Genomic DNA, 72,089 nt, shown 5'->3' on the forward strand with positions numbered 1-72,089 from the left:
TAATGTTATTTTTCATGATATGTACTTCTTCTTTACTATATATAAATATATATTCAAGCTATATGATTTTTATCAAAAAAAATCATAAGATGATAAAATCTTTTGGGTGTTTGTAAAGTGAGGACTACAAAGCATTCTAGTCAAATTCTATAGAATAATAGATGTAAATTTATACCACATGCTATTTTTTTACTTTCTATATGATATAGTTCCATATACTGGTTTAGATAATACAGACTTATTTTTATGTACAATATCAGCCTTCTAAATAAATCTTGTAATAAAATTTTAGGACCAATGCTTTTGATTGTAGTCATAAATCCATGATTATGATCAAATAGAGAAAAAATTTCATTGTGATGATTGATCATGAAGTGTGATCTATAAAATTGATACTAAAAAATTTATTGCAATATTTTTGGAAAATAATTATTTGATTAATCATGTCTTTGTTTATATTTATGATGAATGTGTTTCTTTTGTTTATGGTTTGTTAGTCATACATAGGAGACTTCCCACATTATCTAAGAAAGATTACTATAGTGCATGTACATGAATGAAGGTCCATTTATTTGGAGTTGTAGTCTTACTTAAGATGCATGGATAATCTCTTGAATGGTGTAATTCAACACACTATTTAAATTTTACATTACAAATGGGTCATAACATTAGTTGTTGAACATCCTAAATACTGAGAGGGGAGGAGTGAACCAATATTCCTTTGAATTTATTAAAACTTTTAAAAAACCATTCACATAACATAACTAGATTGCATAAATGAAAGTACAATTATAGAAAATACGTTGTACACCACATGACACTGGTATTTTATATGTCAAAAAATTAAGATGGGAAAAACCATAGACTAGAGGATTAGCTCTCAATATTATTTAACCAATTACAGAATACAAAAGGTGGCTCATTGTTAGATGGACTTGTTGATATGTGGCGACTGATCAACAAAGTATTGTACACTCAGCTCATTTTTTTTGGATGTTTTTTGTTGATGAAAACCAACATTGTAATAAAACCCTAAAAAGGTCGACTTTGTTTGGTGCCCTAAAAATGCATGTTATAAGCGGCTGGGATGCTTAAGGTATTGTGACGTTGAGGTATTATTTTTGTTGGATAATAAGAAAGATTGGACGACTATGTATGGTGGACGTAACCCATTCTTGGTGAATCACGTTAAATCTTTGTGTTATCTGTGTCATGTTTTATTCCTTTATCTTTTGTATTTAAATTTGCATATAATTGTTAGTTCATATTTGCTTCAGATCTGCTTGAAACCCTAACCGGACTCACTATCCAAAGTATAACAACTCATTGTCAAATGATGGCTTAAAGCTAATATTACAAAATTGAACTGTTATAATTGCATCTATCATATGTATGAGATACACTTCCACTAAGGTGCATAATCACTTTCACATTCACTATTAATAATCACTTTCACATTTGTTGTGTACATTCACTATAATCACTTTCACATTCGTTGTACACACAAAAATTATTAAAAAGGTCATTACCCTAATCATTATTAAGAATCTGAATATATACCAAGTAATTATTCATGAAGTTGGCTTAGCCAGAGTAAAGGTTAGCCCAAAAATCCTTTACATGTTATTGCAAAAAAATTGATTTTCATCATATCGAAGATGTCAACCAAAACATGAAAAGAATTTCTCCATAAATCAAGGAATAGATAGGGTAACTAATGCTAACATATTTTCGCTAATTCTAGAGGAAAACGGACCAAAAGCTTCATATGTACTAAGCTAGAAGACAAAGTACTTCATTATCTGATGCAAAACAATGCCGCAATAGAAATATTACCATTGGAAATCTTAGATGTAGACATTAGATGATACATACAACACAGTCCCAAAGATTTGCAAAACTATCTGATAGAGCGGAGTGAGATAGATCCAAAATCATGAAATAGGTGAAACTAAAGAGAGTATCAGAGCTTGTAGAAATTGGACCAGAGTATGCTAGACTCATGTTGTTGGATCACCAAAACATCAATGACATCAATGACAATATTCTAACAATCTCCCCCTTTGTCATTGATGGCAACATGATAACAAATATAGCATATAAAACAAGTTCTATATACAAAAGTTGTCCTTGTAAACAAATTGTCTACAGATATACATGTTCACTCCCTCTTTGGCTTCAATGGAAAAGGGTGTAGAAAAGAAGTGTTGTACACAAAAAATCCCCCTAAGAGAAGAAACGAGAATTAACTAGAATATTGCTTCATCTTTTGAATGTGGGCAGACCAAATTCCTGTATTGTTGTCCCATTGTTGAATGGCATCTGTGAGTATTGCAGAATGAAGCTGGGGAGAGACAAGAGTATATTTTTCTTCTTCAAAGGAGCTAGAATCTGAGAAGGTGAACTATTGTGCCTTAGAGAGGGCATGATTCATCAACTAAATATATTCAATGCACATGTCCCTTAACTGACCAAGAGGGAGAATGATATTGTCCCATTTTTGTTGAAGTTCAAAATACCTCTTGTGCAAATATTCAATGGCATATCTATTGAAGTCGGTGATATCTTGAGCTAGTAAATTTTTAACTCGATTGAGCTTTTGGTGGCCTTTGGACATTGCAGACTATAAAGGTAAACTGCATTACTAGTAGAGACATGGGCTTGAAAACAAGCAATAAGTTAACATAGATTTCCATGTACACTTGGACATTTTCCTTTTAGATCCAATAACAATTTTTCTCTCTCAGCCTTCCTTACATCAGTTGTCCTTGTTTCTAGGGTATAGGAATAATTCTTTAAGGATTTTATCAATGTTTTACATTTGTCCAAATGAGAGGAGGATGGATCAATGGAATTATCTTGAATGGCACTTTGTAGTGCAGATGTTGTCTCCTCAATTACCTTGTTCTTTTATTTTAGTTCCTCAAACACATCCTTCTTATTTGAAGCTTTAATAGCTTTCCCAATCTGAAATTTCTGAAAATATTCAATCTTATGACGTCAACAAATAATGTGGAAGAAGAAATGGGTTGGAACGTTAATGGAGTAGGAAGAAATTTTTCTAGTTTGTCGGAGTTGGTACTAGTTTCCACCTTTCACTGATGAAGTCTTTTCTTTTTCTTTTTTTCTTCCATTTTATTCTCTTTTTCCTTAGAATCATCTGAGGGGACATCAGCAATATTAGGTGCATTTACCAAAGAGATTTCTTCCATTTTAGTGACTTCAAGAACAGTGTTATCAGATATAGTATCTTCAAAAACAATTTTTCATTGGCAATGCTATCAATGATAGTTTCAATAGACACACTTTCAAAACCTTCAATAATCGGTTATAATCCAAGTTTTTCCATTATGCCCTTAAAATATTCTTCAATTTCTATTTTCAATGTTTCTATGTATTGTGAGCCTTCCATAAAGGTATCTAATATTTTCTTGGTGCTGAGCTTTGTTTTGCATACTTATACAAGTGTAGCCTTATCTTTCCTAGAAAGGGTATTTCCAACAACTTCTAGAGCATATTGCTAGATTTCTTTATCTTCTTCTATAGCCTTAATGTTTAATTTATTTTAGAATTTTCTAGAGGTGTTGTGTGATATCCTTCTTAAAATATTTTAAAATAGCATTTAGTCTAAAGCAATACTATTTAAAATATTTTACTAAATTGTTTATTTATCTTCATCATTAGATTAAATATACATTTCTCCTACTTGATTTATGATGCAGACAATCCAACAAAATAAACCAATGAGGGAGATCCTTCTCCCAACTCACCAACTCAATAGGTGAAACTCTTCATTAACTTCACGAACTACTCACTAGGCTTCAATAACCCAAACCCACTCAAGCCTCTCAATTTCTTACCCAGCCACACTCACACATCCTTCCACACATATCTAACGTTCGTGACCCCACAATCTTGTTCCACAACTCACAAAAACCCTCAAAATTCATATTGTGACTCAACTAGGTCCACCCCCAACACCCAAGGACACATCAATCTCTTTCTCTCCCATAGTCAAAAAACAAGCCTTAAACCCCCTATCCACCCTAGAAGGCATCTCAATACCCTGTTCTCTTAACACTGCTCATAGAGACAAAACAACCTTATGACAACCATAATATATTTTAGGACAGCCATACTTCTTTGACCCTCTCCTTGATTTTAACCCCCAAATGCACTTGATTATGATGTATAACCACCCTAATATCCCTCCAAAATCCAACCACAACACCAACCCCAACAATCAACTCTTGAATTTGAAAAATAAGAAGACCCAGTCTGTTGTCCTAATGTGACAATCTCATCCAAGTTTAGGGGCAGTCAATAAACATTGAACACTTTAGTGTGGTCAAGGGCCAATATTGTTTGTCCTAGACTTATGACACTCTCATACACCCTTGTAACACTCAACTCCCCTCAAAGAGCCTTCCTTTATACCCTATCCATTCAAGTTCTTAAAATTTACCATCTTGATGTCCCTTCTTGACTGAGACTCAGAAATCAGTCAATAAATTTCCATTTGGCACATGTTTTCAAATGATTGAAAGCCTCCACACATAAGGACATTAAATAGAATGATATGATACAAGTTTCCACCCATTTTAGGGTCTTAAATTGAGTATAAATAAAGTTTTACATTTCTTTATATTGGCAATTGACACTCAATTGGTTGGTTTCACTATGTTATCATTGGTGGCAACATGGTATCTTGTTTCGGCTTCATGTTTTGGTTCAGTTGTGTACTGACAGACAATTCATTGCTAAACACTTCATCGGCATCGACATCGATGGGATAGAAGGATTCCTTTGGTTACTGACAATGCTGGCTGACATGGTTTAGAATATCGTTATCGGTATTGGAGGCCAACATCTCTTGGATCCGGCATCGACAATTATTTTTTATATTCATGTATTTGTGTTATCTAGTCGACATGTAGTTTGATATTGTAAATATCTTTGTAAGCCAACATAAGGCATGATAAGTTGTATAGGGTATATAGGTCAGTTGGATTAGATCATTTTGATGTAATGAAAATGGTGATGGATATGTGAATGAGATATCATGTGAATATGTATTAAGAAGGAGATGCAAAATATATCTGAGAGATCATGTATGTGAGGATATTTATATAAGGATTATTCCGGTAAAGGGTTTAGGGTTTCAGACCAGAACATACAGAGCTTAACGGGAACTTTATTCTGGCATAGAAGATGCTATCTTAGCAGTTCACTCATTTCTCTGGATGGTGGTCTAGATTTATATGTAGTTAGTGAGGCTCCTTTTGTGATTGAGTGGTGTGCTCTAGGATGTAAGCCTTCCTGCAAGTGTAGGCCCCTTGTATTTTATAATATCTTTTCATATGGCCAATAAATTGATATTGTGGGTCACAAATCCCACTGTGGTTTTTCCTCTTTGAGGTTTTCCATGTATAATTTTGTGTGTTATGGTTCTCATTTATGTGATTGTCTTTTTGGTTGCTTTACTTCTTTTAATTTTGTATGTACCGGTATACCAGTTGGTGTATGCATGTTTTAATAAGGATAAAATTTATCTTTCTGGTATAACATTGATTCACCCCCCTCTTAGTGTTATTGGATTCCAACAATTGGTATTAGAGCCTTGTGCCTCAGAGGAAGTTTAACAGCTTGAGGGAGATCCTGAATCCGGAATCCATGGATATGGACTTGAAGAAACAACTTGAGAGGGCACTTGAAGATTATGATACTGAAAGGTTGAAGAAATTTAAGCTATAAGATTAATTGAATTCTGCTAAGGAATTCATTATTTTCCTATAGGAGAGGTTGTCATGTATTCAAGCTAGGAGGAAGGAACTTGATGCACTTAAGGAACAATGTCAGAAACTGAGTCAAGAGAACATGATCATGAGAAATGAAATGCAAGCTATAACCATGAGGATGTCTAAGGAGATTGAAGACCAAAAGAAAAAGGAAGAAAATCTTGTTGTATCTCTGAAGAACAAATTTGAAGAATGTGTTAGGTTGGTTTAGGAGAATGATATGTTGAGAACTTATTTAGTACAATCCCAGAGTATTGAACACGAGCTTGAGAGATAAATGATAATTCTAAGAGAAGATCTAACTATTGCTAGTGAGTATAAAGAAAAAATAAAGATTAATTCAACACAACTAGATGAGTTATTGAAGAGACAAAGGTAGATTGGATATTCCAGTGGACTTGGATTTGAGCAAGGATAGAGATCCATTACTACTAATGAAGATCAAAACCATAAGGCACCAGTAAAGCAGTTTAATGCTTATAAATTTAATGGTAGTTGTTTTGTTTGCAATAAATTTGGTCACATGGCTAGGCAATGTAAAAATAGAGAAAATCATAACCTTGATTCTGCTACTGGTCAATGTTCTAAATGTAATAAGTATGGTCATAAGAAAAAAAAATTGCAAAATGAATGTTAAATGCTATGCATTTGGAAAATTTGGACATATGGCTAATCAGTGTAGGTCAAAAAATTCAAAGGAACAATGTTACATGTTATGCATGTAATGAGGTTGGACATATTGCTAAATTCTGTATAAGCAGAAATTCACCGGTTGATAATGGAGGATCAAATGATAAATGGAAAGAGAAGGTTAATGAAATCTGACAAGATCATATCTAGAGATGGTGTTGGCATTTCAATAAGTCTATTGGTATGAGGATATTGAGAAGATTGTTGGAGATTGTTGATATAATTGATAAAGGATGATTACTATCTTAATAATATTATTTTGTCATCGATGTCAAGCAATTGATTTTCTAATTTAGTATGATGTTGCCATATCTTAAAAAGTATGTTTTGATGAGTATAAAGATGTCGGTAAATGACACAGAAAGAATGTGAAAATGAAGGGGAGTAATAAGTTATTCAATGGACAACTATTACCGAGTTAGACAGTGATGAGATTATGTTATTTTGACTATTTTGATATCATATATATGTGTATTCAAAGAGTGAATATGAACGAGAAAAGATTTAATGCAATTGAATGAGTAAAGGTTTTATACTAGTCTATTTTACCGAGCAAGGAGCTAGTCGGTAAACACCAAGGTTATCGATATCGGTTAAAGTAGAAAAATGTCTACCGAGTAAAGTTCAGCATTTACTGAGTATCAACCGAGCAGTAACATAATGCATTGGATGAATAAATACATTATTAAATGAAGGATGCCAATGAGCTGGAGATTTATAGATGATTGGTATGTCGTGCAACAAGTTTGTTGAGGATCTACGACAATGAAAATACAAGAGTTAGATCTACAGCACAGATTGAACGGTCATATCTGAGCACAAGTACCAAGGAAGGAATACAAGTTTCAAGGCGAGATAAAACATTTTTTAGATCGAAAGATTCAATGAACCTAGTCAAGTTTGATGATCTGATGGCTAATATTAATCATGGGAAATGTGATTAAGGAGATTAAGTGGTTTGGAATTGTTTATAAATAAGGAAAAGTTGATGAACATAGTGTAGCGTAAGAAATTAGGAATCATCAAAAGATAAGTATATCAATCAAAACACAAGATATGATAATTCAATCAAAGAAATACTCATTGCAATGAACCTAATTCTAAAGCACATTCAATGAAGGTATGAAAATGAAGCATTCAAAAGAAAACATTATGCAAACCAGATTCAAGATTGAATACTCCTTCCATGCGGCTCCATTGTTGTTCTTTCCTCTTCAATAGTTTTGTGGATCTCACCTACAAGTGCTCTCACAATTGAAAGCAAAAAGCTCAAGAGTACTAGAATGAAAATTCAGTAGTTTGATAGCAATTCGGAGTTCATGAAGTGATTGAAGGGGTTGAAGGGATTCCAAAGGTTATTAGAAGGGATTTGATTGAAAAAAAAACATCCAATTTATAGAGAAATTGGATAAGTGACAAAATTGGCATGATGCAATTCAAATGGAAATTGCAAATCAATATGACAAATTATGACAAATTATGCATTTTCCATGCACAATTTGATTGATTGAGAATTGATGAAAAATTATGACACATTTCATGTCAAATTGATTGATTATCAATTATGACAATTTCATGACAAATTGAAATGTCACTCCCATAGAATTAGGAGATGAATTAGGAGGGAAAAGGAATTAGAAATTTGAAAATTAGTAAAATGAAATTGATGAAAATTAGGAATTAGAAATTGATGGAAATTAGAATTTAGTGAATTAGTGAATTAATTAATAATTTTTCATTTATTAATCAATTCACAAAGAGGAATAATTAGTCAATTAAATGAAGATTTAATTGTAATGAAAAGACTTAGGATAAATAAGTAATTTATTTAATCCTAAAGGAAGAAATGGCAAATTAGGTTAAATGACTAAATCATAAAACCCTAGAAGACAAATTAGAAATGCGAAAATGACAATTAGGTCTTGATTGAAGATAATTAATGTCATGATTTTGAATCGATAAATGACCAATGCGACAAAATGATTTGATTTGAGAAAATGCGCCAATTGATCCAAATTGACATAATTGAGACAAAGAATGATCGATGACAAGATTGATAAAGACCACGATCAATGACAAATTGATCGCAAGATGACAAGATTGAACATGACCACGATCGATGACAAATCGATCGCAAAATGACAAGATTGAAGGATTGATGATAAATCGACAAGATTGAAAAGAGGACAAAACCCTAATTAGGATTGACGACGTCCAAAATGATAAGATTGATGATAAAATTGATAAGATTGATAGAAGGACAATGATAAGATTGATAAGATTGATAGGAGGACAAAACCCTAATTAGGATTGACGATGTCCAAAATGATGACAAATAAGCATGCTCATTGATGCAATAAGATAAAATCGATCAAAATCATGACTGGATAATGTTGTCGACAAGACCAAATTCGAAGACGAGATGATTGAAGAATATAGAAGAATGACTCGATGTTCGCAAATGATAAAGACCAAGTGTGTGACATAGGAGAAATGTTAATGCGACGCAAAAACCTAAAATGAGGCAATGCGCAAATGTTAAAGTATGATTCCGCAAGCGTTGACCATTTTTGGGTGTCTACACATAGTATGCGGGCAAATAGAAGAGAAGTGATACTGCAAAGGTGATTACCTAGTACAGAAGATTGAAGATCTAATCAAAGAACAGATTGAGAAGCCTAGCAAGGATGAAGATAAGTCTTATTACAAGATTATTTTGAGCACATAGAGTCTGCTTTAACATTTTAGATGTGAAGTTGCAGATATATTTTATTACTATTATTTATTTCTATAAGTGACAGGAAATCTCTTAACCGAGTGGACCTAGCAATCTTATTTGTAAATCCTCTAGAAAGGTAACATTTTGAATGAGTGTTTGAAATCCTTTGACAAGGTCACTTCTAACAAAGTGCAAGATTATGATAAATCTAAGGGAAATCCCTTGACTGGGTCACATCTAGTAATGCGTCTATGTAATCTTTAACAGGATTGGCTTTTAACCAAGCATACTCTAGAACAGTATATTTTCTTAGTGGGTCTGAAATCCCACAGTGGTTTTTCCCTATTTGGGTTTCCACGTTAAATCTGGTGTTAAATGTGTCATGATGTTTCAAGTTTATCTATTTATGAGTTTGAATGATTTACAGTCATAGATGCATATCAAGTAAGTTCTACCGAGGTTGAATCTGATGAATATGTTGAATTGTGAGTTTATCTGATTCACCCCCCCTCTCATCTTACTAACAATTGGTATCAGAGCTTTGGACTACGAAAGAAAAGTTTAAAGGAACTTGAGGCAAGATCCGAAGATGTATAAAAGGGATGCACCAAAGTTGAACAAGTCAAGTTTCTCCACATGGCAAAAAAGGATGAAGCTGCACTTATCAGGAATTGGAGAATATTCAACATTATCTAGAGAATGATTACACTGCACCTAGCACCTACCCGATGACAATGGAAGAGATAAAGACAAAGCAAGAACATATTCAAGCAATGATTGAAATAACATCAGCATTGATCGACTCAAAGTTTAATGATCTAGAAGGTTGTAATGATGCCAAAGCTATGTGGAATAAGCTTATATCTGTGTATGGTGGTGATGAACATGTTCAAAGAGAAAAAGTAGACAGTCTAAGAGGACAACTTGAATCCATGAGAATGATTGAAGGTGAGAAGATAATCCAATACAATACAAGGTTAAAGGAGACTGTCAATCAAATCAAAGGAGAAGGAGGAACTATTGAAGAAAAGGATGTAACAAGTAAGTTGCTTAGAACACTTCTACCTACTTATGCCATTCGAGTCTCTACAATTAATGAATTAAGGTCTGTACCAAACATGTCAGTCTCTTTGGATGCTACTATCGGTAAGCTACATGCTTTTGAGTTGAGTAATTTTGATAACAGTGGGTCTTCGGTAAATAAAGTTGAATCTGCATTCAGTTCTTTTCATCTTGATGAATCTAATGATTACAATGATAGAATGTATAAGTATGCTGAAGGAAATCATAGTTGAGCAAGTGAGAGATTTCGCAAAAACGTGAAAGAAGTACACAAACTATATGAGGAAATCAGAAAGAAAAAAGAGTTTGAAGCATTATTGGCTAGAAGGTTACCGAGAGGCAAAGGTAAGTATAAAGGAAAGTTACCTTTGAAATGTTTTAACTGTGATAAAATTGGACATATGGCTTCAAACTGTCCTAAGAAAGAATCTAGTGAAAAGAGAGAATACTGAGATGACAGACAGAAAGACAACCAATATAGAGGGCACCGAGACTTCAAAAGGAGAGATAGAAAGACATGCCTAGTAGCTGATGAAGAATCCAATGATGAAAAATCTGATGGGATTGAGATAGAGGAAGTTGTATATGTGGCTATCAAAGATGGATCAAATGAAGAAAGATATGAATAAAAATCCTTAATATCACACATAAATAATAATGATTCTTGGATCATAGATAGTGGATGCTCACATCACATGACAGGTGATAAACACAAGTTTGTTAATTTAGAAGATTATAATGGAGGTTATGTAAGATTTGGTAATGATGCACCATGTCCTGTGAAAGGTAAAGGATCTATCATACTTCTTGACAATGCTAAATGTGATGATGTATATTGGGTTGAAGGTTTGAAATACAATTTGTTGAGTGTAGCACAGCTAAACAATACAGGATACTGAATAGAATTTCAGAAAGGAATTGTCAAAGTTCATGACAAACATGGAAAGTTGGCTGCTACCGGGACTCAAACAAGAGGTAATACATTTCATCTTGACTCAACTCAGAAAAATTGTTTATATGCAAAAATAGAAGACACCTAGTTATGGCATAAAAGGTTTTGTCATGTAAATTTTGATAACCTAATCAAAATAAGTAAGAAGCACCGAGTAAGAGGTCTACCGAGCTTGGAAAAACCTGAGAATGCAATATGCCAAGGATTCCAGATGGGTAAGATGAAAAAATAAAGCTTTACAAGTAAGTCTTACACTTCTAAAGGAATTTTAGATCTTGTGCACACTGATCTTTGTGGTCCTATGAAAGTTCAAAGTTATTATGGTGATAAATACTTCATATTATTTGTGGATGATTACTCAAGGATGATGTCAGATATGTTTTTAAAAGAGAAATCAAAAGCCTTTCAAATGTTCAAATGGTATAAGGCTAGAGTTTAAAAAGAAACAAGAAGACAATTGAAATGTCTAAGATCTGATAGAGGAGGAGAATTCACTTCAGATGAATTTAACTTATTTTGCAATGATCATGGTATAAAGAGACAAGTGTCTACACCGAGAACACCACAACAAAATGGGATAGATGAAAGAAGAAACAGATCAATTGTAGATTATGCCAGAACCTTGATGATAGAAAAGAGAGTACCTCAAATATTTTGGAGAGAAGCAATAAGCACTGCAGTTTACGCCCTGAACCGAGTACAACTAAAGAAAAGAACTATGAAGACACCGTATGAAATCTGGTATGACAAGAAACCAAATGTAAGTTATTTTAAAATATTTGGAAGTAGATGTTATTTTCACAAAGATGACAGAAATGGAAAATTTGATCAAAAAAGCGAGGAAGGAACATTTCTTGGTTATTCCTCTAGGATCAAAGAATTTAAATGTTTGATCAAATCATCTAACAAAATAGTGGAAAGTGCAAATGTGAAAATTGATAAATTTGCAGAAAGGAATGATGAAGGAAACTCCAAAGAACCAGAAGATTATGAAGAGTTTGTATATGTACAACTGAGAAGTTTTACCAAGAAAGCTGATGAAGAAAATACTCAATTACCGAGTGATGAAGAAGATCATACAGAGCCTACCGAGCCTATATTAGCAAAATATGTCAGAAGAAATCATGCATCAAGTCAGATTATAGGAGATAAGGATGATCCAGTGATGACAAGGAACAAACTGAGATAGAACACATGTCTGATATCCGAGTTTGAACCAAGGATAGTAAAAGAGGCATTAAGAAATGAAGATTGGGTGAATTCTATGACATAAGAGATTGAACAAATCAAGAAAAATGAAACATGGACACTGGTCCCAAGACCAAAAGAGAAAAATGTAATCGGTACAAAGTGGATTTTTAGAAACAAGCTAAATGAAAAAGGTGAGGTCATTCGGAATAAAGCAAGGCATGCTCAAGAAGAAGGAATAGACTATGGTGAGAATTTTTCACCTGTGGCAAGACTTGAGGGAGTGAGAACATTGTCGGCATATGCTGCTTTCAAAAATTTCAAAGTATATCAAATGGATGTTAAATCTGCATTTTTGAATGGTATACTAGAAGAAGAAGTTTATATTGAACGGCCTGAAGGATTTATTGAAGAGAAGAATAAAGGTTAGGTATGTAAGTTGAACAAAGCATTATATAGCCTTAAGGAAGCACCTAGAGCATGGTATGAAAGGTTGCACTCCTACTTAATCGGGAGTGGATTTATGAGGACAAGTGAAAACAATAACATGTATATGAAGAATGATGAGGATAATGGAATACTGATTTCAGCCATATTTGTTGATGATATTATTTTTTGTGGAAATGACTCTTTATGTAAGAACTTTGGAAATGAAACATGCAAAGAATTTGAGATGTCATTAATCGGTGAAATAAAGTATTTTATAGGTTCACAGATACTGCAAATGAAAAATGGGATTTTCATTACTCAATCCAAGTATATAAAGGAAATCTTGAAGAAATTTGGAATGGAGGATTCTAAACCTGTAAGTACTCCTATGACTACTAATTGTAAACTATCAAAGAATGATGAATCTGCATCTGTTGATGAGACACTTTACTAATCTATGATTGGAAAGTTGCAATATGTAGTTCATAGTAGGCCTGATATAGCACATGCAATAGGCATAATAGCAAGATTTTCTGCAGATCCCAAAGAAACCCATATGACAACAATCAAGAGAATTTTTAGATACTTAAGAGGCACTGAAGATTATGGTTTACTATATAAAAAGAGGAATGATTTTGACTTAAAAGTCTATACTGATGGTGATTGGGCAGGAAACATTGATGATAGGAAAAGCACAAGCGGTGGAGATTTCTTTTTGGGAGAAAGACTAGTGAGTTGGCTTAGCAAGAAACAAGGATGCATTTCACAGTCAACAACTGAAGCTGAATATGTCACTACAGCATTGAATTGTACCAATATAGCATGGATCAAACAATTGTTGGAAGGTATGAATGAGACAGTTACTGAGCCAGTAACTATATTTTGTGATAATACAAGTGCTATTAACATTTCAAAGAATCTGGTAATGCACTCTAAGACAAAGCATATCTCTATAAAGTATCATTATCTAAGAGAAGAAGTTCAAGAAAAGAAAGTTATGCTAGAATATGTTAGCAAAAAGGAACAAATAGAAGACATCTTCACAAAGCCACTGCCAAGGGACACTTTTGAGTATCTCAGAAGTAAGTTAGGGGTCCTACCCCTATCTAGTACTCACTGACAGAGTTCAGTGAAAGAATCAATTATATGACTCTACAGAATACTATTTGTGAGTTGATGCTGATTTACACACTTTAGGATGTTGTCTAAAGTTGTGCAGGTAATACTGAATGAAGACAAGATGCTCTGACTGAGACTAAGATGATACATTTGTATATGTTTTAACAACAAGGAAATTACTTCACAGGGGAAGTAATCATGCATTAGTTTTACTTTTGGCATTGTTGTCAAAGGGGGAGAAGACTAATGATAGGGGGAGAAGTTTACAATTCAAGGATAACAGGAAAAGAAAAACAGCAGTCTGAATCAATTGAAATAAATCAAGTTGGTATTGCCATCAATGCCAAAGGGGGAGATTGTTGGCATTTCAATAAGCCTGTTGGTATGAGGATATTGAGAAGGTTGTTGGAGATTGTTGATATAATTGATAAAGGATGATTACTGTCTTAATAATATTATTTTGTCATTGATGTCAAGCAATTGATTTTCTAATTCAGTTTGATGTTGCCATATCTTAAAAAGTATGTTTTGGTAAGTATAAGGATGTTGGTAAGTGACATAGAAAGAATGTGAAAATGAAGGGGAATAATAAGTTATTCAATGGGCAACTATTACTGAGTTAGAAAGTGATGAGATTATGTTATTTTGGTTGTTTTGATATCCTATATATGTGTATTCGAAGACTGAATATGAAGGAGAAAAGATTTCATGCAATTTAATGAGTAAAGGTTTGATACTGGTCTATTTTACCGAGCAAGGAGCTAGTCAGTAAACACCAAGGTTATCGATATCGGTTAAAGTAGAAAGAATGTCTATAGAGTAAAGTTTAGTATTTACCGAGTATCAACCGAGTAGTAACAGAATGCATTGGATGAATAAATACATTTTTAAATGAAGGATGCTAATGAGCTAGAGATTTATAGATGATTGGTATGTCGTGTAAGAAGTTTGTTGAGGATCTACGACAATAAAAATACAAGAGTTAGATCTACAGTTCATATTGAACGGTCATATCTGAGCACAAGTACTAAGGAAGGAATACAAGTTTCAAGGCGAGATAAAACATTTTTCGGATCGAAAGATTCAATGAACCTAGTCAAGTTTGATGATCTGATGGCTAAGATTAATCATGGGAAATATGATTAAGGAGATTAAGCGGGTTGTAATTGTTTATAAATAGGGAAAAGTTGATGAACAAAGTATGCAGGCAAATAGAAGAGCAGTGATACTGTAGAGGTGATTACCAAGTACAGAAGATTGAAGATCTGATCAAAGGACAGATTGAGAAGCCTAGCAAGGATGAAGATAAGTCATATTACAAGATTATTTTGAGCACATAGAGTCTGCTTTAACATTTCAGATGTGAAGTTGCAAATATATTTTATTACTGTTATTTATTTCTGTAAGTGATAGGAAATCTCTTAAACGAGTGGACCTAACAGTCTTATTTGTAAATCTTCTAGCAAGGTAACATTCTGAATGAGTGTTTGAAATCCTTTGACAAGGTCACTTCTAACAAAGTGCAAGATTCTAATAAATCTGAGGGAAATCCCTTGACCGGGTCACATCTAGCAATGTGTTTATGTAATCTTTAATAGGATTGGCTTTTAACCGAGCATACTCTAGAAGAGTATATTTTCTTAGTGGGTCCGAAATCCCACAATGGTTTTTCCCTATTTGGGTTTCCACGTTAAATCTGGTGTTAAATGTGTCATAATGTTTCAAGTTTATCTTTTTATGAGTTTGAATGATTTACAGTCATAGTTGCATATCAAGTAAGTTCTACCGAGGTTGAATCTGATGAATATATTGAATTGTGAGTTTATTTAATTCACCCCCCCCACCTCATCTTACTAACAGATGGGTCACGAAGAATGAAGAAAAATCAGTAGATGAGAATGCACCGGTTACTTATCTAGTAGAGGAGGTTGCTCCTGCACCAGCAGGAATCTCAACTGGTAATTGAGGAAGATGCCTTAGGGGTAGGAAAAATTCATGAAGATGTTGCATATACCCCACGAAGAGATTCTGGAAGATGTTCCAGACATTGGAGATGCTTATCCAACATGGATATGTTTTGTTCAAGATCCGATATCTTTCACCGGAAGTAATTGATGTCAATGAAAGATTAGGATTTTTCTTGGAGATTAAAAGGTCAAATTCACTTCATTTTTTATCACCTTGCATTCAGAGTGATTCAATGTGATTAAGAGTGATCAAATTTCTTCTTGAGCGATTTCACCGATGACTAAAAGAGTTTGTTAGGGTTTTCATCAGAAGAAATGAACAGGTATTTTTCTTTAATCATGGAAGTGAGATCATCATCTATTCCTATATTTGTTTCAAATCTGACTATTGTAGAGGTCAAAGATGGTAGGAGTCACCTAGCCTGCTCAACACTTCACTAAGTTGATATTGCTCAATTCCACCAACTCACCAGGCCTAGTTCTTTTCTTGACCTCCAAGTCCCTCTCAATCTCTTCTAGGGATTAATTCTTATCCTTAATAGGGTGTTTTTTTCAGGTGTTTTGGTTAGGAACCCTATCAATTCACTATGCTTCTTAGGTGCTCAATTCTGGCCTCTAGGCCTCAACTTGTCATAATGAACTCCAATTGTTGTGAGATGTTGTAGAGGTGTATTGAGGTCTTCTAACATGTTTTTAGTTCATATGGAGTCCATTAGTGGGTTGCAACCTTTATGTTTCTTACTAGTTTCACAATCTTGCCCGGAAAAGGGCTACAAGGAATTAGGCCTAATTAGGCCTCCAAGACCGGTTTTCTAGGGATTGTAGGAAAATGACTCAAAGAACCCCCAAACAATTTTATCTTTTCTTCAATGATACACCCATACTTAAAATATATTTGGGGTTTTAGGCCCTAGTCTGACCGTACAAGGTATGAACCCCAAAATGAGGGTTTGTAGGGTTTTAAAGGCCTTTAACCGACAGTGAGTAGGCAAGTTGGGGTTTTTCTATCAAATGGATTTTTCAAGGCTCCTCCTTGTACATACAAGTCTGAACCAACCCCATGGACCCCTCCAAACTTATAAATAGTGATCTTGCACTCACCCCTGCATTCTTCACCACTTTTTCACCTCTTCTTCTCTAGTTGGGTTGCTCCTGGACTCACCTAGAATGAGGTGACAGTCATATCCAAACACTTCTCCAGCACTTGAACCTACATATTTATAATTTCCAAGAGGTTTCCAACCATTTCCCAACTAGCCGTGATGGCAGCACTTGTAGGACTCATGGGGCAACCATATTTACAAGAAAATTGTCATTTACAAGCCAAAACTGGCTACTCATGAATCAAATCACCTAAATAGTAGTAAATGATAAATACAAAGCTTTGAAATGAAAATATTACCCTGTAACACACTACTAAACCTCAATCTATCATTGGATTCATGGATTCAATCCATTAAACCTTCAAAGAATGCAAAAATTGACAAAAACAATGAAAGTGCAGTCCAAAATCTTGTATTTTGATTATTGCTTCCAAAATCCAAGTACACCAACCTTGGTAAACATGCAAGAAGGGGTTTATATATATTTCCCACATGTGGAGTCCTTCTAGGCTGTTGGGAAATCCCTAAATCCACCACTAACCAATTTTAAGACAAAAGTTGTCATAACAATTTTCAAAAGTTGTCGTGACAACTTTTTGTAGCTTTATGGTTTTTGCACTTTTGATCTCTCCAACCTAAGAGACCTATGTCCAGTCATCACATATGACATTTAAAACATTTCTAAGACCTATTTAACCCTCCCTAATTCTTTTACCAGCTTTTGACACTTTTGACCAACAAAAAGGCCAAAAAACTACTCAAACACACTATTTACACAAAAATACAAACCTAGGTAAAATGAACTCCACCGAGGCTTACATTGACAAATTACACACTCTTGGACCCTCCTAGAATCCTTATTTACTATTGAATTGGGTAGGGTCAGTGTTGGTATATGTGCAAAGTATGTTGACATGATGATATAGTGTTGTCATTGATGTCAATATGCTGAAGAGTGAACCGGTAATATGTTGAAGAGTGAACCAGTTTATTGAAGTTAAGCAATTGGAAAAGTGAAATGGTATAATGTTGTGAGCCGGTATATGTGCAAAAGGTGAAGCGGTACATTTGTCCAAGTGAACTGGTATATGGAATTTTTTCTATCAAGGTTTAATATGGTATGACTATCGGTTGGTAGTCCTAGCCTCAGGGTTTCCGGTTGAAGTGTTTTCAAGCTTGTGTGATTCAACTGATGGAATTGTGTGATGAGTTAGCATTGTAATGGAGATTGGATCATGTTACCATGTCAGCCTCGTGCATGTGAAGGATCTTATATGAAGGGGATTGATCCTATCTACCTTGGGAATGTGCAAATTCCCTACAAACGATGGAGAACGCGTGATGGGTTATCGCCTCCAAGAAGCGGTGAAGAACGAACGATGGAGAATATCTTGAGATCTATTCAAGACCATTGTATTCAAATGCAAAGTGTTCAATGGTCAGGATTGAACTGACTGAATTTCTCAAAATAAATGTTTAGGGTTTAGGTTTTATGCTACCTACCTATCTGTTTCCTATAAGGTCGATATTGTGTGTGTATCTAAGAGAAGAGATACGTGATTCTTGCCAGACCAAATAAGAGAATTGATACCTGCAAAGTGTGTGTGCAGAAGGAAGGAACTAAAATGGATCTACATTGGCATTGAGTGCTATTACCAGATCATTGTAATACCTATTGATCTCTAATCACTTCAATAGTTGGAAAATCCCTTAACAAGGTAGCTTTAACCAGCTTGTTGTAAATCCTTTAACAAGGTGACTCAAAGCCATTGATTTCATAAAATCCTCTAACAAGGTAACCTTTAACAGGGTTTAACCCTTAACCAGGTATTCTAGCCATCCCTTAACCGGGTGATCCCTAATAGGATCGGTTCCTAACAGAACCTATTGTAACAGTCTTTAACCGGACTAGGCTCGTAATAGAGCGGACTTCTAAAGAGTTCAAAAACATCTTGTGAGTATTCCTCCCCACCGTGGTTTAGTGGTGAATCATGTTGATCTAGTAAATTATTGTATCTTAGATGATAAAATATCTTTTTATGCATAAGGATAAAGTGGAAATGAGGGAGTAGGTTGTATGGAAAGCTAAGTGTTGCTAGTTTATGTCTTTCATGGTCACATTGAGTTTAACCGGTAGTAATCTGGTTCAGACTGCTGTTAGTGATTGTCAGTCAAGTTCACTGTTTACAATCAAACCTGCTCAGGAGAAGATTTTGTGTCTATACTTATTCACCCCCCCCCCCACTCAGTACCGGTTTGGTACTCACTGTTCATCATTGAGTTATCAATTAGTATCAGAGCCTCCTCCTGGTCCTCTGTGTTGTAAGCTTAACCGCTTGAGGGAAAGATCCCATTCTAATGATGAAGAGGAAAGGTCCAAAGTTCAACAGAGATAATTTCAAAATATGGAAGGACAGATTGAAGATATACATCAGAAGCATGGGTGCTTAACACTGGAGCTATGTTGAGAATGCTTATGTTATTCCTACCGGTACTCTCATCGATGATCAAAAGAGAGAGATCTAGGAGAATGGGCAAGTCATGGAAGATTGAGTTTATTGATGTCTAGGATAAAAAAAATCCCAAAGAAGTATGGGATACTCTTGATAATATCTATGGTGGTGATGAGCATGTGAAACAAGCTAAGGAAGAAATCCTTAGAGGAAAGTTTGAAGACATGCAGATGGTTGAAGGAGAGACCATTCAACAATATAGAATAAGAATCAAAACTATTGTTGGAGATATCAAGAGTGCAGGTGGTAAAATGGAAGATTCCACTATTGTTAGCAAAGTTTTGAGATCCTTATTACCGGTCTATGCAATAAGGGTTGCTGCTATTCAAGAGTTGAAGTCAATAGACAAGACTAAGGTATCCCTAGACTCCATCATTGCAAATTGACAACCTATGAGCTAAACAGTTTTTATGGCAGTGTTCAAAAGATTGAATCGGCCTTTAGAGCATCTGTTGCACCATCTAGAAAAGGCAAAGAAGCTAGTACCAGTGGTGAACCAAGATAGAGTAGAGAGATGGATGATGAGGAGATCTTGATGGAATTTGAAGCTCTTCTTGCCAAGAGACTTCCTAAGGGAACTGGTAAATACAAAGGTAAGCTTCCTTTGAAATGCTTTTCTTGTAATTGGATAGGACACATTGTTATAAACTATCCTAATGGTGATAGCAAGGACAAATCAGAAAAGTTCAAGAAGTTCAAAGGAGGAAACCAGAGAAACTATTTTGTAGCAGTTGATGAAGGTGTCACTGATGAGGAATCAAAAGATGAAGAAAATGAAGATATTGTGTTTGTTGCAGTCAAGGAAGATGTGTCAGACAAGAAGGCTCTTGTCTCCTGCTTTGATAATTCCAATGAGTGGATTATTGACAGTGGATGTTCTCACCATATGACTGGTGATCAGAGCAAGTTTCTATCTTTGGAAGAGTATGATGGTGGTGTGGTTCATTTTGGTAATGATGCACCATCTATGGTCAAAGGCAAAGAGTCCATCTCTCTGAATGGAAAGAGTAGTGCTGACAATGTGTATTGGGTAGAAGGTCTCAGACACAACCTATTGAGTGTTGCCCAGCTGAATGATAGTGGACTCACTCTGGAATTCAAAAATGGAGTGTGCAAAATCAAAGGAAAGAATGGTGAACTGATGGCCACCGGTATGTAGACCAAAGGTAACCTATTTCAGCTGAATGCAAATGTCAGTACATGTCTTATGGCCAAGTTTGACGATAGCTGGATATAGCATAGGAGACTCTGCCATGTCAACTTTGATAACATTATGAAGGACACTAAGATCAAGGCAGTTAGAGGATTGCCGGTGCTGAGCAAACTGAAAAATCCTTTGTGCAGAGAGTGTCAATTGGGGAAAATGTCTTCCTCAACTTTCAAAGGTAAATCTCTCACTACAGACAATTTACTTGATCTTGTGCATATTGATTTGTGTGGTCCTATGAAAACTAGGAGTGTGCAAGGAGATAGGTATTTTATGATTCTTACAGATGATTGCTCAAGAATGATGTGGGTCACTTTCTTGAAGAACAAGTTTGAAGCCTTGGAAAGTTCAAAGCTTTCAGAGCACTGGTAGAAAAGGAAAGTGGTCGAAGAATCAAATGCCTTAGAATTGATCAAGGAGGGGAATTCACTTCAAGTGAATTCAACAAATATTGTGAAGAGAATGGCATCAAGAGGCAACAGTCTACCCCCCAGACTCCACAGCAGAATGGCTTAGCAGAGAGAAACAACCGGACTGTGGTTGAAGCGGCTAGAACTATGTTAATCCAAGGAAAGGTTGCTCACACCTTTTGGAGAGAAGCAGTGAGCACTGTAGTCTACACAATGAACTGAGTACTCATCAAAAAGGGTAAGGACAAAACACCTTATGAGTATTGGACCAGTAAGACTCAAGTGGTAAGCTACTTCAGAATGTTTGGAAGTAAATGTTATATCAAGAGGAGTGAACATCAAAGCAAGTTTGATGCTAAATGTGATGAGGGAATATTCCTAGGGTATTCCACAAAGAGCAAAGCTCTCAAATGTTTCAACAATAGGACTCAAAGAATTGTTGAAAGCATCAATGTTAGAGTTGATGAAACCTATGAGAAATATGAGGAAACTGATAGTGAGCAAGTAAGGGATGAACTGGTAGTAACCTTTTGGGAACCGATTACAAAACAGCCAAGCACCAGTAATAGTGCTCCTACACCGGTGGATGCTGATGCTAATGAAGATGAGGATGAAGAAGAAAAGCAAGAGGAAACAACTAAGATCATTCCTAGGTATGTAAAGTTGAATCATGATCCAAAGTAGATCATAGGAGACAAGGATGCAAGAATTCTTACAAGAAGAAAGATCAGAGAAAACTCTTGCATGATCTCTGAATTTGAGCCTAAAACATTCAGAGAGGCACATAAAGATGAAGACTGGATCAAGGTGATGGAAGAGGAACTTGATCAGATAGAAAAGAATGGTACATAGTCTTTGCTACCTAGACCAGAGCATAAAAATGTCATTGGAACCAAATGGGTTTTCAAAAATAAACTGAATGAGGATGGCATAGTGGTAAGGAACAAAGACAGACTAGTATGTAAACGATATGCCCAAGAAGAAGGAGAAGACTATGGAGAAACCTTTACTCCAGTAGAAATATTGGAAGGAGTTCATATGCTTCTTGCATATGCTGCCTTTAAAGGATTCAAGGTATACCAAATGGATGCAAAATCTACATTTCTAAATGGAATACTTGAAGAGGAGGTGTATATAGAGCAACCAGATGGGTTTTCCCTATCAGAAGATAGTGACATGGTGTGTAGGCTACATAAAGCCTTGTATGGACTGAAGCAGATAGCTAGAGCATGGTATGAACACTTGCACTCCCATCTTGTGAAGATTGGATTTGAAAGAACAAGTGAAGATAGAAATATCTACTTGAAATCAGAAGGAGATCATATTCTGATTTGTGAAGTATGAGTCATGGCTTTGCAAATGAGATGAAAAAGGAATTTGAGATGTCACTCATAGGGGAGATTAAGTTCTTCATTGGACTACAGATTCAACAAATGAAAGATGGAATCTTTATTACTCAGTCCAAGTATGTCAAAGAGGTGTTGAAGACCTTTGGCATGGAAGATAGCAAACCGATTGGTACACCAATGGTGACCAGTTGTAAACTATCAAAAGAGGATGACTCAGCATTGGTAAATGAGAAAGAATACTGATCAATGATTGGTAAGTTGCATTATGTAGTGCATAGCAGACCAGACATTGCACATGCAGTGGGTATTACCTCTCGGTTTCAGAAAAGCCCAAGAGAATCTCACCTGGTAGCAGTCAAGCAGATTCCTAGATATTTGAAGGGAACTATTGACTATGGATTATGGTATCCATACAATGATGATTTCAACTTGAAAGTGTTCACAGATGTTGATTGGGTTGGTAATGTGGATGACCGGAAGAGCACAACCGGTGGTGCATTCTTTCTCGGTGGTAGACTAGTCTCATGGATGAGTAAAAAACACCCAGACTATTTGGATGAAGCATGTATTGAATGGCTTCAAAGTTCCTGTATTTGAACCGGTAAGTATATTTTGTGACAATACAAGTGCAATTAACATTTCCAAGAATCCGGTTTTACATGCTAGAACCAAGCACTTTGAACTCAAGTATCATTTCTTGAGGGAAAAGGTTCAGAACAAAGAGGTGGTATTGGAACATGTTTCCAGTAAGGAGCAGTTAGCAGACATATTCACAAGGCCTCTACTAAAGGCTACTTTTACCTATCTCAGAGGTGAATTAGGGGTGTTGCCCCTTCAAGAGGTAAACTAAAGGTTTGTGCTCCACATCAATCAGATCTTACTTTGCTATATCTTTTCAGGATTGATGTGTTGAAGGATGCTACTCCTCAGTGGGAGCAACATAGTGGAACAGGGAAGCTCGTGCCTCCACTTTGGCATTGTTGTCAAAGGGGGAGAAGATGTGAAGCAGAGAAGATATCTGCAGTATTAAGGAGAAGATGTGATGCAGAAAGAGAGATATCTTTGTATATTTCCATCAATGCCAAAGGGGGAGATTGTTGGCATATGTGCAGAGTATGTTGACATGATGATATTATGTTGTCATTGATGTCAATATGCTGAAGAGTGAACCGGTAATATGTTGAAGAGTGAACTGGTTTATTGAAGTTAAGCAACTGACAAAGTGAACTGGTATAATGTTGTGAACTAGTATATGTGCAAAAGGTGAAGCAGTACATTTGTCCAAGTGAACCGGTATATGGAATGTTTTCTATCAAGGTTTCATATGGTATGACTACCGGTTGGTAGTCCCAGCTTCAGGGTTTCCGATTGAAGTGTTTTCGAGCCTGTGTGATTCAACCGATGGCATTGTGTGATGAGTTAGCATTGTAATGGAGATCAGATTGTGTTGCCACGTCAGCCTCGTGCACATGAAGGATCATGCACGAAGGGGATTGATCCTATCTACCTCAGGAATGTGCGAAGTCCCTACAAACGATGGAGAACGCATGATGGGTTATCGCCTCCAAGAAGCAGTGAAGAACAAATGATGGAGAATGTCTTGAGATCTGTTCAAGGCCATTGTATTCAAATGCAAAATGTTCAATGGTTAGGATTAAATCGACTGAATTGCTCAACCTAAATGTTTAGGGTTTAGGGTTTATGCTACCGACCTATCTGTTTCCTATAAGGATGATATTGTGTTTCATGTTGAGTTTGTTTGAAAATGTTGTGTGTGTATCTAAGAGTAGAGATACATGATTCTTACCAGACCAAATAAGAGAATTGATACCTACAAAGTGTGTGTACAGAAGGAAAGAACTAAAATGGATCTAAATTGGCATTGAGTGCTATTACTAGATCATTGTAATACCTGTTGATCTCTAATCACTTCAACAGTTGGAAAATCCCTTAACATGGTAGCTTTAACCAGCTTGTTGTAAATCCTTTAACAAGGTGACTCAAAGCCATTGAGTTCATAAAATCCTGTAACAAGGTAACCTTTAACAGGGATTAACCCTTAACCGAGTATTCTAGCCATCCCTTAACCGAGTGATCCCTAACAGGATCGGTTCCTAATAGAACCTATTGTAACAGTCTTTAACGAGACTAGGCTCCTAATAGAGAAGACTTCTAAAGAGTTCAAAAAAATCTTGTGAGTATTCCTCCCCACCGTGGTTTTTCCTAGCTAGGTTTCCATGTGAAAAATATGTGTGTCATGTATGATGCCTCTTTCATGTAATGTTTCATTATTTCCTATTTAGTGATGAATCATGTTGATCTAGTAAATTATTGTATCTCAGATGATAGAGTATATGTTTATGCATAGGGATAAAGTGGAAATGAGGCAGTAGATTGTATGGAAATCTAAGTGTTGTTGGTTTATGTCTTTCACAGTCGCATTGAGTTTAACTGGTAGTAATCTAGTTCAGACCGGTGTTAGTGATTGTCAGTCAAGTTCACTGTTTGGAGTCAAACCTGCTCAGGAGAAGATTTTGTGTCTGTACTGATTCACCCCCCCCTCTCAGTATCGATTTGGTAGTCATTGTTCATCATTGAGTTATCAGTCTATACAAGCCAAAATTTATAAAAACAGGAAACTAGGACCTAGGTGCTCTTGCACCAAAAGATCATCCCAAGCCAACTTTCAAGCAATATCCGCATGTGGCTACCTTGGATGACTCGGTTGGAGCATTTTACTGTGTTCTAGAAGGAGTGGTTTATGTTGATGATGTTAGGGCATACATACATTGTCACATTGAGGATTTGGGAACATCTAATATAAAGAGCGTGTACATGAGTGAGCTTATAGAAGATTCTGGAAAGATCAAACCTACATACAAGCACATTGAAGACTTAGGGTTTACCGACATTCTAGACATTCCATAATTTGAAGATGAAATCATTAGGTATGTTTTAAGAAGAGTACACGAGGATTTTATCTGGTTGGATAGACCTTACAAGATCACCAAGCAAGCCATCAAGGCACTCACCGGTTTACCATAGGTTGGGAAATGTCCAAATAGGAAGGTCTCTAATGATTATGTCAACAAAATGACTAGCGCAATATCAGACATGCGATATATGAGAATAAGCACTATCATCGACATAGACATCAAATTTGGTAGCATGGTCATCAGTTATAAGGTAACTTAGTAAAACCAACTGAATTCTATTTCTAGCTCCTAAATTTTCGTAGCTTACAAAATGATGAGAGAAAAAGAGAAATTAGATCTATGTTGTTGGATGTTAGATGAATTATTGATAAACCTAGGAAAGATTAAAGGTGAAAAGAAAGGAAATTTCTGGTATGACAACTTAATTGTCTGCTTAATGTTATTTTTCATGAATGAGACTCTCGGTTTTGGGAAGAGACAATGGGCATTTGATATCCCAGTAGGGAGGCAATTCAAACTGTAGACACCTAAAAATGTCTCATTGATCATGTACTAATTATTCGTCTAATTATTTAGATAATTCTTTAATTATTTAATTAAGTTAATTAAACTTATTCTTCTAATTTCATATTTCCTCATCATCTTGCTACTTATTCTATTTCTTATTCTATAATTATTTAATCATTTTAACCATTTTCCAATATTAATTAAATATTTATTATTTAATTAATTCTGATTAATTCCCCAATTTAAATAATCTTTATTATTTAAATAAATTAGATTTTCAATTTCTATCTCTAATCAATTAATTATTAACCCTTTTCTAAATATTAATTAAATATTTATTATTTAATTAATTGTGATTTAATACTCTAATTTAAATAATCTTTATTATTTAATTAAATTCCATTTCTAAAATAATTAAATAGTTTCTTTAAATTATTTAATTAGCTAATTAATTCTTCTAATTCCATTTCCAAATCCCCAAATTCTAATTTCATTTAATTTCAAATTCTTTTAACATCTTCTAAATTCAATCACATGTGCATGATTTCAAAAATCAAAGTGGAAATCAAAGTCAAGTTCTAAATATATTCAAATACTCAATTGAATTTAAAATAAATTCAATTATTTGAATAAATTTCATGCAAAGATTAAATTGAAAATCTAAGTCAAAGTGCAAGCACATGCTAAATTAATTAATTCAATCAATTAATCAATTAAATCATTTATCTCTTCAATCTCTATTTCCATCTTCTAGTTAGCTTTGTCATCCTCTTTATTTTCTCCGATCATTCTTTTTCTTCCTTCAGTTAGCTTTTTCTCAATCAGTTAACTCATTTAATCTATTCAATCTATTGAGTTTCACCTCCAAATCAACAATTCAACTATCAATCTTCATGTCAGCTCACCTGAGTTCCACCTCTTGATCATTTTGTTCTATCTTTCAATCAATCCTCTCCAATAATCTATAAAATGAGCATTCAATCTCCATTTTCAACAATCATGAACTTTGAATCTTTGTGTCATTTGCAGGTTGCCAGTGGGATATCTGAGAGCCACCACACCACAAAGAGGAGAAGAACAATGGAAGTCATATGCGATCATGGAATAGGGTTTTGATTAACATATTTTACATTCATGTTTCTTAATTGTATTATTTCATTGGTTTGTGTTCGAATTACTTAGATAGTTAAGGGATTCACCATTTTCCTTATTTCCCATTTAGAAATGATGAATTTGAGCATAGCACATTTTGGTGAACCGGACGTGAACAACAACTAATTAACCTTCCCTGTTTTATGTGTTATTTTTGTAGATCATACAATTTTTTTCCTTTTTTGTAGGTTTTGCATGGATTTCAAAGCAGATCTATTCGTCACTCAATCATGTTTGCATCATCACACAATCACATAGAGAGGGCTATGCAATCGAGTAGACAGGGTTATGCATTCATGTGGAACCCATTTCACAATCGCCTACACAAGGTCACACAATCGCTCTGACATTATTATGCATTCATTAGGAATATTGTTGTTTTGTTATTATTGTTCTTATTTCTTTTTTGTTCTCTGATCTATGAAATTCTGCATGAAATTGGGTAAATCTGGAAATAGATTATTTTTATTGCATGTTTTTGTTATGACAGTTTATGGCACATAAGGTAAAATTCAAAATTTCAGCTGTCAGGAGGATAAAGGAGCAAAGAAGACAAGCCAAATGCCATCAGCAAATTCTCAAAGCAGAAAAGAAGATACAAGATATGGAAGACCAACCAGCCATAGATAGATACAATAGCTTAGTTCTCTCATAGAGGGTGAAATATGATTTGATTAACATTGAATGGATGATGAGAGACCTTGCTAGAGCCTCACAATATGTTTTGTAGGTTTCTGATCAAAACTAGCTTCAGTTTTAATTTTTTGTGTTGTCTGCCTGTGGATCACGCAATCGCCTATTTATCATCATGCAATTGATCCATTAGGATCATGCAATCTCTTTGTAAGGATCACGCAATCACTCTGACAAAATCACGCAATCGCCTATGTAGGGTCACACAATCGCACAGGTATCATCACGCATTCATTTCTGTCATAATTGAGTTCTCTATTTTCTATGGATTTTATTTGGTTACTAATCACTTGTTTGTAGCGCATGGCAAATTTATAGAGAGGATTAGATTAGCACTAGATCATAAACACTCATGCTCTCACACTTCAGTTTGGGCTTAAAAATAATGGTTTAAAATGGACATGCATGTGTAACACTTTAGTTTTGGCTTAAAATTAACAATGGTTTAAAATGGACATGCATGCGTAACACTTTAGTTTGGGCTTAAAATTAACAATGGTTAAAATTGGCATGCATGCCTTCACATTTCAGTTTGGTGTTTAAAATTGACATGTGCATGCATATTCAACACCTCAATTTGGGATTCAAAATGAACGTTAGTCAGGCTGCACATAGATTAACTCACTTTTTTTTTTTAAAGGAAAGAACTTTTATCGTGTTTGGGGTTGACCTATTGTTGCATTAACTACCTTTCCACCTGCCTTCAGGGTCTTGGGAGAAAGGGAGAAGGTAAAAACGACACTCAATTTTATTTCATTTCAAGTAGAGAGGGGTATCTTTGACTTGGGATTTCATCACCCCATAGAGGTACTTCAAATTGGGATGCATTGGGGATATCATCTCTCCCAGCGTACTCACGAGCAGGTTTTTTGATCCTCTATATAAACATACTGGTCAGGCGGCTAGAGTGTTTAGTGAATTCTGTGGGGGCCTTCCCTGCAATGATAAGCTCAACTAAAGTCTTAAGTGGCTTGCTTTGAGAATCTCTCGTTGGATCGAGACCCCTCAAAATTTTACAACAAGAACCAACTTAGTAGCCTAAAATCCTACATTCAATGATTCCGGGAGTTCGGATCATACCCCATAGATACCCCTCATGTACCTTGCATTATCAGACAAAAATCCCTTGATGGTAAGATCTTCGGATCTTCAAGGTAAGAGATACTGGCATGCCCGAGAAGTGTGTGTCATGGAGTGGAGCTAGTGCTGCTAGACTCTCTATCTGTCCATCTTGTTTTGGTATTTTGTTGTGTGGGCCTCATTGAATGGTGTCCACTTTCCAACCTAACATTGTCTTCTATGTCTATTTATGTATCATTGTATCAGACCAGTATTGAGTCAGTTATTTGGGCGATTTCAGGCCCTATCCTACGTATCTCTGAATTTTATGAGATTGTTTGAAAACCAGTTCAGTCAGCTATATCTACCTCTAAACAATTGTTCTTATACTTGGAAAACCACAAAACTTGTCCTACACATGGAATTACTGAAAATAGAGTCCATTTTTGAAACATTAAAACTCAAAAGTTTACACACTTGTGACCATAGGTAGTCCCTACATAATCCTCATTTACATCATCCTAAGTCCTTGCATAGTCCTCACTTACATCGTCCTAAGTCCTTGCATAATCCTCATTCATGTCCTTATTATCGTCCATAGTCCCTGCATAGTCTTCATTCATGTCCTTATTATCACCCTTAGAAGTTGCATAATCTCTATTTGCATCCTCATTTAAGTCCTTGTCTAGACTTCATATATTTTGTCTTAGTACATCATCATTTTCATAATCATCCTAGAAGGTATTAGCATGCATCTTAATGGGTCTCCCAAGTGATGGTTTTCTCCCCTTTGAGCAACCTAATCTAGTGCCAAATGGCAGTCAACAAGAAATTATTGATGGTCTAGATAACTTAGCCTAGGAATCAAGGATAAATGCACCCCACTATATAGTAGTCGAGTATGAGATAAATATCAAGTATAAAATTGCCCATAGGATTGATAGAGAAATTATTGTAGAACGTCGAAGAGAATAAATTGAAAAACTTGTGTTGCAAAAATCTCAAAATACTCAACAAGTCTCACATCCAAATCCTTAATAGAGAGTCTAGTCTGGTATTGCATATCCCATACTTAGGTCTAGAGTCTAGCATCAGTTGTTGTCTTGCATAAAGTTCTAAAACCACCCTCATATAGAAGTCTTAAATGCCCATCACAAGGTCACAAAAGACAAAAAATACAATGGACCCAAACAATGACCAGTTTGTAAACCCAACTTGGAATATGGACATATCAACTAGTCAACAGTCAAATTCTTAGGCAATGCCCACAATACATGAACTACAACAACATTTAACATGTGAAGAGATTGAATCGGCTCAACAAGACCCACATGTCCTTATGATCTTAGATTCACTTATACATAGTGATAGGGACAAGTATCTCTCATTGTTATTACAAAATGGGGCAAAATTACTTGAAGATTTTGATGTCACAAAAAATTTACCACTAGGAAATATTCTAGGTCAAGATAGCAGTCAAATACCACATATGACACAAATGCAAGCAACGACGTCAAGTTTTCCTCAGAATGCACCAACATCGTTTATACAAACAAATATTAGTTCAAACACAAATTCTTAGTCAAGTGCATCATCTTCAACAATAAATGTTAGCGCACCAACACAAACCATATCGATAATATCAAGTGTCTCAACACCTATTCAAACACAAGTTCCTCATACAATAAGTGCAACTCAACCTTTGGTTTCCTATTCTATAGGATCAACATATAGTCATTAAAATGCAAATCTAGGTCCTGCCAATACAACAAGTACAACTCAGCCAAACATGGGTTCACATATCACTTATTTCATAGTACCTAGTGGAACGTAGAACACGAAAATTTATAATCATGGTACCTTCCAACAACCTCCTAGTTATGCTACCACAAACCCTTTTGTGGGAAATATACATGCACAAAGTGTATCTTTGACTCAAATGGATATTCTGTCACAACAATATTAGAATTTGCAACAACAAGTAACGACTATGCAAACCAGTAATGATAAAAAGAGCTACACAATGCAGGACTTATGTCCTTATCCTTTTGATCATAAATTATACATGTCGCCTTTCCCACCACATTTTGAAACACCGAAATTCAAGAGATATTGAGGAAAAGGTGCTCCTAGAGACCATATCAGAGAGTTTTTTATGACATGCATAGAGGTTGCAACTAAAGACACTTACCTAATGAGACTGTTTCCTAAAAGTCTAGGAGACCCAGCCTTAGAGTGGTTTTCACATTTACCACCAACTATCACATCATGGGGAGAATTAGCTCAACACTTCATTGCAAGTTTTTCACATAACATTGAAACCCCAGTCACTTTGATGGACTTGTGCGCCGCAAAACAATATGAAAATGAAACATTCACATCCTTCATACTGTGATGGAGAGGTCTCTATAGGAGGTGCAAGTCTGTTATTCCAGAAACAAAGCAAGTGGATATGTTCACAGAAAAATTAATCCCTAAGATCAAGTACCCAATACAAATGCAATGTTTGACCACATTTAAACAAATCACTGAAAAAGCCCTCAAGTGTGAGAAAGGACTAGTGGAACAAGGTCTCATTAAGTATGGAAACAACAACAACAATGATAAATCCAAATTTTGGTTGAAAAACAAAAATGTGACCAATGATGGTATTGTAGACGCTCGTACGGTGAATAAAATTCAACTACTTTTATCTTTAGAAGGCACAAGTCAATCATTAAATCCACATATAGAGAATAACACCATCTCAACAAATGTGAATGTCGTGCAAAATATGAACACAAAATATCCAAGGGTAAATGCTCCAAGAAGAAATTACACACCGCTAGGGGAACCTATTGAATCAGTGCTAAAAAAGTTAATACAGACAAACATGATCACTTTGCCAGAAATAAGAGTATATGAACCAGGTCCTTCCAAACCTACATGGTGGAATGATAATAATTTATGTGATTATCATTGTGCTAAAGGTCACAAAATGATGAGTTTCTATAAGTTGAAAAACTTGGTGCAAGATATGATCAATCAAGGTGACATCATGATTGATACTGATAAAACTTCAGCAAATATGAATCATACAATCTTTAAGGATCCATTTGTTAAACATGACAAAGGGAAGGCTACTACATTAGGAATGCAAGATAATACAACTAACTACACAAAAGTCTCATACGACTATACTCTTCATGCCATTAGTTTAGGAGATGTAGTAAAAGATGATTCATAAGAAACACTTGATAAAGATGAGCAATATCCAGAGATTCACAAAGATGATAACCAAATTTGTATGTTGTTAGAGGCATCAAAATATGATGAAGACATAAATCTCTATCTCATGGAATGGTGGCATGATGAACCATTTCATTCAGGATGGTTTGAAGATGAACTTATAGCACATATCATGAATATCAAACTTACACATGAAGACTATAAGGAGGGATATAACATAAACCTTGACAACACAACATATGGTACAGATAATTCCTGCACAAGAGATGATACAATGGCTATGATCACAATAACTCCCAGAGACAGAGACTATGCAATAGTTATTTGCAGATCAAAGGTAACTTTACAAGGAGTACCACCAAACCTACCACTAGCAGTAGGGACTTATAATGTTGTTGAGCAACTTAAGAAACCCCAGACACAGATGTCACTTTTTGAACTCTTACGTATTTCACCCACTCATAAAACCATTCCGGACAAAGCACTTCAAGATTCACTAGTGGACAAAGATATAGATGAAAATGCCTTCCAATCCATGGTAGGTAATTTGGCATAGGGCACCCGCATTGCATTTACAGAACAAGATGTTCCTAGTGATAGACTTCTCGATAATGACCTGCTACATCTAGAAGCTTACATACATAAGAGAAGAATCAGAAGAGTACTCATAGATGGAGGAGCCGGTCTCAACATTTGTACTTTAAGTCTGGTTAAGGCATTAGGACATTTTGAGCTTCATATTGATTCATCAAAGAGAATAAATATCAAAGCATATGATGATGAAGAACGTCCCTCAAAAGGTATAGCAACTCTACCAGTGCAAATAGGACCTATAACAATAGAGATCACTTTTCAAGTGTTGGACAGAGAACTAGGATACAACATGTTACTGGGATGCCCATGGATTCACACCATGCAAGCCGTACCATCAACATTTCATCAATGTGTCAAATTCCCGTATAACGGAATTGAAATCACCATAAAAGGTGATCCAAATCCATTCCAACACTGTAATTACTTAAAAGAAAGTGTGGATAATCAGGTACCAATTAATCAAGCAACACCTCTCACTACACAAATGGAGTCATTAATAATCACAGAAACATAGAAGAGTGTGCCTACAACATCTTCTTTATAGATAAAAGATATTGGTTGTGGAGAGTATTCTATTTCAAGTACTTCAAATGGAAAACAAATGTCTCTCTCTCCTAGGTCTTTTAGGAAACCTCAAACTGCTGTAATGAAATAAGATAAAGGAAAGGAAATTGTCAAATACTCAGATTCATGCTCTTTCATTAGATAGGGTGATTTACAAGAATAATCTATGAATGAAGATGTCAATCATTGGATATACAGAGAAAAAGATGACATAAAAGTACCAAAATTACCTCTAGAACACTATGGCAATGGGTTCAAAATGCTACAAAAACATGGGTATGATGGCACCACAAGCTTGGGATTACTGAAACAAGGAAGATTAGAACCCATTGTACCTAATGACAATCTAGGGAATCAAGGGTTAGGATATAAACATGTACCACATGCAACGGAAGAAAGACAACGCACACTAGATATACTGAACAAACCAAGAATACCATCAGACTACATATCTCAAAGGCAGTTATCTATGCAAGTGTTTCCCTCTTCATCTCAAACAAGAAACCAAGTATCAACATCACCTAGTATGGAATCAGATGGTGAAGATATGAGACAACTCCTGCAAGAACCTAACACTGAGTCAGACAACAATACAGTTCCTGAAACAACTACCCAAGCAAATGTAGTAACAAACACAGGTTTAGCACCAGCAAATGAGCCTAATCCCTAGTTATTGTCGATACTTCTCCCACAAGAAACAACTCAATATCCACCCAATGAATCAGATGAAGAGAGACTACAACGAGTAATACCAGGCTTAAGAAGGGTAACTACTATACAAAGGAGACTAGCCGTTCTACAAAAAAATCAGAGGCAGGAACAAGAGGAGATAAGTGATACAACCTTAGAAGTTGAAACATACATTGAAAGTGAGATAGACTCTCACGACTACAAATTCCTATCACTCCATGATTCCAGCCCATGAACAAGTGACATGATAAGGTATCAAAGATCGCCTATAAAAGATGAAAATTCACCAAGTCACTCAAACAATCAAGTCTTCATGTTATCAGAATCTATTATGATATAAGGGAGTAATGAATTACCCCTTGTACACTCACACTTGATTGGTTGGGGGTGAGAAGGAAAACCAATGCTAGATTGGTTTGAAAACAATGAAGTCATTATAGAATCCCTTGGTGTTAGAGAGGGATTTCCACAAGGTGATCACAAGGCAGGATTTGTTGTAGACCTGGATAGAATGACATACTTTGGAGAGGTAAGTACCTCTATAACAAAATATATGGATAAGAATAACCATAATGGCAAGAGTGAGTTAGGAAACCTCCTTATCAAAAGAGAAAATTCAGCATTACTCATGGAAGAAACTAAAGAGGTCAATATAGTAGAAGGAGAAGTTGTACATGATATCCACCTGGAAAAATCATTAAACCAAGAAGAAAAGGACAAATTCATACATTTTTTCAAACAACATCGTATCAAATTTGCTTGGTCCTATGTAGATATGCTAGGCTTAGATCTTGAATTGGTGTTACATCATTTACCTTTGCTACCAGGAGTTAAACCATACAAACAAAAATTAAGAAAAATGCATCCACAGATTGCATTACTAGTCAAAATAGAACTCCAAAAGCTACTGGATGTAGGTTTCATTCGAATTATTGACTATGCGGAATGGATATCCAACTTGGTACCTATGACTAAGCCCACAGGATGCATAAGAATCTGTACTGACTTCTGAGATCTAAACAAAGCTTGTCCTAAGGATGATTTCCCATTACCCAACATCGATATGATAGTTGACTTAACTGTTGGGAATCAAATGCTTTTATTAATGGATGGTTTCTAGGGATACAACCAGATTATAATTGCACCGGAAGATGAACATAAAATGGAATTTACCTATCCATGGGGGAAATACTACTGGAATGTGATGTTGTTTGGTCTTAAGAACGCAGGATCAACATACCAAAGGGCCATGACAACGCTATTTCATGACATGATCCACAACATAATGGAATATTATGTGGATGATCTACTAGCTAAATCACAGACAAGAGAAGGTCATCTTGAAATCCTTGCAAAGATATTCGATCGGTAAGAGCAGTACAATGTGAGGCTAAACCCAAAAAAGTGTGTGTTTGGTGTAACAACAAGAAATATATTAGGGTTTATCGTGTCTAAAAAAGGAATTAAAGTAGACCCTGTGAAGGTCAAATAAATCATAGATATGCAACCTCCATCAACAATTAATCAATTAAGAGGGTTACAAGGAAGACTACAATCCATAAGGAGATTCATAGCACAACTAGCAGATAAATGTCATATGTTCTAGCATTTACTCAGGAAAAGAGTTACATTTAAATGGACAGAACAATGCCAAGAAGCTTTTGAAGCTCTAAAATATTATCTTCTGAACACTCCAGTGTTAGTTCCACCTACTCCAGGAAAACCTCTATTACTATATATATCAACGACAAACTCATCTTTGGGAGGTTTTTTGCTATAGCATGATGAATAAGGAAAAGAAAGAGCTATCTGCTACATAAGTTGAACCTTGATCGAATATGAGCTCAATTGCACTCCTATAGAATGAGCATGTCTAGTAGTAATCTTTGCATCTCAAAAACTTAGACATTATATGCAGAGTCACAAGGTATAACTCGTAGCATGCTTTGATCCACTCAAATATCTGTTAAGCAGAGCAACATTGACTCAGAAATTGGCTAAGTGGGTCATGATTTTGAGTGAGTTTGATATAGAATATGTGGACAGAAAGGCCATCAAAGGAAAAATTATAGTAGATCAATTAGTAGATGCTCCTTTACAAGACAGTCACCCATTTCTCATAGACTTTCCAAATGAATCAGTATTTACATTGATAGCATCTATAGTGTGGAAATTATACTTTGATGGGTCATATACAAATCATGGATCTAGAGCTAGGATTATTTTCATCACCCCTTAGAGTGATTCTATCCCTAAGTAATTTAGGATAAATTTTCCCTGTACAAACAATATAGCCAAATATGAAGCTCTCTTTATAGGACTTCGTACAGTTGTGCAGTGGAGAATAAAAGAATTACAGGTCTATGGTGACTCGCAACTGATTGTAAACCAAGTCAACAATGACTAAAACACTAAAGATGATAAGATGCTACCTTATAAACAAATGGTAGAATATTACAAAGAGCATTTTAGTAAAATCACTTTTGAACGTATTCCAAGGATATAGAACAAGGCAGTTGATGCCATGGCTATAGTAGGGTCTCTTATAAATATGCCTAATAATGAAACTCATTTTGAGTTTATTATAGAGCAATTCATCATAATGGCATATGAGATTCCCTCAACAGAATATTTATGTGCAATTGTGGGTCCATAATCCCTGTGGTACAATGAGATATATGTATATTTTCATACTCAGTACATGTCTCCGGATTTGTCTAGAAATCAAAAGAAAACTCTTATTCGCTAGGCATCCACGCACACTATTATTGCTAATACATTGTATAGAAAGGGCTTTGATGGAACCCTTCTCCGATGTCTTGATGAAAAGGAAGCACAACTTTCCCTAAGGGAAGTCTATGATGGAATTTGTGGGGTGCATCAAAGTGGTCTACCATTGTCAAATAAATTGCTAAGAACTGGATATTATTTGCCAACTATGGAAAATGATGCCTATAAATATGTACAAAAATGTAAACAATGTCAAATGCATGGAGACCTCATTCATGCAGCAACACAAGACCTTCAACCTATTACATCACGATGGCCATTTTCACAATGGGGGTTAGATCTAGTAGGTAAAATCAATCCTACTTCTTCCAATGGGCACAGATTCATCTTAATAGCTACTGAGTATTTTACTAAATGGGCTGAGGCAATTCCCCTTACATACACCACTGGAAACAAAATAGGAAATTTCATGCTTAATTACATTATATGTCGATACGAGATTCCAATGTGCATAGTGACAGACAATGGACATCCATTCAAAAATCAAGAAATGAAAGAATTGTGTGACAAATTTCAAATACAACAGAGATTTACAACACCATATTATCAGCAAAGCAATGGACAAGTAGAAGAAACAAACAAGACAATATCGAAGATCCTTAAGAAAGTTGTCACTGAGATAGGACGGGACTGACATCTCCAGTTAAATCTAGCTCTTTGGGCTTATAGAATAGGAGTACGCACCCCTACAGGAGCAACACCATATTTCTTAATCTATGGTATAGAAGCAATATTACCTATTGAAATAGAACTACCATCTTTAAGAGTCTCCTTAAAAACATCATATAAGAGGAAGACTATCAGGTTGCAGGGTTACAAGAGCTATAAATACTCGATGAAAAGAGACAAATTGCTTTCAATCATTTACAAGGTTATCAAAATAGATTAAGAAGGAGTTATAATAAATGAGTACACCCAAGAACTTTTGAAGTGGGAGATCTAGTTCTCAAAGAGAACCAAAGGAACCTAGCAGAACGAGAAAAGCCAGGGAAGTTTGAACCTAACTGGCTAGGTCCTTTTATCATAACAAGGGTTATAGGCAATGGAGCATACAGTTTGGCTACCATGGAGGGAGATCCACTCTTTGACCCTATGAACAACATGCACCTTAAACGATATTATACCTAAGGACTGGGTTAGTTTAGGTTTTACTTTTTGCATCGCATATAGTTTCTTTTTCAAGCACATCATATTAATAATTTTTATAGAATAAGTTTCTGCATTGGCATATAGTAGCATCAATAAAACAAGGCAACTGTCCAAGTTTGTCATTCATTTGCTTTCAAAAGAAACAAAGGTCATCTCCTTTCTTATATATTCAGACATGAAGTCTTTGAGGTCCTAAGGTCATTCATTTTCAACATTACCCTATGACGACACTTTACTTATGGTTGGGTAGTGATTTCACTATTTGAGACTTGTTTACCCAAAATCTATCAATTATTGTATCTCAAACATATTAACAAAATCTCTAATTCATTCTAGACACCTAGTTGATCATATGACTAGTGAAAAATCTAAAATTCTACTTTAGCGCTGTTGTAAATGTCACACCTAAGTAGTGTTACTACTTATCAAGTTGCCATTAGTTTCATGTCAAAGTTATACTATATACTCTAGTCGGTTACTACTACTGAAATATTCAGTCGGTATGCACAGTCTAGTCGGTTACAAAAGAAAGTAGTCTCAAAGCGTAGTTTACACCGAGCTGTCTACTGAGTATCATTTCATGTCTACCGAGCAGCAAAGATGACACACTGAGTTGTTACACACCGAGTTAAATGTGTTACTAGATTCATTGAACCTAGACATACATATGAAAACATGTTACAAGATCGAGGAACATCTAACCATTATCACATTGGAAATTGCACTTAAAGATTGTGTATGATTTTGAGGTCATCTAACCAATGAAATAATTTGCATGGTTATTCATTCGATAAAACATATTTGTAAGATTGAAGCAATGAATGGATCACCAACATAAGAGATCTATTTATACAGCATGAGTTAAGAATTAACAAGGTGTGTGCACGAGTGTAAGAAGACTGTTACAGAGACACAAAGGTCACTGAGAAGGTTTTCAAAGAACAGTTAAAGAACAGAGTAAACAGAAGGGTTTACCGAGTTACTATATGGGTTACCGAGGTATGCTATAAGCAAGGTAATCTATTCTGAGCACATAGAATCTGCTATAACATTCCAGATGTAAAGTTGTAGATATTTGTAATGATTTTATTGTAATATTTTGAAGTTGTAAGAGAAACCTTTAACAGGGTAAAAGACTCTAATCAAGTCTATAAATTGTAAAGCCTCTAACCAGGTGCAACATTTAGTTTAAGTGTTGTAAAATCCTTTAGCAAGGTAGATCTAAGAGATCTTATTACTCCTAACAGGGTAAGCTATCAAAAATAGCTAAACATGTAGCTCTAATCGAGCACTCTTTATTATTGCAGTAGTGAAGTTGTGGGTGCCATCCCCACCGCAGTTTTTATTCTCTAACCAAGAGTTTTTGCGTAACCAAAATATATGTGCTATGGACTGAATCATGTATGATTGTTATCTTTTTGTTTTAACTTTATATTATGTTACTGCACTATTCGATTTATGCATAATAGTAAAGTTCTTATTGAAGAAAAATTTTGAAGTACTGATTCACCCCTCCCCTCTTAGTACATTAGCTTTCCATATTGGGCCTAACAATTGGTATCAGAGCTTGAATCTTGGAAAAGGGTTTGACTGCCTAAAGAGAAAGATCTTATCAATGGAAGGCTATAAACAATCTCAGAGGATTGTGTATCTGCAAGAAGAGCTGGATCATGCTAATCAAGTGATTGTAGACATGCAAAGACAAATGCAAAAATCTCTGAAAGTAAGAAGAAGATTATCTGATGATTTGCAGGACTCTCAAGAGTTAGTGGAACAAATTGAGACATCATCTGAGAACAGTATATCTGAAGAGACTAAAGAAATGATTGGAGTATTGAAAGAAAAGAACAAAGCATTAGTTGATCAACTAAAAGCAATGAAAAGAGAACATGAACATTTCAGCACACAGATGACTGAAAATCTTGATGCATTGAGGACAGCCGAGGATAAAGTAAGAGATCTAAAAAGAGAGAAACAACAACTTGAAGTCTTAGTATCTGATAAGAATGATGAAATCACAAGTTTGACTGGAATTCAACAAAATCTGTCAGATCAACTAGGTTATGCACATCATGAAGCAATTCTGAAGGATGATGAGAATCAAGCATTGAAACTTGAAGTATCAAGGTTGACTGATGAACTTGAATTAGAGAAAAAATCCAAAGAAACACTAAATAAGAGTTATGAAGCATCAAAGATGTTGGATGAGCAACTGAATACAAGAAGACCCAACAAAGATGCAGGACTCGATTACAAAGGAAAAGACTCTACCGAGAAGGGAATTCATACTATCGAGAAAGGAGAATCATCAAAGCAAGCTGGATTCAAGAATAACATCAAAAGAAAGAAGCCTATTTGCAACTACTGTGGAAATCAAGGTCACACTGCCAACATGTGCCAAATCAGAAAAGGTAAGGAACCGAATGTCACTAAGTCCAATGGTTATTGTTACAATTGCAATAAATATGGTCACACATCTAATCAATGTAGGACAAAGTCTGTTAACAATTATCAGAAAGCAAAATTCAAAGGGTTTTGTAAAAACTGCAATAGATATGGACATAGTACCGAGAAGTGTTGGTTTAAGCAAAAGAACTATATGTGGTATGCACACCGAGAAAATGCTAGAGGTTACTGAACTCACACACATTCTTATCAACAGTATTCTACAGTACCATGGGATTACAATACAAGGATATGGTGTGAATTTTGTGGAAGATATGGACATATAAGTGCCAACTATTTTATAAGGTTTGGAATGAACAATCAAAGATCAGGGAGAAATCCTGGTATGGCATGTTTTCATTGTCACAAAGTTGGACACTTGGCTGGAGATTGCAGAGATCAACCTAGAAAAGACACTGAAGAAATAAAAGACAAATTAAAGATGATTTGGAAAAAGAAGGAAATTGTGTCAAATGAAGAAAGCACCTTACCTACCAAGTTAGGTGCACCTATTCCAAATTAATCGGTAAAGGTATGAAGGGACTGCATTCTCTCAAGGTTAAATCTTAACAGTTCCTATTTTATCATGTACTTAGTTCAAATCTGCATAATTAAGATGTATTAGTAAGTTTGAAATTCTATCAAAGTCTTTTAAAGCACTATACAGGAAAACTGTCAAGTCAGTGTATACAGGAAACCTATCTAGTAAGGAAGTTTGGTTACTCAGTTAAAGCAGAAAAAGGAAAGAAAGTTAAGTGGAACCGAGTGCATTTAATATTTTTGACCTAACCCGCACGGAGCCCGATAAGGCATATTGTGTACTTACAAGCATTTTCGCGGGTCATTTTTCACTCACCAAGTTTTCGAGAGAGCAGAGCAAAGCGAATCTAAGGTGATCAAAACCTCGTACAAAGCAAATTCAACATATTTACATCAATCTCAACACATTGTTAAGTTGGTTTACCGATCTTATCTAGTTGCCATTATCTACTAAGTATAAAACGTCTGTCATTTGAAAATCCTGAAATCCTAAGGATCCTTTGTTAGCTTTTATCTGAAATCTACAATGGCACCTAAGATCCAAGATCCCATTATTGTCAAGAATGTAGAGAAGCCCTCACTAAAATACTCTTTGACTCCCAAAGTTGCATCTGAACCGGATGACAAAACCACTTTTTCACTCATCCCGGATAGAGTGTTGTTAGTCGAAGATGTGAGATTCTTTACCAAATGTCATGTTGAAGAACTCGGTCATGTTGAAATTAAAGACACCTATGATGAGTTGTGCACAGATGGTAAATTGAATAGCAAGTATGAACACATTAAGATCAAGGGATTAACTGAAGCCCTAACCTATCCCTGTGTGTTCAAACCCCAGTGGGTTAAGTTTTTTCTAAGCAGAGTTCACGATGATTTCATGTGGCTAGAAGAACAACCATTTAAGATTACCAAGGAGATCATTCATCTGATTACCGGTTACCCCATTTATGATCATGCCTGAGCCCAAAAGATGATATCACAGAAGGAATTGATCAGTTTAACTAGAGTGGAATCAGATTGTAGAGGATTGAAACTGAATAATGTCACTGATGAAGAACTAAAATATTCCATAAGAGTAATGGGTTATTGTTTCTTCCAATCAGCAAGGGAAAATAGTGTACCCTGTTCAGTAGTAGACTTGGCATACAAAATTTTGAAAAAGGGAATGAAAATTGATCTATGTGAGGTGTTGCTGAAGAACCTGTTTGAGAATCTGAACACCATCAGGAAGCCGAAGAAAAACAACTCAGCAAATACACTAAAGTTTGGATCATTACTTGTATGCATGTTTTTCTATTTTGGGAAATTCTTTCCATCAGTCAGTAAAGTTGTTTGGGAACTACACCGACCAATCACCCATCAGATAAATGACTTCATCAAGGAGTTAGGTGATAATTTCAATGATATTATGGATGACTACTTTAGCAAATTTCAAGAGAAAATGCATAACAGATACCAGATTCCACCCCAGCTAGTAGAGAAATACAAAAATGATATATGTTTTGAAGTTGACATTGATTACTATTATGTGAATGTTATGGAACCGAGAACTCAATCTTTGTCACCTATGGGATACGAGATTGATTTTGACATCACACAACAGCAAATTGATGCATTTATCACATTATTGAGGCATGCTACTGAGCTAAGGTATGAAACCTATGAGGAAGTAAAGGAAAAGGTAAAGATGAGCATTGTAGTACCCAAAGCTACAAGAAAGGCAACAAAAATGATAAAGGAATTGTCAGAGAAATTCGGAGAAGACTCTTCCTCTACACCTGTCAAAGGAATCTGAAGCCCAAGAGGCAGCAATAACACTAAGCATTGAATTGCCTAAGGGTAAAGTATTGAAGAGAAAGAAACAGGACACATCAAAGGCCTCACCGACTCCACCTCCAAAGCGACCCAACACTAGAGCATCTGCAGCTTCACTGAGTAAGAAAACAAAGAGTTACTATTCCCAAGGTAACAAAGACCTACAAGAAATCTACTCGGAGACTCATTTTGGCAAAAGAGTCTAGTGATACCAAATCAAAGGATGCAAGCAAATTTCAGATTGTCAAAAGCAAGAAGGTAAATGTACATAGTGTTGAAAACTTTTGTGCTAATCTGAAAGAATATGGTGGATTTGGTTCATTCAAATATGTAAAATATGAAACGAAAAATAATGATGAGAAGAAACAAATTGAAGAAGTTGTCATCTGCACACTTCTAAAATTTCGGTTAGCTCCATTGGAACTAGCAAAGTCACTTCCAAATGAACTTTACTTGCATATTGGTAATAGGTGAAAGTATGCAATGGACTCGGAGAAACAGATCAGAGAGAGAAGTTTGGTTCATCTATTTCCTGACATGTCAGTAGCTAAAATTAAAGAACATCTGACAACCTGCAACTCAAAGTTTCTTGTCAAATAGAGAGCCTTAAAACTGATGAATGGGTTGTACATTGAAGTTGAAAATGAGACAAAAGCAAAGTGGCAGGAAATCTTTAAAATCAAGGATGCCGGTTAGCAAGCTACAATTGAAATTGTTGATGTCACCGAGCAAGATCCTGATGTTACCAAGCAAGACCCTGCTGACACCTTACAAATAGATGAAGATGTCATGGATACAAAGGCACCGGAATAGGAAATGATAGAAGGCAATGCATATGCAAAACTTGTATCTAGTGAATCAGTCTTGGAACAAGTTCAGCCTTATCCAATGGTCAAGCAACCTGTCTCAACTGAAACCCCTCATGACACGGATCAAGGCACCGAAGGTCTCAAGTCTACAATAGGAGAAGGTACTACTGAAGAACAGATATCTCAAGCACCTTCTAGCACTGAGAATGTTGCAACTGAGACATCGAGTACCGAGACACCGAAGGACACTACAAAGGCTAAAGAAATCGATCAAAGTGTTGCCTCTACCAAGCAACCTACCGAGGGTCATCAAGCCTCCCAAGCCATTGTCTTAGTTCCATCAGTGAAAGGCAAAGAAAAGAAGATGAAAAAGCATAGTTTTAAAGTTGATTTGTCAAAACCAATAGTGTTGCCCAATGTTGATATATCAAAATTAAAGGGGCAAGCACTCATTGATTTCAGTGAACTATGCAAAGCAAAGGCTGAACAAGAGAAGCAAATTGCCATTCAAAAGAAAAATAAAGTACTTCAGAAGGTGAAAGCACTCTTAATAGATATGCTACCCGAAGCTACAGTATCCACTGATGCAGCCATCCACATTCAACTAGATGAACTCCTAACAAAGATAGAGACATCTAGAGTAGATGCATTGAAATATTTGAGAAAACTAAAAGACAAGGAGCTCACTGCAAAAATGATAGAAGAGGTACAGAAAGCTATAGCTATTGGCAAAGTTAAACTTGTCAAATTTATTGTTGAGTTGACTCCTCAACTCAAGCACATTCTTTATTTATTTCAGAAACTCTGCACATTTTCTTTATTCATTAAAGACATTAAAAATAAAATAGAGGCAATTGAGAAAGAGATCACCGATCTCTCAAATAAGTTGACCACAGAGCCAAATTCAGTTCAAAATTTTTATAACAAGCTACAACAGCTCATGGCTCAACAATTGGACTTAAGAAATGAAGAACACAAGATCGGGATGGATATAATGACACTACAAACATTATTCCTTCCTCATCTTTCATCCATCCAAGAATAGATCAACCGAGCCACCTCCTAATCTACTACACAAGAGGGAAGCACTCTAGATGGCTTAATATCATTATTGGTTGATATTCAAGCACATAATTCTTTACTGGACAGTGTAAAGAATGCACTCTCTATCACTCTCACCAAAGCCCGGACCAAGTACAAATCCATTTTTGATCAATTACCACCCCTGAATGGTAATTAAGTTTTGATGTTTGTCAAAAAGGGGAAGTAATACAATATTGGGGGAGTGATATAGTATTCAAAATATCAAACAAAAGGAGTATAGTATACAGGGGGAGTATACCGAGAAGAGCAAGCAGAGTATCCAAGAGCAGTGAACTGAGTAGTGAATAGGACAGTAAGCAAAGCACACAGAACAGATCACCGAGCATGCAAAATCAGAGTTTTCTACAGTATATCGATAAGGGGAGTATATCTGGATATATTATTTTATTGACTATTGTACATACTGTCAGTATAGTCAAATTTTGCAAGTATATAGATTTTTGAGTTATAACTTTGAAAGTAGTTTTTTTGTCAAACATCTCAACTAATGTCAAAAGGGGAGACTGTTACTACTTATCAAGTTGCCATTAGTTTCATGTCAAAGTTATACTATATACTCTAGTCCGTTACTACTATCGAAATATTTAGTCGGTATGCACAGTCTAGTCGGTTACAAAAGAAAGTAGTCTCCGAGCATAGTTTACACCGAGTTGTCTATCGAGTATCATTTCATGTCTACCGAGCAGCAAAGATGACACACCGAGTTGTTACACACTGAGTTAAACGTGTTACCAGATTCATTAAACCTGGACATACATATGAAAACGTGTTACAAGATCGAGGAACATCTAATTGTTATCACATTAGAAATTGCACCTAAAGATTGTGTATGATTTTGAGGTCATCTAACCAATGAAATAATTTGCATGGTTATTCATTCGATAAAACATATTTGTAAGATCGAAGCAATGAATGGATCACCAACATAAGAGATCTATTTATAAAGCATGAGTTAAGAATTAACAAGGTGTGTGCATGAGTGTAAGAAGACTATTACAGAGACATAGAGGTCACCGAGAAGGTTTTCAGAGAACGGTTAAAGAACAGAGTAAACAGAAGGGTTTACCGAGTTACTATATGGGTTACCGAGGTATGCTATAAGTAAGGTAATCTATTCTAAGCACATAGAATCTACTATAACATTCCAGATGTAAAGTTGCAGATATTTGTAATGATTTTATTGTAATATTTTGAAGTTGTAAGAGAAACCTTTAACAGGGTAAAAGACTCTAATCAAGTCTATAAATTGTAAAGCCTCTAACTAGGTGCAACATTTAGTTTAAGTGTTGTAAAATCCTTTAACAAGGTATATCTAATAGATCTTATTACTCCTAACAGGATAAGCTATCAGAAATAGCTAAACATGTAGCTCTAATCGAGCACTCTTTATTATTGCATTAGTGAAGTTGTGGGTGCCATCCCCACCGCAGTTTTTCTCTCTAACCAAGAGTTTCTACGTAACCAAAATATATGTGTTATGGAGTGAATCATGTATGATTGTTATCTATTTGTTTTAACTTTATATTATGTTAATGCACTATTCGGTTTATGCATAATAGTAAAGTTCTTATTGAAGAAAAGTTTTGAAGTACTGATTCACCCCTCCCCTCTCAATACATTAGATTTCCATATTGGGCCTAACAAGTAGGTTTCATTACTTACAAAGTCAAGGCAAGAAAATAAAAAGAAAAAGAGCTATGCCAAATATTCATCTAAAGACAAAAGAGCAATGATATATAATTGAAATATCACGCATGCAAGTGTGACAAAAAGCTTGACTATGGGAACATACAAGTAACTCCATCAGGGCTATGAATGCCTACTGGCAATGGAGCAATATTTGAGAAATTATAGTCTATAATCTCGTCAAAGCTCTAAAAGCTTGCTGGCAGCGAGGCTCTATTCAAGATGCTTTTGAAGTTAGGATAATTCACGTAGCTAGTCATATAGGATGCTAAGGATATTTAGTGAACACGAGAAGGAATTAACTCATTTGCACACACATGGGAAAAAGAAGATCAAAGTTTCAAGAACCAATGGGGAAGCTTTCTGCATCTCCATTTGTAAATCCAAGTCACTAAGTGTGTTAATTTGGATGCGAAGGGACCTTAAAGATGGATTGACCACTTATCTACTAAATGTTTTGTACCTCCATTTCAATTGGTCTATTACAAAATGCCAAATAAACATAGTCATTCTTGTTCGAATAGGAAATGCATCTTCATCATGCATATTGCATTAACATAGGTCATATCAAAAATTCATTATCTCCACATGCATTCTACAGGTCTGCACACTGGGGGCATAACTGAAAAAATCTTAAAAATCGTTAAAAATCCTAAAAAAATATCAAAAACATTTAAAAAGAGTCCTAAAAAAATCCAAAAGACAGCGAAAAACTTTAAAATACCAAAAAACATCTGCAAAATGTCTTGAAAAAATCAATCAAAAACATTCAAATATGTGAAAAACATAAAATCCAAAAACATCTTATAACGTCCTTTGAAAATACCTAAAACATCTGGAAAATTTCCTAAAAAAATCAATCAAAAACATTCAAATATCGATCCACATAATCCAAAAACATAGAAAAAAGCTCTTGGAAAAGAACTAAAAAATTGAAAATCAATCAATCAAAAAACTTGCAATAAAATGTCTCACAAGAAACAAATACCCTAACAAATATCCAACAAACTCTTCACACGAAGTTAACAAAGGATACAACTATCCAGCCAAACATCTGCAATGAACTGATCAAACTATCTTATCAATTGTATCATATCCATATCAAGTGATCATTATCTTGTCTTAAACAGAAGAGGATACACTCGAAATCAGATAGGTAAGTCTTAAACGGGGTCCACGACTTTCTAAGATCAGACATTATCAACCATCATATCAAGCAACTGAGAATGAAGGCACAAGGTCAATATAGCTACTGAATTTTGTCTGGGTCAGTCTATCTTTTTGGCGATAGATCATGTTCCTATGCTACTCAAGGATGTCCACAAGTGACTAGAGGAGCCATGATGGGCATTATCTTTTTCTTTGTTTGTTGTGTGAACCAATGAAGTTCTAGGGAAATTGCTCTACTAGGTGTCTGTGATAGGAGCATTCAGCTATTGAATGCCACACATACCTCAACCCCTAGTGTATTTCCCAGAATGGAGGGGTTCACTCCTTGTCTGCTACATGTTTGTTTTTTCAATGAGATTTCTTTATATCTTGGTTCCTTATACCCTAGTGTGCTAAGCTTCATTGTTCAATAATAAGGCTCAGTGATGAATATATATTGTGTAATAAAATAAATGTCACAAGTTCGTGAATCGTTCAATTTCATTCTCATCTCATATGTTTATTGATAGTTTGTTTATTTCCCATCTTCTTTCTAAATCATATTCGTTTCTAACATTATTCTTTCATCAATCTCTTCTTTCTTGTTATCTTACTAATATTTCTTCAAGGTATATCTGAGTTAAAAGAATATTCTAGCATTCATACAAAAAAAACAAAAGTCCATCCATATAGTTTCAAGGTACATCCATATAGTTTCAAAGTGCATCCACTTAATTCAAAAATGCATCCATATAATTCAAAATGCATCCATATAGTTTTAAATTTCATTAAACTATAGCATTCATAACATCATTCATAAATCATATAGAATCATATAGAAAACAATAAATCATTGCATTCATAACATCATTCTTAAATCATATAGACATGCATCGCATAACTCATAGCATCATTCAACATACATGGAAAACAAAACATAAATCGCCACCAAAAAATTGAATATCATATATATATAACTCAAAAATGATAATGTATACGAATACAATAATCATAAACAAGCCCGAAGGCTCAGATAACATGATCAAAATGTCTCAACCAGCACTGCCTCTGTCAACAGGTGGATCCTTCCCACTAGATCTTGCACCAGGATGTTGAGGTGGACCCATGACTCCTCTATTGCTAGTCCATCGAGAGGTAGATCGACTCGATCTTCTCCCTATAAAAGCACTAAAACTAGGCTCCTGCTGACCCTTAGGAATAGCTCTCTCATAAGCCTGCCGATAATAAATAGCCTCCTGTGCAGCAACAAAATATCTATCTACCTGGCTACGCGCCTCTGTCACTAGTCCAAATAAATGATCATATGCATCCATGGTGATCTGATCTCTCCTGACGGCCTCATCTCTCTCCCTTTGGAGACGATCCCTCTCAGTCTCTAGTGCATCGTAGTCTCTATGGTATGCCTCTCGCTCTACGTCTCATCTAGCAACCTCATCCTCTAGAATTTGAATCCGTGCTCTTTGAATTTACGGATCATCATCATCCCTGTCACCCACCTATTCTCCTCCACCCTCTGCAGTAGGAACGTCCTCTAGCTCTGGCATATCATCATCATCATCGTCCTTACTGCTCGATGACTATGAAGAATCATCGTCATCTCCATTTCTCATAGACTCAATATCTCCACCAATGTCTACGTCCTCATCTTCCCCCTTGGCTCCTCCTCCCCCCTCATCTCCTCCAACTCTCTGCCCCATGTCAATCCTCAGTTGCTATCTAGGATGTCATATCTACTATGCTATAATTGGAATAATAGGATCAAATAGTGGAATAGGCCTAAGTCTGGCCCACCATGCATCATACTCTGAAGTAGACCCTAGATCTGTTGGACCTGTCATCCAACCCCAAGGTAATGGCTGAAGAGAATCAAACTGGGGAGCAACAACATGTGGTTGTATGCATACACCCTAATCAGAAACCTCACGAGAAACATGAGCAAAATACGTGGTAACAATAGGTGTCACCTGAACCTCCCCAAACTGTCAGAGTACCTATCCTGGAAGAGACATCTCAATGATCCTCTGAGTCTCAACTATCTTGCCAATAAGATATCTCTGATGTCTGCAGAAAGGCAAGTGTTGTGCATCATCTTCCCAACTGAGGCAATCTAAATATGGTCTCCAAATGAAATGATACAAAATATCAAGCTGATGTCACCAATATAAGGTGTTACCCCAACCCCAGTGTCTAATACCAGCTGTGTACATATAAGCAGAAGGCTCACCAGGCTGCAAGTCAACATGAATAATAGGTCTAGCAATAGATATGTGCTCCCATTCCCAAGTCTGGAGAAATGTCACACCACAACTGATAGATTAGTATCCAAGGTAAACAATGTCGTGCATCTAGTAATAAACCATGGCTAAGAGACATGGACCCCAAGCATATACTCGACGATGAATAATCATATCATGGAGCACTCTGCCCCATCCAGCTGGAAATCCATGACCTCGTCTATTAGGAATCAAAATACCACCTATGATACTACATAAAATGATAGGCAGATCATCATAGTCCAAGCAAACCCAACAGATATCATAAGGTCCACTGAACTGTAAGTCCTGCACCTCACACTCAAAAAGGGCACACAATCTTGCAATGTCATCGTCAAGATCGTAGACAACTCTCTCACCATGAATATGATTGTGCAGTATACACCATACATCCTCTAAGGTAATGGATGCCTCACCAGTAGGAAGATGAAAAGAACACTTCTTGGAATGCCATCGCTCTACCAGCGCTGTAATCAAGGCCCTATTGGCCATAACCTCTAGCAAATGTAAAACATAATATAATCCAAGATGTCGAATATGTGCGACCTCCTCCTCAAGTAAATCAGCACGAAGATCAAGTCTATTGGGTCTACTCTGTGGGAAGTATAACACTCCAATATTCTCCTGCATAGAGAAAATATTGAAAATATCAAATGTCGGATAATGAGAACATGATAAATTATCACACGCATGATAAAAAACTTCAATATACAATGAATGCGTAATGTTTTACACCTATGCGTGACGTTTAACACTTATGCGGTACAATAAAGGCCTATGCATGATATTTACCATGAATGCGTGACATTTAGAATGAATGCGGTACATTTAAAGCTAATGCATAACAGTTTACACGCTTGCATAACAGTTAAGGCAAATGCGTAAAAAATGACATGCGAATGCCTGAGGATGAAAATTAGGTCTTTGGAAATTTTTTCGGAAAACTAGCAAAAATAGGCAAAAATCTAGAAAATTATCATGCCGCCAGTCCCTGGAGGTCTCTGATAAGAACATACTCAGTCAAACAAATGCAATCGAGCTCTATAGCCATACATGATGATCAAATACTCTAAGGAAAGCACAAAATACTCAAAGAAAACCAATAACTTACCACAATGCAAATGAGCAAATGAAAACCTAAAATCTCTATTTATAGCTCAAAATTAAGGATTTTTACCACCTCGACGCTCGTGGTCCCTGCCAACTTCAAACAACTTGTAGCTACTCAAATGATCTCGAAATTGCAAGAAGCTTCACACAATTGCTCATTATACTAATATCGAAAATATGGTCTCAATTTCCAAATTTTTCGAGCACCTTTTCCGAGGGGGCATATTTACACTATATAGTGGTACCAAGGCATACTGGGGCAAAATTTTTCGTTTTCCACGAAACAATGTCATTCTAAATTTGTCTCGAAGAGGGGCAAATGTAGACACCTAAAAATGTCTCATTGATCATGTACTAATTATTCGTCTAATTAGTTAAATAATTCTTTAATTATTTTATTAAGTTAATTAATCTTATTCTTCTAATTTCATATTTCCTCACCATCTTGCTAATTATTCTATTTCTTATTCTATCATTATTTAATCATTTTTTACCATTTTCCAATATTAATTAAATATTTATTATTTAATTAATTCTTATTAATTCCCCAATTTAAATAATCTTTATTATTTAAATAAATTCTATTTTCAATTTCTATCTCTAATCAATTAATCAGTAACCCTTTTCTAAATATTAATTAATATTTATTATTTAATTAATTGTGATTTAATCCTTTAATTTAAATAATCTTTATTATTTAATTAAATTTCATTTGTAAAATAATTAAATAGTTTCTTTAAATTATTTAATTAGCTAATTAATTCTTCTAATTCCATTTCTAAATCCCCAAATTCTAATTTCATTTAATTTCAAATTCTTTTCTTCTAAATTCAATCACATGTGCATGATTTCAAAAATCAAATTGAAAATCAAAGTCAAGTTCTAAATATATTCAAATACTAAATTGAATTTAAAATAAATTCAATTATTTGAATAAATTTCATGCAAAGATTAAATTGAAAATCTAAGTCAAAGTGCAAGCACATGATAAATTAATTAATTAAATCATTTATCTCTCTAATCTCTATTTCCATCTTCTAGTTAGCTTTGTCATCCTCTTTATTTCCTCCAGCCATTCTTTTTCTTCCTTCAATTAGCTTTTTCTCAATCAGTTAACTCATTTAATCTATTCAATCTATTGAGTTTCACCTCCAAATCAACAATTCAACTATCAATCTTCATGTGAGCTCACCTAAGTTCCACCTCTTGATCATTTTGTTCTATCTTTGAATCAATCCTCTCCAATAATCTATAAAACGAGTATTCAATCTCCATTTTCAACAATCACGAACCTTGAATATTTGTGTCATTTGCAGGTTGCCAACGCGATATCTGAGGGTCACCACACCACAAAGAGGAGAAGAACAATGGAAGTCATATGCGATCATGGAATAGGGAGTTTTGATTAACATATTTTACATTCATGTTTCTTAATCGTATAATTTTATTGGTTTGTGTTTGAATTTCTTAGACAGGTAAGGGATTCATGATTTTCCTCATTTCTTATTTAGCAATGATGAATTTGAGCATAGCACAGAAATAGTAAATTGCTACATTGGGCAGTCAAAGGGATGACAAGGTATGGGGATATTTTAAAGAATTCCAGAAGGCTATGAAGTCTAGAGAAAGGGTTCCCAAGCATATTGTTGAAAAATACTCAACCGACATATGCTTCATGGTGAAGAAAGATGAAACACTAATGGAAGCGGTTTAGCCCTAGAAGATTTGGATTGAGGAAATGGGTTGTGAAGTTGATGCACATATCCTAGATGCTTATGCAAAAATGTTGATTGATGTACCCATTGATGAAGATGAAAAACCCTATGGTACTGCAAAGCAAAAGACACAAGAGGTTGAAACAGAGTTCAATCGGAAGAAGAGAGAGAAAAAGGAAGGGAAGGCAAGCAAATTTGTTGAGAAGGTTTCACAGGACATGAAAGCATTGATTGATGTTGTCCCAGAGATAGGCAGGAAGAGGAAGGATCCAGAAGTACACATTGAGCCTGTTATAGTAGAGTTTGAATCTGAGGATGATACACCCTTGGATTTCAAAAGGGTTATAAGGAAGAAAATAGAGGAAACCAAGGTAGAGGCTAAAAAGAAACCAGTTAGGAGAGTTACATTTAAGCTACCGGCACAGAAGCAAGCACCAAAAGTAACACCTTCAGCTCCATCTAGTATTGCAAAAAGGAAGAAGAAAAATGACATTGATACGACAATTCAATTTGGTAATGTAACTATCATTCCACCAAAAACTTGTGCAGAGTTGTTAGATGAAATAACTAAGGATGCATGTAACAAAATGTACAATTTTAATATGATCATTTAGATAATGTTGAACAAAGAGAGATAGAGGAGGCAGTTTTGTTATATTTCGATATATATGAGAAAGCCTTGATAGAAATTGAAAACCAAATATCAGAATAAATATATGATATGTTAGATGCTAGGAGGTTATCGACAATACAAGAAGACAAGTATATTAAGATTCAAGAGATGTTATCTGTTTGTGTTTCTATTACTCCAGAAGAAATGGATAAGACACTTGAGGTTGTAGATAGAAAAATCTTTAACAACAAACATAGAATGACAAGTCTTATGCTAGGAAGGGTAAATGGGATAATAAAGGAGACCCAAAAGGCATGGTTTAAGCTCTTTGAGGAGAACCAAGGTTTCTTTACTTCACTGGAATCAAAGATAGACACTGCAAACACCCTAGTTGAAGGGAAAGGAAAGGGTATTATGGGTACTTCACCCTCAATTTTGAAAACTATTAAGATAGTAGAAATCAAGCCCCTGATAGATACAAATGTATAGTCAAATGTTGAGATACTGACAAATACAGAGAGTGAAAAGGTTGATATTGTACAGGATACTAATATTGAGGATAACAGTCGTTCGGATACAAATGTACAGGTTGAAGTTACAGTTCCTACAGAGGAACCAACAGTTACAAAGACTGCACCAAGTGGTGAATCCATTGGTGCAAGTGAGGAAGCTATTAAGGATAAATCTTTAGAGGAGAAAAAAGGGGAATCCGGCAGGGAACCAGTAGTAGGTCCATCATTGTTGTCAATTGACTCCTCACAGGTTGTAAAGAAAAAAATAACTGAGATGAGTCCTACTGAACTTATGATGATGGCTGCACAGAAATTGATCAAGGAGGGATCTATGGATAAAGGGATTATTGATTAGTCTATCATTGTTTTGCACAAACTAGTCCTGGATTGCAAGATTGACAGGGAAGTGAGCCCATCTAAAAAGCTTAAGACAATTACTGAGCATATTGCAAAGGATTCTCAATCCTTACAACATATTTCAAACTGGCAAGCACTGGAGAGGTTTGCACAGGCTAAAAGAGCTACATTTGATCAAGTAATTGAGTCTGAGAGGAAGAAGATTGATGATAAATTAAAATTGATAGATAGTTCTTTGAGGCAGTGTAAAAATATTTACAGAGTATGTTGTAACATAGATGTACTTACAATTAATGTAGATAAGAAGATTAAGGAATTTCAGGAGAAAATTGCAGGTATAGCCAATTCTTTTGATGGATTGAATTCATTGACTACATCCATTGATGGTCAAATTTTGGTTTTGGAGGCCCAAATCTTTGTTCTTGAGAAAGAAAAAGACAAAATCATAAGAAGAGCCAGAAGTCTTAGAGGCTTGGTAGGTCCTCAATTGGATTCACTCAGTGTACATAAAAATGAATGTATGGATATGGTTGGAAATCCCACACTGATAGAGCTAAATGAGAAAGAGTCCTTTGCACATATACTAAATGTACTTGTATCTATTTCAAGCACTTTCAAATCTAATTGGGATACTTATCTTCCGCTATTGGAGAAGGCATATCCAGAAATTTTCAAATATGTTAAGCTCCAGTAAGATATTTTTGGGATACTCATTGTACGGTTTTAGATCTTTGGCATTCTTTTATATTTTTTTATGGAATTGATGTCAAAGGGGGAGTGATATAGATGTGAAAAAAGAAAAAAGGAGTTGTATACATTAGGGGGAGTATGGAGTATTTTGCATTGATGAATATTAAGCTCAAGGGGAGCAGGTAGGATGAAACCGACAGATGAAACCTTGACCTTTTTCACATGAATGTTGCCATCAATGCCAAAGGGGGAGATTGTTGGCAATTGACACTCAATTGGTTGGTTTCACTATGTTGTCATTGATGGCAACATGGTATCTTGTTTCGACTTCATGTTTTGGTTCAGTTGTGTACCGACAGGCACTTCACTAGCAGACACTTCACTAATACCGGCATCGACAGGATAGAAGGATTTTTTTGGTTACCGACAATGCAGGCTGACATGGTTTGGAATATGGTAATCAGTATTAGAGGCTGACATCTCCTCGATTTGGCATCAGCAATTGTTTTTGATATTCATGTATCTATGTTATCTAGTCGACATGTAATTTGATATTGTAAATATCTTTGTAAGCCAACATAAGACATGATAAGTTGTATAGGGTATATAGGTCAGTTGGATTAGATCATTTTGATGTAATGAAAATGGTGATGGATATGTGAATGTGATATCAAGTGAATATGTATTATGAAGGAAATGCGAAATATATCTTAGAGATCATGTATATGAGGATATTTATGTAGGGGTTATTCTGGTAAAGGGTTTAGGGTTTCAGACCAGAACATATAGAGCTTAACTGGAACTATATTCTAGCATAGAAGATGATATCTTAGCAGTTCACTCATTTCTCCGAATTGTAGTCTAGATTTATATGTAGTTAGTGAGGTTCCTTTTGTGATTGAGCAGTCTGCTCTAGGCTGTATGCCTTCCTGCAAGTGCAGGCCCCTTATATTTTGTAATATCTCTTCATATGGCCAGTGGATTGATATTGTGGGTCACAAATCCCACCGTGATTTTTCCTCTTTGAGGTTTTCCACATATAATTATGTGTGTTATGGTTCTCATTTATGTGATTGGCTTATTGGTTGCTTTACTTCTTTCAATTCTGTATGTACCAGTATACCAGTTGGTGTATGCATGTTTTAATAAGGATAAAATTGATCTTTCTGGTATAACATTGATTCATGCCCCCCCTCTTAGTGTTATTGGATTCCAACACTTTATGCTTGTTGCCAGCCCTAGGTAGGGTTTGGACAATTTTCACCAAATTTGTTATAACTTTCTCAAAACAAAACAAAATTCAATGAAACAAAAATGGAAATTATCTAGATTCACTGATATTTCATATCTAATGGATTATCAAGGTAGTTTAATGAATAATAATGGTGAAAAACATGTGAGAACAGACTATTATGCTCATAAAATTCAAGAGAATTACAAAATTCTAAAGTTTTATTGCATTTCTTTGTCTTACAATCTCCATCAACCTTCCCAACCTAGTTGGGAAGACTTATATAGACCCAAAAAAATAAACTAATTAATAAAAACCGAATCATAAGCCCATTTGATCATTAGGCACACAAATACTCTTTTTGTGTGTCATTGACACATGACAACATTGTAGCAACTTTTTGCAAAGTTGACAATTTTCAATCGTAAACCCTTCCATGATACAAAACTCATCCAAATAGGTCCAAATATTTACAAAAAACCCTTACATGTCATTAAACATCAAATTTGGCCCATGAGGGACTTTGTCCACATATTGTCAACTTTCTTTTTATTTTTGCAATTTTTGAATAACTTTGACAATATGACCAAACTAAGACTCCACAGGACACCTAATGGTCCTAATGACCTTATTACATCATAAATGATCATAATTGACCTTATTTACATTGAGAATCCATCAAAAAGCTTGTCTTCCATATTTGACCTCATGGAGGCCTGATGAGTAAGGAGGTGCTCCTGTACCATACACCCCCCTGTAGAAAAACTCATGTCCCATGAGGGGATTCCAACTCCATGCTATGAATGCACACCTGATACACCTACAGAAAATGGATAGAAAATAGAACACAATGGAAAATTAGACAAAAAAGGATTACCATCTACCATAACACTTGGTTGATACCAAGAATTGCCTTGTGGTGCATGCACTTTCACCTCTCCAACACTTGTTCAGTCTCTTCCTTTTGTACTTGCCCCTTAACACCTACATTTATATGTTATTTTCTGATCTTTTCCTAAACAAAAGGACACATAACTGATCCAATCATTACCCCTACAAATAGATCACTGTTTTCAGCCTTCTCTAGCCTTGAATTGGCTGCAACTTCCTCATATCCTTGAGTAGTGTCTTCTTACCAAACATAACTATTTTACTATTAGCCTTTATATCATCATTCATTGACATTAGAGTATACTTACCCCCATCCTTTTCAATAGTATAAGTGTTCCTTCTACCATCATAACAAGTATTGTTATCATATTGCCAAGGTCTACCAAGTAGAATATGGCTATATTCCATGCACAAGATATCACATAAAACACTATCTTTATACTAACCAATATGAAAATCAACCTTTTCTTGTTCCTTCATCAACAAAGTAAAATCATAATTAGCCCAAGAAACTTTATAAGGATTCTTATGAGGTATCCTTTCCAAATTCAATTTCTCAACCATTGCAGTAGAAACCATGTTATCGGTGGAACCAGAATCAACAACAATAGTAAAAACTTTACCTTTGCATTGAAACCATGTTCTAAAGAGGATTCTTATTTTTATGGATTCATGTCCTTGTGAGGTCTTCAAAATAGTCTTCTTAATCATCAAACTCTCTCCAACTTCAAAATTACATTCAACCACCTTTGAAGTATCAACCTCCTCTTCTTGTGTAAATGCAACCCTTTTGTAAACCTTAGTTGATGATGATGTTGTTTTTTCAGAACATTTAAAAGAAGGATGACCAAGTTCATTTCAATTATAACATCTACCAGAGAATTGATTAGAACCTCTACCAAATCTGCCTCTATTGTTACCAAATCCACTTCTAGAATCAAAAAATGATTGTTCTTTATCTTTCCTTGTATCACCTTGATCCTCATGGGTTTTTTTGTGTGAAGGAAATGTACCTCTACCTCTATTATTGTTTCTGCCTCTTACTCTTGTGGATTTCTCTTGCCTTCTTTTGATTTACTCCCTCAGCCCTGAGTGCCAATTGGAAACATTCTTCCACACTTCTGGGGTTAGCAATTACCAACTCATCTTGAATATTGAACCTAAGTCCTCCAAGATACCTAGCTAACTTTTCAATTTCATCATCATCCCTTCCTACTCTTATAATCAACTTATTAAATTCATCAGTATAAGTTTTCACATCTAAATCCCTTTGTTTTAAAATTTGCATTCTTTTAAACATTTGAACCTCAGTCTCTAGGGAGAAACTTACCTTTGAGTTTTGCCACCATTCTATCCCATGAGATGATCTTGGCCTTTCCCTTCTTCCTTCTTTGTGCTTGTTCATAATCCCACCATAGGAGAGTGTGTCCTTTCAACTTTGTCTTTTCCACTTTGACCTTCTGATCATCAAGTACATGTTTCCTCTCAAATTAAGTGTCCATGACTGCAACCCAATCAAGTAACTCTTCTTCATTCAAATTACCACCATACATAGGTAGGTCAACTCTTGCCTTATATTGATCACCTTTCACTTCCTTTAACAATCTAAGTGTCTGATGCTCTTTAGGATCTATCTTCTCTTCCTCTTCTACTTCTTGGGACTCCTCTTCTTCTTCCTCTTCATCACTCACATCTCCTATATCAACATTTCTTCTTTGATTGGACTCTAAGGCTTCAAGCCTTGCCATCACAACATTATAGGATTCTTGCAACCTTGCATTCTTCTCCTTAGACTCCTACAACTCTCTATCAATACCCATACTCTTAGGAGGCATCTTGTCCTCAACCTCTTACTTACCCTTCTCTCAAATCCCAACTACCTTCTTTAGGGACCTACTCCCTTGCTCTAATACAAATATGATGCAGAGCATCCAACAAACTTAACCAACTAGGGAGATACTTCTCCAAACTCACCAACTCAATAGGTGAAACTCTTTATTAACTTCACAAACTACTCACTAGGCTTCAATATCCCAAACCCACTCAAGCCTCTCAATTTATTACCCAGCCACACTCACACATCCTTCCACACATATCTAACCTTCCTGACCCCACAATCTTGTTCCACAACTCATAAGCACCCTCAAACTTCATATTGTGACTCAACTAGGACTGCCCCCAACACCCAATGACACATAAATGACTTTCTCTCCCATATTCAAAACACAAGCCTTAAACCCCCATCCACCCTAGAAGGCATCTCAACACCCTGTTGTCTTAACACTACTCATAGACACAAAACAACCTTAGGATAATCAGAATATGTTTTAGGACAACAATACTTCTTTGACCCTCTCCTTGATTTTAACACCCAAATGTACTTGATTATGATGTAGAACCACCCTACTATCCCTCCAACATCCAACCACAACACCAACCCCAACAATCAACTCTTGACTTTGCAAAATAAGAAAACCCAGTCTGTTGTCCTAATGTGACAGTCTCATCCAGGTTTAGGGGCAATCAATAAACATTGAACACTTTGGTGTGTCCAAGGGTAAATATTGTTTGTCCCAAACTTATGACAATCCCATACACCCTTCTAACACTCAAATCCCCTCAAAGAGCCTTCCTTTATACCCTATCCACTCAAGTTCTTCAAATCCACCATCTTGATGTCCCTTCTTGACTAAGACTCAAAAATCAGTCAATAAACTTCCATTTGGCACGTGTTTTCAGATGATTGAAACCCTGCACACATAAGGACATGAAATAGAATGACATGGTACAATTTTCCACCCATTTTGGGGGTCTTACATTGAGTATAAATAATTTTTTACATTTCTTTATGCTTGCTGCCAGCCCTAGGTAGGGTTTGGACAATTTTCACCAAATTTGTTCTAACTTTCTCAAAACAAAACGAAATTCAATGAAACAAAAAAGTAAATTCTCTAAATTCACTGATCTTTCATATCCAATGTATTATCAAGGAATTTTAATGAATAATAATGGTGAAAAAAATATGAGAAAAGACTGTTACACTCAGAAAATTCAAGAGAATTGCAGAATTTCAAAGTTTTATTGCACTTCTTTGTCTTACAATATCCATCAACCTTCCCAATGTGGTTGGAAAGACTTATATAGACCCAGAAAATTAAAATAACCAACAAAAATGGAATCATAACCCCCTTTGATCATTAGGAACACAAATACTCTTTTTGTTTGTTATTGACGCATGACAACAATGTAGCAACCTTTTGCAGAATTGACAATTTTCAATCCTAAACCCTTCTATGACCCAAAAATTATCCAAATAGGTCCAAATAGTTACAAAAAACCCTTACATGTCATTAAACATCAAATTTGACCCATGAGGCACTTTATCCACATATTGACAACTTTCTTACAATTTTGGCAATTTTTTAATAACTTTGGCAATATGACCAAACTAAGACTTGACATGACACCTAATGGTCCTAATGACCTTATTAAATCATAAATGATCATAATTGACCTTATTTACATTGATAATTCATCAAAACACTTGTCTTCCATATTTGACCTCATGGAGGCCTAATGAGTAAGGAGGTGCTCCAACACCAATTTATCTCTCCTTCTACAACTATCATATTAAGCACAAATTATAATTCAAGGGGATCCATCACTATATGTTTACCTTTGCCTTTCAGGAACTGAAACCAAAATCCTTCTTCTTCAATTTCTTTAGATTCTCCATGCTTAGATTTGACATAAATGATTTTCCTTTTCACCTCTCTGGGCTTTCCTCGTTTAGACGGAGAAGGTGTGGGGATCTCCTTCTTCCTGTTATTAGGTTTTTCCTTTATTTCACTTGGATATTCTTTTTCCTTAATAGGGGTACTAGAAGAGGCAATGAATCTGCTGGATCATTTGACCTATTCAATTTCCTCTTCAGTAATGGCAACCTACTTCATAGATTATTTAATGGATTTTTGCACATATCTCTTCATTTCCTTCTAGGTTTTATCCATGTGGATTTTTATTGATTCCTCTTTAGCTATCCCATACCTTTCTTGTGATTGATAAAAGGGACTTTCTAATAATACTTTTGCAATTCCTTCTATAATTTCCTCAGAGACCTCATAACTCAAAGCCAAAATCTACTTGGTTCTTGGAACAACAACTTCCATAATACCCTTATCAATTGAAATTGCAAATGTGATGTCATCCTTGTATTTCTATTTAATAGATTTGGGAATCCTTTGCTTGTTGTGCATATTTAGTTGAAAAATAGAGAAATGCACAATAAATGCTTCTTCTTTCTCAGTATATTAAGAATACCTCTTCAATTTTTTTGCAGTCTAATGTGCTACCGAAATGCCTTGTAGCCAAAATACTTTCCCAATTCTAGGAATCTCCTGCAAAAAATAGAATAGAATATATAGTGCTAGGGTTCCATATTTGAATGGATGCTTCTTCTCCTTGCATTGTTTTAAGTTATCAAGAAACTGTTACCTCAAAATCTTAGAAAAATCATAACCAACATTCTTCTCCACCATTTCATAAGCCATATTGACCATAGTGGTTGAAATGGAGTTTTCTATGTTGGTGTAGTAGACCTTGTTTTTTATCATCATTGATGCATATTTCATGGTAGGGTTTGTAATGGTATCAACCTTCAGAGAATGACCATCATAGGCTGCTTTGGTAATATTTTCAACCTCTTTATTCTTTGCACTCTTTGGTGTCGGAATACCACCTGAGTAAGACAATCTAGTTACTACCTTCATCCCATTCTTGGTGATCTGAAAATATTCTTCAAGCCATATGAATTCATTATGGAAATGATTCATTTCTATCGTGACTCATTTGTCATCTAGACATAAATTAGGGAATAGGTATCATGTATTCAACCTTTTGTCAACTAGGGTTTTATATTCTAGTATGATTTCAAAATTGTATCCAATCAGATCATCTCTCCAAAATTTCTACAATTTCCCATGGCTTTTTTCCTCTAATTTCAAATTGATATATGCCCTAATATCATCAGTTAACAAAACTCCAAAAGGAATGCTTGAAAGTGCACCTGCCAAATCATTTTCAAGCAATTTGTTTGGGTATTTCTTAATACTTGGACATTATTGAGTGCAAACATCAATGATAGTGGGAGTAGCCATTGATGAAAAGTAGTAAAAGTAACAAATTTACAGTGAAAATGCCTTTTTCCACTTTGCTAGGAAACCCTAACCCTTGATTCACTTTTCTGCTAGTTGAATTCTCTTTAGCTTTGAGTGAAAAATAACTTAGTGAGTTCTCCTTTTATCCTTTTTTGATTCACTTGCATGCAATAAATGCAATAGAAAATAAAGTGCAACTTTACCAAATATTCTTTCTATTTGAGTTTATTGAGAGCTTCCAAACTTTTGCATTTTGTCATAGTGCAATTCTCTTCACCAAAGTTTCCATCAACAAGCACCTCTCAACATGTTGTCACTATGTAACCTTGTGCTCTTTGGTAGGGGAAAGTTATTTCTTGATTTGATCCCCTTGGGCTGAACCCTCTAACTCTTAATTGTCAGGACAAGTGTCTGCACCAAAGCTGGGTGCAGCTTCAACTTCTTTCTTTCTCCAAATATTTTTCATCTTTGCCTTCACATCTTTCTTATTGATTTTATTTATTGGTCTATTTGACTTAGATTCTCATGTTTTGCAATGCCTTGCAATGTGTCTAGGTTTATTGCAGTTATAACATCTGTCATATCCTTGACCTTGTCTTGACCTGCACTAGTTAGCCTTATGTCCAAACATGTTGCATGTATAGCATCGATCTATAAAATGACTACTTTTATTTTGATCTATCATACCATGATTTTTGCATTGATTAGCTTTATGACCATAATTATTACAAGTATAACACCTACTGAAGAATGATCTAACATTTTGATTCATTCTATTTTTACAAAAGAATTCTTTGTGACCTAATTTATTGCAATTAAAACAATAGCCATTAAAAGAAGTGTTTATTTTACTTACTTGTTGCTCGACCAGTGACTTACCTTTGTCATCTTTCACTGACTTACCAGGTTCATCTTCCTTTGCTAGAGATGATGCTTCTTTACTTTTTAACTTGCTTTGTGAGATTTCACCTATCTCAAATCCTAGACCACTTTTGTTTTCTAGAGACCTTTGCACAACTAACATCTTATCAAGATGACCTAGACTTACCTTAAGTTTGTCTTCTTGTTTCTTTGAATTTTCTAGATCTGATTTCAGAGTCGTGACTTATTGTTCAAGCTTCTGACATTCCTTTGTTTTGCATTTCACAATTTTATTCAATTACTCCTTGGTCTTTTCATCTTATTCACTCTTGGTTTTTAGATCTGCAATTGGCCTATTTGCCATCTCAAGTTCTTCATTAACTTCCTTGTGCCTTTCTCTAAATTTTCTAATTTTCTCTCTTAGCTTTCTAATACATTCATTTGCTATTTGAACATTTTCTCTCAAATCTTTACATTTTCATTCTTAACATTCTCAAGATCTTCAAAAGCACTCATACGTTCTCCATTTGCATCTAGATATCTATACTAATCTGAAGTAGACCTAGGCACCATATTTTCAACTTTCCAGATCTCCTTCGAGTTATTAGACTCTTTTAAAGGACCTTGCTCTGATACCAGTTGTTGAACATCTAAAATACTAAGAGAGGAGGGGTGAATCAATATTACTTTAAATTTATTAAAAAATTTAAACAACCATTCACATAACATAACCAGATTGTAGAAATGAAAATAATAGTAATAAAAAATAGGGTACACCACATGAAAACAATATTTTATATGTGGAAAACCCAAGATGGAAAAAACCACGGAGAGGATTTGCTCTCAATATTATGTAACAGGTTACAAAATACAAAAGGTGGCTCACTACCAGATGGAATCACTATCCAAAGTATAACTTGATTCACTATCATATGATGGCTTAAATCCAATATTACAAAATTGGACTATTATAATTGCATATATCATATGCATGAGATATAGTTCCATTGAGGTGCATAATCACTTTCACATTCACTGTTAATAATTACCTTCACATTTGCTATGTGCATTCTCTATAATCACTTTCACATTCACTATACATTAAAAAATGATCAAAAATATCATTACCCTTACCCTAATCATTATTAAGAAAATGAATATATACCAAGTAAGTCTTCATTAAGTCGGCTTAGCCAAAGTAAAGGTTAGCCCAAAAATCCTTTACATATTACTACAAAAAATCCGATCTTCATCGTATCAAATATGTTGGCCAAAACACAAAAAGACTTTCTCCATAACTTAAGGAATATGTAGGGTAACTAATGCTAACACATTGTCATTGATTTCAAAGGAAACCAGACCAAAAACTTGATATTGGAATAAACCAAAAGATAGGGTACTTCATTATCGGACCCAAAACAATGCCACAATAGAAACATTACCACCAAAATATTAGATGAGATACACAACATGGTTCCAAAGACTTGCAAAAATGTCTAATAGAGAAGAGTGATGTGGATCCAAAAACTGGAAGAGGTTGAACTAAATAGAGTACCGAAGCTTGAAGAAACTATGTTGGAGTACGTTGGACTCATGTTGCCAGATCACCAAAACATCAATGACAATATTCTAACATTAGTAAGGTCATATATGATCTTTCCTATTGGTAATAGTACATCTTTTGAATACTAAAAAAATTGAAAAATATCAGTAAACATTAAAGAAGTTCTTCAACATATAACAGAGGGCTATGTTGGATACTGGTGGTGAGGGCTCTTAGGGAAGAAATGGTACTAAAGGAAATGACTTCTGGACTGAGGAAGAAAAACTTTCAGTTATTGAGTGCCTCACCAAAACTATTGAGGCTCTAGATACTCTGAAAAAAGAGTATGAGAATGAAATTGTGGCCTTTGAGAAGAAAATTAAAAGCATAAAAGATTCTCTCTATTTGATCATGTCTCATAGTCATATTGTTATCAAGACCACATTCGAGAGCCTTAACACCATGGTTATGAATATGGAAAAAGGTTACCAAGGCACCTTGATGGTGGAGTTGGATCTTGAGAAGGAAAAAGACAATGAAGAGTCATTGGATCCTAGAAAGAGAACTAGAGCTAATTTGAACAGGAAGGCAAAAAGACCCTTGTAAGATATCTAGGATTTCAAGAAATTTGCTTAGAATATGAATCAACTGGAGGCAGAGGTTGCTGAGACTTTAAAGGCCTTGGCTTAATCTTATTCATCCCTCTCTGACTGCTTGCAGGTTTTTTGTTGGCATTGGGCTACCTTGTTCTCTATTTTTCTCCTTAGGTAGTATTTCATTTTTTTTCTGTGTTTTATCTTGGTTTTGACTAGTTGTATAGGGTTTTGGGTCCCTTCAAAACCTATTTTTACCATAATAAAAAATAAATTAAAAAATATTAATTTAAAAATCATCTTTCAACATAATTTTTCATTTGATTAAATTGTAAACCCTAACATTTATTTTAACTAGTTTATAGTTTTTAAATATATATTTAACATTTCAAAAAAATGAAACCATAATCATAATTCATTTTTTTTTTATTATCAAAGTCTAGGAATGTAAAATTCATGCCACTTGTGGTCGATTTCACTTCAAAATATCCTCTCCAAACATGTAGGTTATCAAAATGTGATTTCTTCTGCATCCCCCCTAGGACAACTCCAACCATGTCATGAGAATTTTTCTACCGTATCATAGACACCAATAATAGGAATTGTTGCTCAACTTGATGGGGATAAATGAGAAAGGAGAAATCAACCATCCCTCCACCAAGGTTCAAAGCCACCTTATGTTTTTTATTAAGATAAATAGGGTTTACAAGGACTAGAAACCCAAATCCATACAGAAAATTAAAAGGATTGAACAGGTTCTAACCAGTCCAAAACCAACAACAAAGCAACCACTGAAACAGGGGCATAACCCACACAGCACTACAACCAACAAAAAGACCTAAACTCAAAGCAAAAAGAAATAACTAAACCAGAGACTGCATAAGGCCAGAGTTCTTTTGGATCATATTCTTGTTGATCTCCTCAATCTCTTTCATGATAAATCTCGTTGAATTCCTCTCCTTGTTCCTGCTCCTTGTTTTGGTAAAGGGGCCCATAGTAACCTGTGATCTCACTCCTTCCAGGCTTAATTCCTGAATTTTCTTCTTCTGTTCAACATCTGAAGGTGGGACACTGGTGATAGGTTGTGTTTTTTGTACGGCCATCATCTCATTGAGCTATCTGAAACCCTCAACATTGTTGCTCAAGGCTTCCTTGCTAACCTTGACCAATTTCCTCAGGTTGCCCTTAATCTCCTTTAAGCTCTTTTCCAACTACCCAATTCTGGACTTGTGATCCTTTTTCATGACTTCAACATCTTTTGTGAGCTTATGAAAGCCACCTTATGTTTTAATATGAATAGGAGAATCTTTTTGGTTGGTCACACCCATCACAACCCTTTTGGCAACCACTATTAACCCCTTTGACATGGATCTCATCACTATGGTGTTTCATTCAAGTGTCAAATAATGGTTCACACCCTTGTGACATTGCATTCAAGCTTCATTTCTTAAAATAAAGCAAATAATTATATAGTTAGGAGTATTTAGAATGAGAATGAAATATTAGGTTTAGAGTTTTATTTGCACAATATTATATTGCTAAAAGAGTTCCATTAAGTCCAAAAGTATTTATTCTATAGTGTTATGTTGTTAAATTTGTTCCTTGCATATCTATATTTCTATGCTGAGAGGCATCTAAATAAACGGTAAATGCATGCATGTTTCAGTTTCTCTATAAGTATTATTTTATTACTCTGAATAAAATAGAATCATTGCCACTTGTCTCTAAGTATATGAAACTATTACATCTTTAATAAGAATGAAACTGTGCAGCATTATTCAACTCCATGTCCTTCTTGACAACTAATAAGCATGCAAGACAATTATGTGATATATTTTTTTAAAAATATAAGTATACTAGTTTAAGATTAGATATATTTATCACATCCGATTTTATAATATAGATAAGAAAACATTATTTAAAAAAATAAATTAAATAAATAAATGACCATAAAAATTGAAGACCCAAATAACATCACATGATGTAAAGAGTTGGAACCTATAACTGATTTCCTTAATCAAAACATCACTATTAAAGATACAAAACTAGAGTCCACATCTCCTGAATCTCTCAAATAACATTGAACACATTCACAACAATATATGCAGATCAGAATGCCACATAAAAGTGCATGAGACAACAATGGCGATGGCAGAGAGATTTTTATAGTCTTGTGGGGTACACAAATTGTCTAAGTAACTCACAACCGTAGGAGTCCACATCAATGATGGAGACGTGAGAACTATTCAGAGCTCAAATTTTTGTCACAGACACCATAAAAAATCCATTTATTAGACCAGATCCCCATCCTTTGCAAGACAAATTGCTTTTTTCAATATGGTTGTCTTGCTGTGTCAAGATGAATAGTGGTTTTGTTTTTATCAATGTTGTTTGTATTGTAATCGACTGATAGGCTCCCCAGCTTTAACAATAGAAAAATAACCAATGTACGATAAAGTTTATATTTTCCTTTTGTCCCAAGGATTTCTACAGCTGTTGAATGATTTAAATGACTTGTTATTTTACATTAAAACATGGAGTACCACCTACCCATGTAAATTTTTCAGTTCTAACATATTTTAATTGTCTGTTTTCCATTGTGAACTGATATGTTACAACTTGTTAATGGTATGAGGGTGGATTTCAACCATCGACTCTCTCTTGATAATAGTTTTATTAAATATTTAAAATATGGTAATAGATTATGAAGTGTGATTCAAATATTGATATTGGTCGAATCTAAAAATAATGATTAATTTAATAGATTGTGTACTAAACTACAATTTAAATGAAACAGTTAGATCAACAGTGACCAATTTAAATATGACTCATTTCCAAACATTATGACAATTCAATAACATTAATATGTAAAATTGCTTAATGACTATCCACAAATCTAAGTGCCAAATTTTCTTGATTTATGAATCTGTTGAATTTTACTTAGTTACCCAATTTCTACTATTGCAATTACTTTCTTGGGTAGTTTTCAGATTGCCATTTGCAATTACTTTCTTGGGTTTTTTCCTCTAATTTCACATGGATATATGCCCTAATATCATTAGTTAACAAAACTCCAAAAGGAATGCTTAAAAGTGCACCCGCCAAATCATTTTGAAGCAATTTGTTTAGGTATTTCTTAATACTTGGACGTTCTTGAGTGCAAAAATCAATGATAGTGGGAGTAGCCATTGATGAAAAGTACTAAAAGCAACAAATTTACAGTGAAAATGCCTTTTTCCACTTCGCCAAGAAACCCTAACCCTTGATTCACTTTTCTGCTACTTGAATTCTCGTTAGCTTTGAGTGAAAAATAACTTAGTGAGTTCTCCTTTTATCCTTTTTTGATCCACTTGCATGCAATAGAAAATAAAGTGCAACTTTACCAAATATTCTTTCTATTTGAGTTTACTGAGACCTTCCAAACTTTTGCATTTTGTCATACTGCAATTCTCTTCACCAGAGTTTCCATCAACACGCACCTCTCAACATGTTGTCACTACAACCTTGTGCTCTTTGGCAGGGGAAAGTTATTTCTTGATTTGACCCCACTAGGTTGAAGCCTCTAACTCTTAATTGTTAGGACAAGTATCTGCACCAAAGCTCGGTGCAGCTTCAACTTCTTTCTTTCTTCAAATATTTTTCATCTTTGCCTTCACATCTTTCTTATTGATTTTCTTTACTGGTCTATTTGACTTAGCTTCTCCTATTCTGCAATGCCTTGCAATGTGTCTAGGTTTATTGCAGTTATAACATATATCATATCCTTGACCTTGTCTTGACCTACACTGGTTAGCCTTATGTCCAAGCATGTTGCATGTATAGCATCAATATACAAAATGACTACTTTTATTTTGATCTATCATACCATGATTTTTGCATTGATTAGCTTTATGACCATAATTATTACAAGTATAACACCTACCGAAGAATGATCTAACATTTTGATTCATCCTATTTTAACAAAAGAATACTTTGCGACCTTATTTATTGCAATTAAAACAATAGCAATTAAAAGAAGTGTTTATTTTACTTACTTGTTGCTCGACCAATGACTTACCTTTGTCATCTTTCACCGATTTACAAGATTCATCTTCCTTTGCTGGAGATGATGCTTCTTTACTTTTTGACTTGCTTTGTGAGATTTTACCTATCTCAAATCCTAGACCACTTTTGTTTTCTAGAGACCTTTGCACAACTAACATTTTATCAAGTTGGCCTAGACTTACCTTAAGTTTGTCTTCTTGTTTCTTTGACTTTTCTAGATCTGATTTCAGAGTCGTGACTTATTGTTCAAGCTTCTTACATTCTTTTGTTTTGCATTTCAGCATTTTATTCAATTACTCCTTGGTTTTTTCATCTTCTTCACTCTTAGTTTTTAGATCTGCAATTGTCCTATTTGTCATCTCGAGCTCTTCATTAACTTCCTTATGCCTTTCTCTAAATTTTCTAATTTTCTCTCTTAGCTTTCTGATACATTCATTTGCTATTTGAACATTTTCTCTCAGATCTTTACATTTTCATTTTTAATATTCTCAATATCTTCAAGAGCACTCATAGGTTCTCCATTTGCATCTAGATATCTATCCTAATCTGAAGTAGACCTAGGCACCATATTTTCAACTTTCCATATCTCCTTCGAGTTATTAGAATCTTTTAAAGGACATTTCTCTGATACCAATTGTTGAACATCTAAAATACTAAGAGAGGAGGGGTGAATCAATATTACTTTAAATTTATTAAAACTATTAAACAACCATTCACATAACATAACCAGATTGTAGAAATGAAAATAATAGTAATAAAAAATAGGGTACACCACATGACACCAGTATTTTAAACATGAAAAATCCAAGGTGGAAAAAACCACGGAGAGGATTAGCTCTCAATATTATGTAACCGGTTACAGAATACAAAAGGTGGCTCACTACCGGATGGAATCACTATCCAAAGTATAACTCGACTCACTGTCATATGATGGCTTAAAGGGAATATTAAAAAATTGGGCTATTATAATTGCATCTATCATATGCTCGAGATACAATTCCATTGAGGTGCATAATCACTTTCACGTTCACTGTTAATAATCATTTCACATTTGTTGTGTGCATTCTCTATAATCACTTTCACATTCGCTATACATTCAAAAATGATAAAAAAATATCATTACCCTTACCCTAATCATTATTAAGCAATTGAATATATACCAAGTCTTCATTAAGTCAGCTTAGCCAAAGTAAAGGTTAGCCCAAAAATCCTTTACACGTTACTACAGAAAAACCGATCTTCATCGTATCAATGATGTCAGCCAAAACACAAAAAGACTTTCTCCGTAACTTAAGGAATATTTAGGGTAACTAATGCTAACATATTATCATTGATTTTAGAGGAAACTAGACCAAAAACTTGATATTGGAATAAACCAGAAGATAGGGTACTTCATTACCGTACCCAAAACAATGCCATAATAGAAACATTACCACCAAAATATTAGATGTAGACATTAGATGAGATACACAGCATGGTCCCGAATACTTGCAAAAACATCTAATAAAGCAGTGATGTGGATCCAAAAACTGGAATAGGTTGAACTAAATAGAGTAACGAAGCTTGTAGAAACTATGCTGGAGTACGCTGGACTCATGTTGCCAAATCACCAAAACATCAATGACAATATTCTAACATTAGTAAGGTCATATATGATCTTTCCTATTGGTAATGGTACATCTTTTGAATACTAAAAAAATTGAAAAATATTAGTAAACATTAAAGAACCTCAACATATAATAGGGCTATGTTGGATACTGGTGGTGAGGGCTCTTAAGGAAGACATGGAACTAAAGGAAATGATCTCTGCACTGAGGAAGAAAATCTTTCAGTTATTGAGTGCCTCACCAAAACTGTTGAAGCTCTAGATACTATGAAAAAATACTATGAGAATAAAATTGTTGCCTTTGAGAAGAAAATTAAAAGCATAAAAGATTCTCTCCATTTGATCATGTCTCATAGCCATATTGTTATAAAGACCACAATTGAGAGCATGAACACCATGGTTATGAATATGGAAAAAGGTTACCAAGGCATCTTGGTGGTGGAGCTGGATCTTGAGAAGGAAAAAGACAATGAAGAGTCATTGGGTCCTAGAAAGAGAACTCGGGCTAATCTGAAGAGGAAGGCGAAAAGACCATTGTAGAATATCTAGGATTTCAATAAAGTTGCTCAAAATATGAATCAACCAGAGGTAGAGGTTGCTAAGACTTTAAAGACCTTGGCTTAATCTTCTTCGTCCCTCTTTGACTTCTTGCAGGGTTTTTGTTGGCAATGGGCTACCTTGTTCTCTATTTTTCTCCTTAGGTAGCATTTTGTTTTTTTTTATGTAATGGTCTTCATGTTTTATCTTGGTTTTGACTAGTTGTAAAGGGTTTCGAGTCCCTTCAAAACCTATTTTTACCATAATAAAAAATAAATTAAAAAATATTAATTTAAAAATCATCTTTCGACACAATTTTTCATTTGATTAAATTGTAAACCCTAACATTTATTTTTACTAGTTTATAGTTTAAAAATATATATTTAACATTTCAAAAAAATAAAACCAATCATAATTCATTGGTTTTTAATTATCAAAGTCTAGGAATGTAAAATTCATGCCACTTGTGGTCAATTTCACTTCAAAATATCCTTTTTTGTTAAGATAAACAGGTTTTACAGGGACTCGAAACCCAAATCCATACAAAAAATTAAAAGGATTGAACAGCCTCTAACCAGTCCAAAACCATCTGTAAAGCAACCACTGAAACAGGGGCATAACCCACACAACACTACAACCAACAAAAAGACCTAAACTCAAAGAAAAAAGAAACAACTAAACCAGAGACTGCATAAGCTCGGAGTTCTTTTGGATCATATTCTTGTTGATCTTCTCAAGCTCTTTCATGATAAATCTCATTGAACTCCACTCGTGGTTCCTACTCCTTGTTCTAGTAAAGGGTCTCGTAGTAACCTGTGATCTCACTCCTTGCTAGGGAAAACTTTAAGAAACCCCTCCCTTGGACAAGGTGTTAAAACCTGGCGAAAGTTGTATAATTCCAAAGAAAATTTTAATTTTTC

The sequence above is a fragment of the Cryptomeria japonica genome, chromosome 6, assembly GCF_030272615.1.
Source record: "Cryptomeria japonica chromosome 6, Sugi_1.0, whole genome shotgun sequence".
NCBI lineage: Eukaryota > Viridiplantae > Streptophyta > Pinopsida > Cupressales > Cupressaceae > Cryptomeria > Cryptomeria japonica.